General features: G+C 39.9%; 1 protein-coding gene across 1 annotated transcript; it reads right to left on the bottom strand.

Annotated features, from left to right (window-relative positions):
* Positions 1–23,871: 23,871 nt before the first annotated feature.
* On the bottom strand, positions 23,872–43,248 carry LOC149313465 (cysteine-rich venom protein-like). Its single transcript, XM_089523214.1, has 7 exons — positions 43,186–43,248; positions 38,015–38,137; positions 36,753–36,843; positions 35,256–35,404; positions 32,935–33,029; positions 31,756–31,847; positions 23,872–23,996 (listed from the first exon to the last, which is right to left on the bottom strand). Exons 1-7 carry the CDS (start codon positions 43,246–43,248, stop codon positions 23,872–23,874), a joined length of 738 nt encoding a protein of 245 aa, XP_089379340.1.
* Positions 43,249–72,089: the final 28,841 nt, after the last annotated feature.

Below are 72,089 nucleotides of genomic sequence, written 5' to 3' on the forward strand. Positions count from 1 at the left end.
CTTACATGCTAATGGTCTGAAAAATGGTCCGTACTTGCCAGTTGCTAGTGCAAGGACAACAAAAAGGGAGCATGTTACTTAGCATTGCTACCAGATCCTGAATTAGAGCTATTTATTAATTCAAAGGAGAGGGTACAGAAAAGCGCAAGCAGATTGATCCAGACTCTAGAGAAGCTTCCTGCTAAGGAAAAGTTGAAATGTTTCAATCTTTGGCTTAAAAAAGGTTGAGTGAAGGGACACATGATAGAGATGTATAAATTTATATAGTGTGTGGAGAAAATAGTAGGGAGAAACACTGAATCTGAATGGTGGGGGTAAGGCAAGTACTCCATTGCTACACAGTACATAGTGAAACTATGAATTTCTCTCCTGCTAGTTGTAGTGATGGCCATCAGTTGTGATGGCCTTAAAGGGGATTTGACAAACTCATGGAAGATAAGACCACTCATATCAGCTGCTGGTCATGATGGCTATATATTATCTATAATGCCATAGGCAATATACCTCTGTACACCACTTGATGGAGAACATGATGGGGTGTTGGTGCTGTTTTCCTCATATCTTGCTGTGGACTAACCAAAAGCAAATCTCTTTTCTTTCTCTAATGGGTTTTTTGTGGGTTTTTTGGGCTCTGTGGCCATGTTCTAGAAGAGTTTCTTCCTGACGTTCCACCAGCATCTGTGGCTGGCATCTTCAGAGAATGTTTAATAATATTTAATTATCTTAATCGCCCATTTTACATGGGTTGACAGTCTAGATATTTTTTTCAGGATTGCTTTATTTGTTTGTTGACAACACATAGATACTATTGGTAAGCATCTCCCTTATTGAGCTAAGCTTAACTTTAGCTATGATGCAGATCTCATCCAATTTTTAAACATATGAAACAATGTTGTTCATGAAATCGCACTGCATCCTAGCTCCTTGCTTCTGTCAGCATCTTCCATTTCACTGTTACACTGTCTTATGAAGGCTATTTTTTCAGTTTCTGTCTCACTACTATGCATATTTGCTCACTGCTAATTTCTTGAATTTATATTCTTATTTTCTTATTCTGTCCTTTAAAGTTTCATATTTTGTGTTTCAACATTGTTATTTTATTTATTACATTTGTAGTTGACCTTTCTATATGTGCCCAACACAGCTAGCAAGAATAAAATGTGCAATGAAAGATATGTTAACAAATAATAAAAACCTTCTAAAGTCAATATTTAGACCTTTTTTTAATGGTTAATTGTTTTTCTCAACTTTGGTTGTAAATCTTCACTTTTGTCATCATTTCCTTGTATGAAGTTCTCAATCTCTTTTCTTTCTCTTCAGTCTCTTTCCTTTCTTCAGTAACTGGTCATATTATATAATATTTGCTGTTTTCTGTTTTCAACCTCTCATAACATTCTTTACCTTCTTTAAATGTGTGTGTGTATTATCTTCATAAAAGACACAATTACCTCCTTGCAATTTCTGGCCCTTTTTTATTTGTTGTTATCTATTTTATAGACATTTAAGTTAACATTTTCTCCAAATGTTATTCCATTTTTCCTACTTTAATATTTGCTTAGGTTACAAATATTTTGAACCACAATAAAAGATTGTTAGTTTTTTCCCCCCAGAAATTAGGAAGTTGGAAAAATTAGGAAGGACTTGTTGGAAAAAACAAAAATGCTATGAAAGGTAGAGGGAAGCAGAAAGAGAGGAAGGCCACATGCTAGATGGATGACTCTATTAAGGAGGTTGTGGGTATGAATTAACAGGACCTGACCAGAGCAGTGGAGCATAGGGAGTCTTGGAGATGTCTCATCTACAGGATCACCATGGGTCGAGATCCACTCGAGGGTGGATAATAACAACAAATACAAACAACAGGGCAGCATGCAGTCATTGTGCACCGTGCAACTGGGTCTCTCATGCCAAGTCCTCCAGTACCTTGGTTTTAAAAATTGTTTTGATCTGAAAATAGAATTGTGAACAAATTCCCTTTGGGCTTTCAGAAAAACACTAAATGAAGTAGCAAAGGCTGTAATCCTCTACATACAGTCCCATTGAATTTATGTAGCCCCATTAGATACTGGATTACAATCTAATGGTCCTTCTGTAGGTACATGTCAAGAAAGTGAAGCCATTTCTATCAAGCTTTATTTCCCTAGTATACAGGTGCATTTGCAGAAGCTAGGTTATATGCAGAGAGGGATATTCTATGATTCTATATAGGTGAAGAAACTAAATAAAGTAAGCATAATTTTGAATGAGCTGTGGCTCAATTATTTTGTGGAGTGTGCATTACGTAATGCTCAACAGCAACATTAGCAAACTAAAATTCAACATGGAGTGAATTTTTATATCCAAACTATACGTACTGAAAGTGGAAGTTTATAATGGAAAATACTGATAAAACCATAACTACGGTATCACATCACTATAAGAAAATTGGTTTGGTTAATATCCCCTTCTGAATGAATTGCCGTTCTAAATTATCCTTCATCTCCATAAATCTAAGATAACACACTAATTCAGAATTGCCAAGATTTCAGTTTGGAACCAATAAAAAGTAAACTTATGGCTATTGCTATAATAAACACTGGTCTATACACACTTGCTTCACAGCAGGTGGTCTTTTGGGTTCATGGGCAAAAACACTGCAATCCATTTCAAAACTAATTCCATAAAGTTGCAAAAAGACAGACTGCTAAACTTCCTCAGATTCATTTTAGCAATGCGATTTTTTTAAAGGAACAATGCACAAGAATACAATTCTTTTTTACATTGTTCTATTCTAAAACCACTACACAGTGACAGCTGTCTCAACATATTACTGCAATATGTCAGGAGCAATACACAGAGGGAAATGTAACCTAACTCTAAATATACTGTACTTCTTTGTACCTACTTAAAACTTTCTGCAGATTACTCTTTTTAAACAAATATTTTTTAAAGCCAAATTTCCACACCAGGAAATATCACTACTTTTGCTGTATATTCAAGCTTTATGTATGTGACATTCTACAGTGTAGAATTTGTCTTTATGATTCTTAATAGTAGCTCCATTTTTTTTTCTCCTTAATAATAATTATTTGTGCCTGTCCTCCATACTGAGAGAATTGTATGCTCTTTTAAAAATATGCAAACCAACCACTCATCAACCAACAAAAATGTCAGGCAGTTTTGCTAATCTTATCAAACTTCTGTTATATTAACTGTTCTTCACTTCCCATGACATTAATGCAGGTATTTTAACCTCACCAGGTACAAGGGTAGTATTTCGGATTTCTGCTTGGTGGTGTGAATTATAAGGAGTGTATCCTGACCATTTTTGACACATCAGATAAAATCAGCACTAATATTGTTACAAGATAATGAGGTCATGTTGAAAGAAACAGCAGATGTATTCCAGGAAGAGACTATACAGCTCCCACTTGCCTTATGAACAAACAATTTGATAAATGTCCAGGTAAATGGATACTGTATTCAGAACTGTGTCATAATAAAACAGCATTTATACCATTTCCTCCTCTTCATTAATCCCCATGGAGCTCTGTAATACCAGCTCTGGGAGACCAGTTGTTTAAGGAAGGGAAATGACAAAACAACAAAGGATTTAACAATGTCTCCCAGAATATCAGTTCCTCGATGTTAAAAGCAGCCATAATCATGTAAGCCTGTTGCTCCTGTAGCAAAAAGCGGGTTATAAATAAAAGTTTTATTTTTTCTTTATTTACATTTAGTGTCGCACTGGTGGCCAGTTGCTTACAGCTGGTCTTTCTTCTGTTCTTCACCTCTTCCCCACCATAGACCTTTACAACACCTTAAATTCTGCCCATGTGAAAGGAAGCAGAACCCTATTAGATCTGGCCGTGAGAATGCTAAATAGTCAATGATCCTCACTGTGAGCCCAAGTCACATCTATTGGCCCTTAGAGTCAGGTTAGCAGCTTCCATCATTATAAACCAAGAAAATCACCATCTTCATCTTCATCATTTTTACACCCCTCTTTAACACTGGGACTTAAAGCAGCTTATAAAAGTGAAAATAATTACAGTTCATAGAATCAAAGAGGGGCCCTTGTGGACCACTGAATCCAACCCCTGCTCTATGCAGGATCTCCAACTACATCATCCAATTTGCAATTGGATGCTCTAGACAATTGGTTCTATTGCCAAACTGCTCTCACTGTCAAGGGTTCAATCAAATGTTCAATCAAAATCTTTTCCCACTCCCCCCATTAATTAAAACCAATAATAATAATAATAATAATAATAATAATAATAATAAGGTTTATTTGTAATCCGCTTTTCCAAAGTATGATCAAAGCGGCATTAGACTTCGGGGGCTGAGCAGATGGACAGGAAAAAAACAGACCGATACTGTTTCCCCCCCAAAATAGTTAGAAGCCCCACTGTCCAGACAGCCCACTCCCAAGATGGGTCAAACACCCATGGGCAGTCCGCACTGGCCCAGAGCAATGATGATGTAGAACTGCAACACTTCCTTATTTTTTAAAAAAAATCACTTCCCTCAACATATGCACATGATTGCATGGATGCAGAGACTGTAACAATGCTCCTGCAAATGCTCTGCCATGTGCCATTCATAAACTGAATGACCTGACATCACTCAGAACGATCGCACCATTGCATCTCCATACACCAGGTGATACAACAGGTCACTGCACCTGTGGGCCAGCTAGATCATGTATGTCACATCAGCAGCGTGGGCTGCACTGGCAGTCATGCTGCAATCTGCTGGTGCAGACAGTGGTCTTCTGACCATGCAACGACACTCACAACATGCACTACAACAGTCCCCACCAGCAATACCAGCAGCCACAGACACCGAGACAGGGGATCCCACACAGCAGTGCCACACAGTCACCACATCAGCCACTGCAGCCATCCAAGGAAGCAGTACCATAGCCCCATCATACTGGCACTGGCTAGATGTCTGCTCTGCTAGTGGGTGTACCCAACCAGCAGGGACTGGTGGAGGAATTTCATCATGATCATCTGGGCAGACAAAAAATGGCAGAGGCTTTTCTGAATGCCCTGTGCCCTCTTTTCACAGAATAGTGAAACAGCTGCATCCGGAAGTGGAGAAGGCTGATGCCATAATGAGGACTACCACCCCTGTGGTGTAGAGGATTGCAATTGCCATCTGGATGCTCAAGCAGCTTTCACCAAACTGCCCAGCAGTTCGAGGTTGGCAGTACCACCATTGGAGAAGTGTTAGTGGATGTCATCCTGGCCATGGAGACGCTGCTGTTTTTACATACTGTGTGTCTGGGGAATGTCCATTAGATAGGTGGAGTTACATGCCACCATCCCTTGTAGCATACCTATGGCTGTCATTCTTGATTTTCTGTTTTAAGATGTCTTAAATAAAAATAAAGCTCGGGGGGGGGGGGGAGGTCATCTCTAAAGAAATCCTCAACGACATGTATAACTACCAAGCTGGAGGTGAATCAAACATAGGGTGCAGTGAGTGGAAAGGCTTTTCCCTTCCCATTCATTATTATTAGCAAGCACATAAGTTTCCTCCATGTATTTGGTGTAGTTCATTCCAAAGGAGGTTGTTCTACAGTACACGGTATGCAGCCTTTGTTACTCCTGTGAGACTCAAATACAGTAGCTAAATATTAATATGTGTAGAGGGGGTGTACTTCACCATTTTCTATGTACATTTTGATTGGTAATTCCTAAGGAAACTCAACTACTTAGAAGTCTTAATGGTCCAATTTGCCAGATAATTTCAAGCCCCACTGCCCTGCTCCAGGATTCATGGATTAAAGGAAATAGTAATTAGCCCTCTCATCAATATCCTTTCCAGTTGTGCAGGACTCAGATGGAGAAAAATTATCACCTTGAAAGTAGTCGCCAACAAGTCAAATTGATGAAGATATGAGAGTATAAACAGCAGATCTTGGGACCATTCTCACTAGCCATGTAAGCTAACATTTAGCTGTACTGCCTAACATTGACCAGTCTTTCAGTGAAGAAAGGCAGCACTGAAAACTGAAGCTTCACCCCATGCAGAAATGTAGCTCATCTTCCCATAGAAAACATAGAATCATAGAGCTGGAAGAGTCCTAAAGGGCCATCGAGTCCTACCCCTATCATGTAGGAATACACAATCAAAGCAACCCTGACAGATGGCCATCCAGCCTCTGCTTAAAAGCCTCCATAGCAGGAGACTCCACCACACTCTGGGGCAGCATATTCCACTGTCAAACAGCTCTCATTGTCAGGAAGGTCTTCCTAATGTTTAAGCGGAATCTCCTTTCCTGTAGTTTGAATCCATTGCTCTGTGTCCTATTCTCTTGCTCAGTCTTCAATATGAAATCCCTTCAAATATTTAAACATGGCTTAAACAGGTTATGTCACTGTTCCTTAGGCTGATAGGTTGGCATCTTTCAGCCTCTTTACACATTGCTCAGGTGAAGGGGACACCAAGCTAGTAATGTGATCTACTTCTCAAACAGCACTCCAGCACTAAACAGACTGTCTGCCATCCTCCAACATACACACATTGATGCACAGGTTACCATGGTCATGTTCAGAGGAAAAAGCCATCACTCACACCAGAATATGGATGTTTTGAGAGTAAGAGTATTCAAAGAAGGGCTTATTAATGCCAAGGAATGGGCCAAAGACACATCTGCATTTTCTGGGTGTCAAACACAGGAATTTTGCCTGTGTCCTAGGCAAATTCAGTCACCACCAAACATGCAAACCATTAAATAATGTCCTCCTAGCCATCAATTTGAAGGAAGTACTACCTTCAGACAGCTCTAGGGACATTAACAGGCTATTAGTTCTCTGTAGAAAATAAAAGTAGGTAATCTGCCGTATCATAGCAAAGAAGAGTTTTGCATGGTCAAGGCTACAGAAATCAAATGTACACAGAACATTTTGACAGCAATAATGTTTCAGCAATGAACCAATTGCCATTTACCTCAGGAGGTGCTGGGGTCTCCTTCTCTGGACATCTTCAAAAAGAGACTGGACAGCTATCTGCTGGGAATGCCTTAGTTGGAGATCCTGCACTGAGCAGGGAGTAGAACTCAGCTCATGGGGCCCCTTCAAACTCTATGGTTCTATGATTCTACCTGTGTATCTTTCACACTACACAAGTATGGCAGTATTATTACAATTTAACTGCCATGGTTTCCTCCTGTAGAAACCTGGTCTTTCTACTTTAGTTAGAGGCAACAGAAGAGCTCTCCAGCTGAAAATTCTAAATGCCATTTCCTCAACTACCAATCCCATAGGATGCTGTGATGGCAGTTAAAAAGGAGTTATAGCATTATTGTTGTGTAGTATAAAAAGTCTGCTGGATTTCAGAAACACTACTTCTTTATGGTAGGAAAAGAAATCCCTTAGGTCTATATTGTCTGTGGATAAGTTAAGGATGTAGATGTTCACTTATTCTATTCTTGCAAGAAAGAATGAAGAAGCTGAAAATGTTCTCTTTGTTGACCATAAGACAGGAATAATTTTTGCACATTTTTTTTGCAGAAGTATTAATACTGGTAAAGCAAAATACATACTGGTGTATTCATACTGGTGAAGCTTCTGCCTTGACACATGGGCTTATGAAAAGCATAAAAAGTGGATGTTGGTTGTTTGCATCTTTTGGATTGGTAACCTTATCCTTCTGTTTTTAAGTGTGCATGACAGCTGTGCTTTACACAGATAGAGGAAATGTGTTTAGTGCAGAGGTGTCCTGCACAAATTGTAGAAAAATTGACAAAGGAGAGAAACTTCCAAAGGGGAGTAGAAATCCTCCCTGCTGTTGGTGATTTTTAACACAATATCTCAGTGTCTTCAGACACCTTTTCTTCCTGTGGGTCAAAAATTCAGCAAATATTCTTTACTTCCCTAGGCTATGGGTCATATGTAACATTGAGTACATATTTGCATTTTGAGACTGTCTTGAGCATATACCACTGAAAGGTGCCATGATAAGGATCTTCACTTCAGCATTTACCACTGTACCACTGCCCATCTCTTAGCATGATGCCCATTACAGTATTCGTCTGTTCACTCTTTGTGAACAATTTCCCACCCCATTTATTTCCTCCCAGTAAGAAGTGGTTTTTGACTTTCTATAAACCTATTTCTTCCCAAACAGCATATGCTTGATTCTAAATTCAGATTCTTCATTTCCCTCTGTCTAAGCAGTTTGAGACATTATTTAAGTGTTGCATTTCCAAGCGTTCATGACTTTTTCTGAACGAGACTCATCATACATCACTCATGCCTTATTTTAGAGGCAGAGTGGGTAATTAGCATCTTCTACAATTAGATGGCATTATTTGCTTTGCTAATTTAATTCCATCATGAAGGTGATAACTTGACATGAAGCTGTAATGTACTAGTTGATTTATTGGGCTCCATCTCTCATGGATGGAAATCATACATTTTGTCTTTATGGAATGGAGGAAGAATAGGGGGCATCCATCTGAAGAAATGGTGTTTTGAAAAATTGAACTGCTGTGATTGAGTGTGAGAATATGCAGTCAAGCCAGTTTGGGCACAGTTGTCTCAGCTGTGCATTAATCTTGATTTATGTGACTTTTAATATGCATTTTACTTGCATAAAGCAAACCTGTCTTATGTCTGAGAGAGACCAACCTAATAAGTAGTAATTCAAGAGCTAAACCAGAATATTGATTCACAGTTCAGTGTTTGAGCCAATTTACATCATAATTCCATTACACAATAAAATGTGCCCAGATAAAATGCAGGATTTTACTATTGCTGTTCCTTAGTAGATTCCATAACTGCCACGTCCTCTTTATACAGCTCAACTTTCTATCATTTAAAAGACGAGGCAAAATAATACTCTTCCATGTTGTTTTCCCATATTTAAGTCTAAAACATTTAACAGGTATATTTCAAGTTTAAATTCTAATGCAATATTTGGTACAGTACAGATTTTTTTATGGATCACCAACCAATATTTTCTGACCTTTTACAGGACCACCAAACATGACAGAAAGTCCTTTTTTCTTTAGCACATTTCCAACATCTGTTATTTATACCATATAGCTTAGCTAGGTTGTCTGGTGACAAGTACCAATGGAGAAGCATTTTGTAATAGTTTTCCCTTATATTTTGATTTCTAGTATATTGTAATCGTTTTGTCCATGTATATTCTCATTGTGCTAGATCAATTGGGTAGCCAATATTTTGTGCCCAAACTATCATGTTATTTTTATCACTTTTTTTCCCTTTTGGTTTTTAATAATTATTTATATAATTTTGATAACATACCTTTATTTTCAGAATTCAATATTTCCTCTAGTTCCAATCTTCTCTTTCCAATGGTGTTTTCTTTGAAATCTAATTTAGTTCTTTCTTTTCATTGCCATTTCATATACCAGTGAATATTTAAACTTTCTTTTACAAATTCTTTTTCTGTTTTGAATCTAAATTTGTTGTCTTGTCTAGTTAGTATATTTTTATATCTTAGCCAATCTGAAATTGAAACTTTTTCTCTTCAAAAAAAAAGTTTCTGATGAGATTTTTTTTCACCTATTTTTTCCTATTTTTCCCCCAAATCCATAATAGTGATTTTCTTATGATTATATGATTCTCTGTTACATTTATCCTTACTATAGTACAGGTTCATGTGTCCATCCATGATTATATTTGTGCTTTCCAATTGTAATAGTTTATTTTCTTTTAAATTCTTTTAAATTCACCCAACTTTGGATCCACATTAAGCAAGTTGCTTGGTAATACATTTTTAGATCTGGTACTGACAGAACACCTCTTTCTTTTGCATCTTGCATCATATGCCTGAAAATTCTTGAAGAATTCAGGTGTGAGATTGCAGCACCATTAAAAACATTCTTCTTATCAGTTTGGAAAGCAGTCATTATAACACCCATTTTATAGGGTCAGGGGAATCTAAGGCAATCAGAAAATTATGGGCCATTTAGCAGAACACTTAGCAATTCTCACTATTGCATAGTAAGACCAAGGTCTTTATCAGTCTTGTCAGACAGAAAATTCCCCCAAAACATTCTGGAATCCTTCATATTCCCTAAAGTAAACAGTCAGGGAAAAGGAGTCATAGTGATCTGTCATGAGTCCATCCCCCTAGTTAATATCCTGTCTAGACAATTTCAAGGACTGAGTGTATATACCTGGCAATAGGGGATAATAGACAAGCATATCGGCTTGGGATTCTGCTCCATGGTCTCCCTTCCTGAGCTGGCAGGGGTGGTCTTGGGCATAGAGCTGATCTCTCTCAAACTTGTTTTGTTTGGGGAATTCAACGTACCCCTTTACTGAGACTAGCTTGGGATCTTGGCTTATAATAATAATAATTAATAATTAATAAAACTTTAATTTATATCCCGCTTTTTGTTACCACAATCATGGCAACTTGATACAGTTGATATGTATTCCTATTTTTTGTTTGTTTGCCAGTTTTGTTTGTTTGCCAGCTCTAAGCTGCTTCTTTTTTGCGGGATGTGATGTCCAGATACTGTGCAGCATCAGTGTCATCATGGCGCCCCCCCCATATGGACAGGAGGGCATCATGATGCCGCCATCCACCCATACTAGGACTTGGGGGTGTGCGGTTGCTGCACTCTCCCAAGCTCTAGTATCGTCACCGCCACGCCGCATCCCGCCGGTATGTACCGGCCTTTAGTATCTTATATTTCTCCCTGCTAAAATTCATTTTGTGAGTTCAGCTCTCCAATCTGTTAAAGTCATTCTGAATTTTGATTCTGTCGTCTGGCGTATTGGCTACCCCTCCTAATTTGGTGTCATCTGCAAATTTTATAAGCATGTCTCCTATTCCATCATCCCAGTCCATGCACTTTAAAGCTCAGACTTAACTCTGGGAGGAGCTACCAGTCAGGAGCTCTTGATATAACTATAGCCCCAGTCTCTGGAGGTCACTGTCAGAGCTTGGCAAAAAGGCCAGGCCAACAGGGGCCCTTTACATGAGTGTTCAACTGGGGAGTTTCTGAGGGGGAAGTCCACAATCTGGTTTCAGAGCCTACTTTAGACTTCTCAGTATGGACAGTGAAGGAGCGGCTGCAGTCACCTGCAACACTTGGGGAATGTTTGTCTTCTTGCTTGTAGGTGTGGGGAACTTCCCCAACAATGGGTAGTCCTGTTGGAAAAGAAGGTCTAGCAGCTGGAGGCCCTGGTATCTACACTTAAGCACATAAAAGAGCAATACAGAATGGAGCAGATGGTTTTGGATAGGGAACACACAGTATGTGAGGGTGATCTGGTTGCGACATGTGTCACCCCATTGATCACCAGGGTTGGCTAGGGAACACACAGAGGAAGTTGTGGGGGAGGAGGTCACTTCACATACACAGGAGGTAGACAGATGGAAGACTATCAAACACAGAAGTAGGGAAACCAAGGATCATTCTGTGACTTTGCAGCTATAGAATTGATTTGAAGCTCTTATCAGGGATGGAAAGGAGGAGCAGCAAGGACACACCTCAGGGAAAGTGCAGGGGACCCTGGGAGTATCACCACAGGGAACAGCCACTAAGCATCAGGAGAGGCATATGGTGGTGGTGGTGGTGGTGGTGGTTGGCAACACCTGGCTGAGGGGTACAGAAGCAGTGATTTGTGGGCCTGACTAGATGTCTCAGGAGGTGTGTTGTCTCCCTGGGCAAAAATCTGTGATGCGACAGTGACACTGACAAGACTTTTCAAGCCTACTGAACATTACCCCTTCCTTTTGGTCCATGTGGGAACCAATGTGGGAACCAATGATACTGGAAGGCACATTATGAGATTATGAGGCTCTGGGTAGGAAGTTGAAAGAGCTGGATGCACAGGTTGTTATCTCATCTCTTCTCCTTACCACAAGTCCCCCCTCTTCTGAAGCTGCAGGCCATGGTACAATAATCCAAATAGTTCTTGGTGGCATCATCTGTGTAGCCAGTTGTTCACAGATGCTATTTTCCTCTCCCTTCCTGGGCCATGCCCTTCAGCTGGGAAAAGAGATGAGATGACAACCTGTGCTTCCTACCCAGAGCCTCATTAATCCCTTATGATATTCTTAAAACTGTGCCTTGCAGTATATTTGGTTCCCACATGGACCAAAAGGAAAGAGTAATGGTCAGTAGGCTTGCCAAGTCTTGTCAGCCTCACTGGCACATTACATACTTTTGCCCCAGGGAGCCAACATACCTCCCGAGATATCTTGTCAGGCCCACAAACCACTGATTCTGCACCCCTCAGCAAGGATGTAATAGTGCCACTCTATTCTATGTTGTCATGCTTCATCTGGAATACTGTATCCACTTCTGGGCACCACAATTCAAAAAGGTTATTAAGAAGGTGGAGAGTGTCCACAGGAGACTGACCAAAATTGTCAAGGGTCTGGAAATCATGCCCTACAAGAAGAGACTTAGGGGGCTGGATATGTTTAGCCTGGAGAAGAGAAGGTTGTGATATGATTGCTCTGTTTAAGGATTTGAAGGAGTGTCATACTGAGGCTGGAGCAAGCTTTTTTTCTGCTGCTTCAGAGAACAAGACCTGGAACAATGGATGCAAGCTACAGGAAAAGAGATTCCATCTAAACATTAGGAGGAACTTCCTGACAGTAAGAGCTGATACTCAGAGAGTGGTGGAGTCTCCTTCTTTGGAGGTCTTTAACTAGAATCTGGATAGCCATCTGTTGGGGTGCTTTGATTGTGAGTTCCTGTATGGCAGAGGGTTAGAATCATAGAATCATAGAGTTGGAAGACACCACAAGGGCCATCCAGTCCAACCCCCTGCCATGCAGGAAATCTAAATCAAAGCAACCCCAACAGATGGCCATCCAGCCTCTGTTTAAAAACCTCCAAGGAAGGGGACTCCACTACACTCCAAGGGAATTTGTTCCACTGTCAAACAGCCCTTACTGTCAGGAAGTTCCTCCTAATGTTGAGGTGGAATCTCTTTTCCTGGAGCTTGCATCCATTGTTCTAGGTCCTATTCTCTGGAGAAGCAGAAAACAAGCTTGCTCCCTCCTCAATATGACATCCCTTCAAGTATTTAAACAGAGCTATCATATCACCTCTTAACCTTCTCTTTTCCAGGCTAAACATCCCCAGCTCCCTAAATTGTTTCTCATAGGACATGGTTTCAAGACCCTTCACCATTTTGGTCGCCCTCCTTTGGACACGCTCCAGTTTCTCAACATCCTTTTTGAATTGTGGTGCCCAGAACTGGACACAATATTCCAGGTGGTGCCTAACCAGAGCAGAATAGAGTGGCACTATTACATCCCTTGATATAAACACTATACTTCTATTGATGCAGTTTAAAATTGCATTGAACTTTTTAGCTGCCGCATTGCACTGTTGACGCATGTTCAACTTGTGGCCTACTTGGACTCCCAGATCCCTTTCACATGTCGTCTTGTTCAGCCAGGTGTCACCCATCCTGTATATGTTCATTTCCTTTTTTTGCCCTAAGTGCAGTACCTTATAATTCTCTGTGTTGAAATTCATTTTGTTAGCTTTGGGCCAGCTTTTTAATCTATTGAGATCATTCTGAAGTTTGATCCTGTCCTCTGAGGTATTAGCTACTCCTCCTGGAATGGCTGGCCCTTGTGGTCTCTTCCAACTCTATGATTCTATGATTCTATGTAAATCAACAGACTCTTGCCATTTTTTAAAAGGACCCAAAATAGAATAATAAATCAAAATAATGTTAAGATCTATCTCCAAAAGAGTACATGGATTGTCCACCTGATGCAATTCTGGCAATTGATGGCCCAAAATACACTGCAGAAATAATCCAATTTCAGACTACAGTCTCAAACCTTGATTTTCCATTTTTTATAAGGGACACCATTTTGCTATGTCATTATATTTAATGAGATTTCAGCATACACGGATTTTGTTATACACGGGGAATCTTGGAACCAAACCCCAGCATATAACAAGGGTCCACTGTACTTTAACAGCCCTGGGAATTGTAGTTTTGTGAGACATTTAGCCTTCTCTGTCAGAGAGCTCTAGTGCCACAATAAACTACAATTCTCAGGATTCCCTGGCACTAGCCAAGGCAGTTAAAGTGGTCTCAAACTGGATTATTTCTGCATAGGGTTGCCATGTCCCACCTGGGGGTGGGACATTCACAGTTTTTAACTGGTCGGGGAGGTCCCATCCCGGTTTCTAATTTGACCTGGGTTTGCCCCGGGTCAGGTGGCTGCTGCTGTGGTGACTGCTGCGGCTGCTCTTGCTAGCGGCCGCTTCTGCGGCCGTTGCACGCATGTGCCACCTCTAGCTAGAGTGGCCACTAGCAAGGCCCACTTTAGGCAGCGCATGCGCGAACGGCCACAGCAGCAGCTGCTAGCAAGGGCCGGAGGAGTGGCCGCGCGCCCCGGCCCCAGGGGGGGCCGCGCGCATTGGCCCCAGGAGTGAGCTCTAGCAAGAGCCGGAGGAGCAGCTGCGCGCCCCAGCCCCAGGAGCGGCTGCTAGCAACCTCCAAACCAGGGCAAATGTCAAAAAATGTGGGACAAATGTAGGACAAAATTTCACCCCAATTGTAGGACATATTTTTAATTATTATTTTTTTTAGTTGTTCACGTATCCTCCATTTAAAAAATATGTCCTACATCTGTGGTGAACTTTTGTCCTACATTTGTCCTACATTTTTTGACACTTGTCCCGGTTTGGAGGTTGACAGTTATGGCAACCCTATTTCTGCAGTGTGCTTTGGACCAATATTTCGCACTTCACTAACAGCCAACTCATCTCTTTTTTAAAACATCCAGACCACTGTCTGTAAAGTGGGCCAGATTAATATTGTCAATATATGACTGAGAGGCTTTCCAGTCAGGCAAAAAGTCGCATGTTGCCCCTAGCCTCATGTTGTCCTGTTCAGTCAGAACAGGCCAATACCCCCAGCCCAGGATCAGGCAGACTGGACACCAGTCCAGCAGTCCCATCCAATCCTGGAGGCAAGGGGCCTTAGCTCAGGTCAAAATGATCTGCTGTTTGCCATAGAGTTTATCTGAAACTGTGGAGCACCTCCTCAGATAGGATGGCCCCCTGTACACCTTACCTTCCTCTGCCATCATCATTACTGAGAGGATCCCCCATTGTAGAAACAGAGAGCCTAACCTAGGCTCCTCATTTCCACATCAGATGTAGCAACAGGGGTCTTCTCGGTAGCAATGACAGTAGCAGAAGGTAAGAGGCATGCAGTGGTAGCAGGTTCATGATGTAGCAGCAGGTGGCTGTGGAAAAAACACTGTCCATCCTTCACCAGCTCAGGGACCAACACAAGTTAGGACATGGGCCATGATTGCACAGGTTTGATCCATGCCATTCTGGCCCATCTCCTAAGCCCTTGAAACTGAGAAAACAGTGGTTTGAAGAAAAATTCCAAATGCATAGGTCACAGTTTCTTTTTCTACATGCCTAATAACAAGTGAGGCCTATTACATTCCCTGGGGCCCATTCCAAGGTAAGCAAACTGCTATACTACATATCTTAATAATTAATGAGGAATTATTAATTTTCCTAAATTCTACAGGTTCCTATATCCTTTTGCACATGATATTGGGCAAGTTGAAGTATCTCAGGGCAAGTTGAAGTATATGGTATGACTCTTGAGTTTAGGTAGCCTTTATTTCAGTACAAGAAGATGAAAATTGGTCATCAGTCCACTAGATGGCATCCTATCATTTCTTTTATGGCCAATTACGCAGAACTGTTGTCTCAGTATACAGGAAGGGTAGAGAGTTTTTTGAAAACTCTGAGGAGATGAGAAGTTGGATTTTAAACCTAGCCTTGTGCCAAAGCATTTTTCATGTCACTATTTCTGAAAAATTGCATTAAAAAGCAATCCTGTGTATTTTACTTGTACAGCTGTACCCTAATGGGGCTTATTCCAAGATATGTTGTTCCAGCCTAAGACTTTCTTCCATTCTTTCAACTGACTTCTACCTTCTCCAGAATCATTGTCTTTTCTAATGACCCATGCCTTTTCATGATGTGGTCAAAGTACAACAACCTCAGTTTGATCATCTTGGCTTCTAGGGAGATTTCTGGCTTAATCTTATCAAGGACCCATTTGTTTGTCTTATTGGCTGTCCACAAAATCCTAAGCACTCTTCTCCAGCACCATATCACAAATGAACTGATTTTCTATCCGCTTTCTTAATTGTCTAGTTCTTCCATCCATTCGTGGTGATAGGGAATACAATGACTTTTATGATTCTAACTTTCATGCTCACTTGTATATCTTTACACTTTAGGATCAGTGGTTTTCTATGGCTGAGCAGGAATCCAAACTCTGGTTTCCAGAGTCATAGTCCAATACTAAATTATGCTGCCTCCATAAAAGGAAAATCTTCATTGTACCATACCATAAGTAGACAGGGTGGAAATGCTCCCTGAGTCACTTTCCTCATACTACTGAACTTATTAAAAGTTCCAGTTTATTTACAAACATTCATTTTAGCTGTGTACATTAACATGCACACATATTGTATGCTCAATGAACCAAGAAACATAGAATAATATAGCACACTGTTTATTTAAAAGCACTTGTCAAATATGAGATTAAATCTGAAAAATTCTAAACACAGACCAGGGAGTAAGTTTCACTAAATTTAGAAGTATAATACATCTGATTATAGGTGCATGGAATCAAGCTGCATGGAAAAATAAGTGCCTTTTATAACTTTGAAGATTGTACAGACTGTCAGTAGAACAACCGTTTTTCCCTTATTCTCTTAGCTCATGCAGATAAGTATAAATAAACAGCCAGAGTTGCCAAGTTTGACTATAGTTTCTATGCAGACATTAAAGTTACCACTAGAGGGTATTTCAACATTATTATAAAGAGAGATCTGGGGCCAATCATTCAATTTTGTGTGTCAAGTAAATATATAACTGTGTTTATTTGTTGCTTTGGGCCCAAATATCATCCTCAAAATACACAGTGGTGCAGTAAGAAAAAAGGTTTTTATGAGTCAGGGTGACAGCATTTTTTTTTTATTAGCAAGGATAGTATTGTCACATGCTGCCTTTCTTGTGGTTTGTGAGTGAATGGCTGAAATAAAAGCATTTAACCACTGCACCACAAGGGCTCCTAAAACTGGCTAAAACTACAATATTTTGTTGTCAGAAGAATGAGGTTCTTTCCTGGGCAAGTATGATTTGGAGACATAGAATGTGAATAACTTTCTTCTCAGGCTCAGATATTCACCTAACATATATTCTGGTTTTGCAATGTGGTTTAAGTGACAGTGCTTCATGACATTGCAGCTGCTAAAATTGTCTTCTTCAAAAGCTTCTAAGAGCACCATCCTATGCATGGTGATTCTTAAGTATGTCCCTCCATAGTGTTGTTGTTGTGTGCCTTGAAGTCATTTCTGACCCTAAGGTGAACTTATCATGGAGTTTTCTGAAGCTGAGAGTGTGTGATTCACTCAAGGTCACCCAGTGGGTTTCCATGGTCAAGTGGGGAGCTGAACCCTAATCTCCAGAGTCATAGTCCAACAGTCAAACCACTACACCACACTGGGTCTCCATAATAAATGGTGCTTATTCCCACAAAGTATACATAGCATTCTAGCCTTGGGAAAGGGGAGAAGACTTGACAAATGTGTTAGTACTCATTTTGAAGCAGTTCAGAAAGAAGCAACCTATCATTCTAAATATAAATAAGGAGCAAATGTGCAATGAGACAAAATTAAGGAGATGCTGATTCATTGAGCAGACTGCTATAAAATACTGTAAGCGTTCAAATCCACACTTGCCCCATTGGATGCAGCTTTTAGAATCAAACAACCAATTTAAAGTTGAAGGCTTTCATGGCTGGCATCCATATTTTTTGGTGGGTTTTTCGGGCTGAAGATGCCAGCCACAGATGCTGGCAAAACGTCAGGAAGAAACTTTTCTGGAACATGGCCACACAGCCCGAAAAACCCACAAAAAACTAAACAACCAATTGATTTTAAAAATATAACAAAATCAAAATAAGCAATGCCTCAAACTAGCATTTAAAATATTGAAGTTTATTGTAGGGTGTACTATGAACTTATATATTTGACTTACTGTCTTCCTCAAGGGCAAAAAAATAACAATCATATCCAATAGCAAAAATTAAAACGGGACAAGCAGAGCATATATTATTAACAGTAAAAAGGAAGTAATTGGCTATTTCTTTATTAAAACAGAAGAATTGTTTTTGCTTATTTGAATACGTAAGACAGGTACGGATTAGAGAAGAGGGTCAGTGAATCTGTGTATGTACTTAAGAAAAGTAGCAGACTTACTTATGTAGAAAGTAAATATGATCATTAAGAAACTGTCACATTGTTATTTGCTCCATTATGCATGGGTTGGCAAACAAATTAATGCCATTAGTTGTAAATGATGTTTGATGTCTTTGTGTATTAATGTCCAGTGAGATTCTTGTTGGGCGGCATTACCCTAGTTTTGGCATAAAATAAACAGAGGGTTTGCCTCTTAAATTAGATTTCTAAGCAACAGTATTATCTCAAAGCTTTGGAATGCTGTGTGCCTCCTTCTAAGTAAACTCTATTTCCATTGTGCTTGGGAGAGATGAAAGCATCAAGGGACTGGGTCTGTGCAACAGAGGTCCCTAACTGCACTAAGGACTTCAAGGGTTTCTCCCACCTTGCCAGCCCTTCAAACCCTGCTTATAAATCTATATGAAAGAGTTAGGAAAGTTGCCTCTACATGAATCTCCACCAGGTTGGCCTTTGGTCTGTAGTGCTGGAGTCTGAGGACAGAAGAAAACCATTCCCACAGGAGCAGTCACAACAGCATATGTTGGCTTGAGATTCTAGCAAGGTGGCCTGAGGTAGTATAGTTTGAGTGTCAGAAGAAGGGTGATAACATTATTTATTTACTTTGTTATTATTGTATATATTTTTCTGCTGTGGTGCAGAGAGGTGCTTGTGGGATTTCCTACTTCAATTGACAAAATAACTTTGTCGGCTTTGAATATTATCCAAAGACTTTAGACTGGAAGGCCCATAATGGAGAGGGTACCATTTGCTGCTCTGCCCCAAACAGAAAAATGTCTCAGACCAGGTCATGGACAGCATATTTTTCACTGGTTGTTAGCCAGGACTATAAAAGTGAAACTTTCAGGTCCAAAGATAACGGAGCTTGTGAAACTAAGTGGAGGAGAACAGGCAACAGGGAAATCATTGTTATTTATGGCAGGTTCTCAAGAGGTACTTTGTGCTCACTGTTGGAAATAGGATGGTGATGGAACTAGACTTCAGAGAAACTGATACAAGTTTGTTCTCAATCCCTCCCCCCTACAAACTTCCATTTCCAGCTGCCATCAATACAGAGGCCCCATGAATGTAGAAACATTGCAAATAAAAAACACTATTCTTTTTGCTTAAGAGAAGACCTCTCTTGAAATCTCCAAGTCCTCCGGTGAAGCTCTGTGGTCAACCTCTGCCAAACGTTGATCACAGAATCATGCCAGAGGACCTACAAATGCCTAGAGAAGTGCATGGGACAAGGTTTTAGCATAAAGTAAGATGGCAATCCTGGTAAGGTTTCCAAGGTGTAAAAAGAAAGAGAGGAATTCCAATGGTATAGCATTTTTAGAAACAAAACTTTTTATCGGGAGTAAAGTCTGGAGTGATAAATTTATAAAAGTTTGTGCACATATATTTGAATATCACTGCTCTTTGAAGATGATAATTAGCTATGAAATGTAGAGACTGGCGAAAGCAATGGGCCAGAAGATTTTTTTTTAAAGATTATTAGAACTGCCATTTTTTTAATTCAAAATTGAAAGAAAGAAAAAAACCTATCTTCAAGGCACATATCTAAAAAGGTGATCAAAACAATTAAACATAGCATTTGTATCCCAGAGCTTCTTCCTCATTCCCAAACCCAGTAACATTTCTGGAAAAGACTGTGATGCAAATTATGCTCACATCCAGCATCCTTCTTTGATAGCAACTTTCTTTACCAAAAATGAAGTGAGTAAGTTAATATTGTCACCAGCAATTTGGTCAAAACATGCCTAATTTGTTTAGACTATGAGCATCCATTGCATTTAAATACTGCAGCCTCAATGTGTATTATGAGGTACAGGTGTGTTCTGAGAAAGATCTTTCAAGAACAAGCAGCGGTAAATAGGGATGGAAGGAACATGATGGTATGCTGCACCCTGGAGGGAGGGATGGGGATCTTGGAATTATTAATGTATTCTCTTTTAACTGTATTTTGTTTTACTGTTGTAATCCACTTGGATTCTTACAGATTAAGCAGAATATAAATTATTATTATTATTATTATTATTATTATTATTATTATTATTATATCCAACAGTTCTTGAAAACAGTTGTAAAGGCATTTCTGATGTGATGAAATGCAGCTGCAGAAATGGACTTAAGTACAAAATTGAAAATGTGAAGTTGTAAAACCAAAAACTTTACAAAGACCAACAACAGAACTGTGATTCAACTCTGTTATTGCAGTGAATGTTGAAATCCACAAAAGTTAGAGCGAAGGAAATATTAGAGCATATTACTTGCTTTCTTTGCTTTATCACTGCTGCACTGGAAATAGCTCCTATGAATGTTTCAATGTTTAAATAAGCTTTTGTTTTAAAATGTTATACATTTTAAAATTTTAAACTTGTTTTAATAGTAAGATCAATTTAATATGTATTTTAAAATGTATAAATTACTAAATTTTATGGGTAGCTGTGTTTTAAGTTATTTTGGAAATACATGCTAGCCATGAGAGAAAGGCAGGATATAAATGTAATGTATAAAAATAAACAAATGTTTGAACACTAATTTTCCACAAGCAAAAAAGAAGAGGTACCCATTTGGCTCCACAGAAGCACAGAAATGGGGCACTACAAAGTAGCTATGCCATTTTCCATAACAATTGTGATGGGGAAGGGCAATTTCTCATTCAGTGGAATAGCAATTTTTAGTATTTTTATGACTTGTTTAGTTGTTTAGTATATAGTTCTGTTTCATGTGTTGGTGTGGTTCTCTTAAAAAATAGGTCATATGTTCAACCTCATTTTTTATCAACTAGAAGGCAAGCACTTCAGGAAAGAGTATAGCTAACATATCAGCCACTTAAGACTACACATGCTAATTGGGAATCCAGGAATCAATGCTTGATGAAGAACCACACTGAATGTGTTATGGAGCACATGATCACATCCAGAACAGGATTTTTTGCCATCTGTCAAGTTCTCAATCACCTCAATTCCATCTTAAATATATATGATTTCACAGGGATGCATGTAAGGATCTCATTGCTTCATTGGGATCTGATGAAAAAAGGACTCATTAGAACTGGTGTCATCAGCATACCTATATCACCATAACCCATGACTGCTACTCAGAGATGTGGTGCTTCAATGACACCCTGCTAGGATTTTGGCTTGAGTGTCAGTAGATCAGTCCTGCAGTGCCAACCTAATATAGTTCTGGCAACTGTCATTTATTTATCTATTTACAGAGCTGCTTCTGATTTCACTGTGGTACAAGTTTAATCTCCCTTTTCCAAAATGCTTGAGATCAGAAGTGTTTTGGATGGTGAATTATTCTGTTTCTGATTTTGGAATATTGGAATATACGTAATAAGATACCTTGGAGATGGGTCCAAGTCCCAAATCTAAACATGAAATTCGTTTATACACAATATTTTTAATAATTTTATGCATGAAACAAAGTTTGTGTACATTTAACCATCAGAAAGCAAAGATGTCATTGTGCCAGCTACCTGTGTGGTCAATTTTGAATTCTGGAATATTTTAGGATTTTGTAATTCTCAATGAGAGTGAGTCAACCTGTACTTCAAAATAATCCCATATATATATATATGAAAACTGTTGTGCAACGACAGAAGTACTGTGCAGGAGGGATTAGTGATTCTTGCCAATCCATGTTTCATTTTTTTTACAAAAAATAAATGATACACATGCACACTGTGATAAACTGATAAGCTGTATTCAACATGTCTGGTAGCAAAAGAATAAACTTCCCACACGTAATGACTCATTATCAAATTTTGTAAATTTTTGTACATTTCAAAGGAGACCTACTATTCAAGAAAATTCTGAATAAGGTGCAAAGGCAAGAAGGCTATCTTTTTTTCCCATCTTTCAACTGATTTAAATCTGTCCCTCCCATGCAGCTAACCGTTGTAGAAATCAATAAAGTACTGGTTACCTCTCTTTCCACCACTAATAGCAATTCGGCTAATAGCAGCCACTCTGATTATTTGAAATAAGGAATTGCCATGCGGAAAAGGTTATATTCCCCTCCTCCAGCAACAGAAGTCTGATTAAATCTATCCCAAATAGCAGCTTTCAAAACAACAATAATCAGGTAGGCATTCCTCTTAGAGTTGTCCCACATTACATGGTGTTTTGGCCCTGGTCATGTTGGAGCACAGGGTGGGCATCTGTTGGAGCAGGGGTAGGCAACCTGCGGCCCGCGGGCCGGATGCGGCCCGGCGAGGCCTTGGGACCGGCCCCAGCCCAGTCCTGCCGCCGATTGCCGCCGGGGCCTTTGGGGGGCAATTGTCTATAGAAGCCTCAGAAACATGCATTTATATTAACATTTTTTAAAAAATCAGCAAATTTTTTCACCTGTCCTCCATTTTTTTAAAAAAGTGTCTTCCATTTGAAAATTTTGTCCTACATTTGTCCTGGTTTATTTATATATTTAAATTTTTTAAAATTATTTAATTATTTATTTTTTGGGTTCGGCCCCCCAGTTGTCTGAGGGACAGCAACCCGGCCCCCGGCTCAAAAAGATTGCCTACCCCTGTGTTGGAGGATAGGGCACTGTACTGCCTCTCCCAAAGGATCTTGAAAATCTGCATCCATCCTTGTTTATTTGCTTTTACTTTTTTGACCTAATTCCCTCTAAGGGACATGATAGAGCTTTTTTTCCAACAACAGGAGGAGGCCTGAAAGTTGGTTAGGAAATGTTTGGGTCTACTTAAGGGCCCTCAAATTCATTTTTAAAAAAACTCCAAAGAAATTGGATCGATGAGGGTATCATAGGTGGCCCACAAGCTGTACTATCTCCCGCCTCTGTTTTAGAGACTGCTGACCACAACGAAACAATATAGGATTTGTCCCCAGGATGCAGTACTGATGAAATGATGAGGGGAAGAAATTTTTTCCTGTCCTCCTATTTTTCTGCTAAAAGAAAATCTTCTGCTTTAATTCACATGCCCATGGCTGCCTTTTATATTACAAAATGGGGACAAGCCACATGAGACTGAGCATATATTTTGGCCCTTAATTTGTGGTAGAAATTAAAGCAGCCTCTAAGTGCTGAATTGGAGTTCCTAACATTCCTCATTGTTGGCTGTATAAGCTAGGACTGGTGGGAGATGGATCCAACAACTGACTCCTGCCCTCAATAAACTACTATGAAAACAACATATTTACAAGTGATGCATAATATTAGTATATTAGTACAAATATTCAGTTTATGAAGCCATTGACATTGTTCATATTTTTATGCAGACTTCCACAAAATTTCAAAATGTTTCAATACTGCAAAATTTCAGATACAAGTGTTTTGAGGGGGTGGTTTTTGGTTTTGTTTTTTACCAAACATGCTCCCAGAATAATTCTATAGAATAGTATGGATAAATTTCTTAGGAATCGATTGCTTGATAATTAAAGAGGTATTCCAGTATTGGAGCTGTTTTTCACACTAGACTAAAGTTCTCTGAGAAACAGGGAAGCTAAATTAAAAGATAAAAGCAAACAATACAGAAGCCCTATATTAATTTATAGCTAACGTTAACAGGTATATTGCCATCTTCATTCGTTTTATCTTTACGTTGGCTTCGTCCTCTTCCGTTAAGTTCAAAGATCTTTTTGGAAAATCCAGATATTATATTTCAGACTCACAGAAACAGGACTCCTGGCAATTATCTTCAATTAGTGGGTGATTACATGAATAGTCCTCCTTTAGCGTGGGACAGTTGCTGAATTTATCTTCATATGGGCAAGGATTGGCTGAAATGAAAGGGATGCATGTGTTTAGTGCAAGGGATCCCAAGCTGACAGAGTCATAAGAACCTAAGAAGATCCTGAGCTTGATAAGACCAAAAGCCTGTAGTAAATGAGCATTCTGTTACACAAAGGCTAGACAGTTACCTATGGGAAGCCCACAAGCATGGTGAGAGTGCACTAGCACCTTCCTGTCTATGCTCCCCAGCAATGGATACAAAAAGGCATGCTGCCTCTGGTCATGAAAAGAATCACAGAAGCTTAGAGTTGGAAGGAACCACAGGGACTATCTAATTTAACCCCCTGCCATGCAGGAATACACAAATAAAACAGCCTGCAAGATAATCATCCAATCTCTGACCAAAGATCTCTGTTATCAACGATACTTCCAAAACTGGAGAATCTACCACCCTCCAAGGCACTCTATTCTACTGTTGAAAAAAAAACCCTTCTTCTTAATGGTCAGGTGGAATCTTTCTTGTAATTTAAATCCAATGTTTAATTTCTAGTCTCTGGAGCAGAAGAAAACATGCTGTCTCCATCTTCTACATGACATCCTTTTAGATATTTAAAGATACTATCATGTCACCTCTCAGTCTTCTTTTTGCCAGGCTAAACATATCCATAAGTTGTTCGTCCTAAGGCTTGGTTTCCAGAACTTTGATCATCTTGTTCACCCTTCTCTGGATGCATTCCAGCTTGTTGATATTCTTCTGGAACTATTGTGCCCAGATCTGGACACAGTATTCCAGGTGAGCAGAATAGATGGCACTATTCTCCTATAGATGCAGCATCAGAATTCCATTGGCTTTTTGACCAATTGATCACACTGTTAACTCATGTTTAACTTATGGTTTACTAAGATGGTAAGATCATTCTCACATGTATTGTTTTCAAACCAAGTTCATTCATCCTATATTTATGCATTTCATTTTTCTGCCAAGGTATGGTATGTTACATTTATCCCTGTTCAAATTCATTTTGTTAGTTTTGGACCAGCTTTCCATTCTGTCAAGGTTATTTTGAATTTTGATCCTGTCCTCTGTGGTACTGACTGCCTCTTGTAATTTGGTATCATCTGCAAATTTGATAAGCATGCCTTCTATTCCATCAACTAAATCATCTATAAAGATATCAAACAACATCCAGCCTAGGACAGAACCCTGATGAACTCCACTAGTCATTTCTCTCCAGGATGAAGAGAAACCATTGGTGAGAACTCTCTGGATTCAGTCGGTCAACAAATTACAAATCCAGCTAAAACTAGCACTGTCTAGCCCACAGTCCACCAGCTTGCCTGCAAGAATATTGTGGCTTTAAGATTACATCTGCAAGTTCCTTTAGTACTCTTGGATGCCTGGAGACTTAAATTCATTTAGAATGGCTAGGTATTCCTTCACTACCTCTTTACTTATTCTGGACCATAGTCCTCCTACTGCATGATTTATTCTATTTGCACCAGTTAGAGTACTGAATTTCATTTTGAGATGACTAAGAAAAAGAAAGTATAGAACAGTTAAGCCTTCCTTCTGTTCCTTGTTAGAGTTTCATCGTCTTCTCTACACAGTAGTCCTACGATTTCCCTGTTCTTTCTCTTTCTCTGAATATAGCCAAAAAAAACACCAAACCCCTTTTACTTATTTTTAATCTCTCTAGCAAGGACTGAGCTCATTCTGAGCTTTAGCTTTACCTTTTCCTGCACATATTGACTATATGTATTCCTCTTAGGTGATTCCCTCTTTCTTCCAATTCTTATACATGTGTTTTTCAAATCTCAGCTCCTCTGAAAGTTCTTTATATAGCCATCTTGGTTTCTTTAGACAATCCCCAGTGTTCATCTTCATTGGAATTGCAACTGTGCCTTCAATATTTTACCTTTAAAGACACTCCCATGCATCATTAATGCCTTCACTTTGAGCATTTTTGACCATCGGATCGCACCCAAAATTTTCCTAAGCTTACTGAAATCAGTATCTTGAAGTCCAGAATATGTTTCTCACAGTCTGCTTTATCACAGTAGGGGGCAAACAGGGTTAAATGAGAGTTAGACTAGAGAAAACCAGGAAATACCTGATGTTTATCACACAACATTTCCTGGTTTTTTCTAGTTTAACTCTCGTTTAAACTCTATTTGCCCCCTAGTGTGATAAAGCAGTTTGGTCTCTCCTTTCCTCTGTAAAATAAATCCCAAGATGACAGGGTCACTCCCACCCAAAGATCCCACTATTTCCACCCCACTAACTTGTTAATTTCTGTTGGTTACTCTCAAATCCAAAATAGCTGATCTCCTTGTTGCTGCCTCCACCTTAATGCAATGAAATTATCTGCAAAGTAAGTTAGTAAGTTTGTCTGTAGAGTCTGACTTCCAATAAATATCAGGGTAGTTGAAGTCTTGCATTACTACTATCTCTCTCTCTTTTTCTTTTTTCTTTTTTTGATGTTTGGTCATTTGTTTTAGGGAGGCATTTCAAATCTTTAGTCAGGCTGGGGGGTCTGTAATAGACATCCCATGCCACTGTTGTTTCTCTCTCCATCATCATCATCATCATCATCATCATCATCATCATCATCATCTCAAATGCTCTCATTTTTCTATTTGGTCTATTTCTTTGAAATAGGTTATATCCTTTTGCTACTATACTCCAATGAGACACATTGTCATGGCCAGCCAAGATGAGCTCTCGGAGGATGAGGAGGAGAATGAGCCTCCTCCAGAGCAAGGGCTGATTGAGGCTACGCCAGGTGTTAGTTCTGCTCTGCCAGGTCCCAACTGTGCTTCCCCAGCCCCAGAGCAGGAGGTCCAACCAGGTCCTAGTGCTGAGGAAAGGCCTCCTATGGTGCCACAGCCTAGTGGTGATTCTGGAGACGAGGCGTGCCTGCAGGTGCCTTCTTATCAAGAGAGAAGGGCTGAGAGTGCTTGCAGGCGCAGATCCAGGAGGATTGCAGAAAGACAATTAGCAAACCAGCCTCAGGTGGCTCAAGGGAGAGTTTCCCTGATTTAAGTGGGAGAGAGGTTTGAGTTTGTTGCTAGAGTTTATTGCATGAGCCCTTGGTGTGATTGCTGTTGCTCTAGCTCCTGACATCTTGTTACCTTGTTATCTTGACCTTGGACTGGACCTCTGTTATCTCTTGGCTATTGTGACCTCGGACTGTTTTGACCACGCTGCTTTCTGGCTTCCTGACTTCAGCTCGTCTTTCGGTACGCTTGACTTTCTGGAACCCTGACATCGGCTTGCTTCCTCGGCCTGCTCTTAGACTGCTTCTTCACAAGGTTTGTTTTGCTTGCACGTGTTGGCTGAAGGCTTGGTTATCAGCATAAGTCAGAGATTTCTGGCAGCAATCCTGGACACACATGCCATCAGATTTCAATGCCTATTAAATCATATTTGCCTTCTAGTCTTAAGACCAAGTACATCTAATTTCCCAGATTCTGTGCATGAGTGTAAAGACATTCTTTCCAATGCTTCCTTGTTTTTGTTTTTTTTATTTTTGTTTGTTTGTTTGTTTTTGCATACTGTTGGGTTCTTGTACTACTGGCAGGGGTGACAAGATGTCCTCTTTTCCAGAACGTGAACTACATTTCAGTGTTCAGTCCAGGAGAAATTTCAAATTGTCCTCCATTCTGAGAATGACTAAGAAGCATGAATTTATATGAATGTTTTTAAATTTTAGATATTGTTATGTCCTACATTTGTGTGTGGGGGGGGGGGTCTTACATTTTGCAGTGCTTTGCTCTCCTTTGTGGTTAGGACATCTGGTCACCCTGACCAGATTTCCCTTCTATCATTCAGGCAACTGGCCTCAGTACTTGTTGTCTCTCTGCCCTCTGGAATACTGTCTCCCTCCCCAACCCCTGTACCTCAGTTTAAAACTCTCCTGATCAGATTTACAAGACTTCTAGCAAATAAGTTCTTTCCAACTATGGTGAGATGCAACTCATCTCTTGCAAGAAGGGTTTTTTCATGGTCCAAGAGGCCAAATCTTTCTTGATGGCATCATCTATGAGGCTAGTTATACACTTCTAGTATTCGTTTCCCACTTCCTGGGCAATGTCTTTTGAGAGGAAGAAGCAATGAAATAAAAACCTGAGCCTCAAGGTTGAGTAAATTCCTTATCTCCCTGGCAGACAATTATATTGTTCAAAAGGTGGAAGAGGCAATGACAGGATCAGCTGTTTTAGATCTGCTCCTAACTAACAGAGATGACCTGTTTGGAGGTTTTTAAACAGAGCATGGATGGCCATCTGTCAGGGGTACTTTGATTGTGCATTCCTGCATGGCAGGAAGTTGGACTGGATGGCCCTTGTGGTTTCTTCCAACTCAATGACTCTATGATGCTGCAAGACACATCCTGTTCTGAGCAGAATGGCAGTGATCTGGGAGAAGAGGAACTGTCTGTAGTTCTGTTGTCATGGGCCTGTTCCAGACTGCCAAAATAAAGCTGCTTGGGGTCTCTTTGGAGGCATGCTGTTTAAAAGATGCATGCATCCTAAGAATCCGGAAGCGGCACCAAAGCTGCCCTCCAGTGCTTAGGAATGGAATGTGGCTTTGGCGCAACCTCTGGACTCTTAGGACCTATGCATCATTTGAATAGCCTACCTCCAAAGAGACCCCAAGCAGCTTTATTTTGGCAGTCTGGAACAGGCCATGGTCTGATCACTACCTGGTAGGGTTTAGACTCACTGGGACTCACAGCCTCTGGAGGGCTGGAAGCCCAATTAAGATGGTCTGCCCCAAGAGGCTTATGGATCTGGACAAATTCTTGATGGCTCTTGGGAAGTTTCCTGTTACCATGGCAGGTGATCCTGAAAAAACCCTAGCAGATCTCTGGAATGGGGAAATGGCCAGGGCAATGGACACAATTGCTTCTAAGTGTCCCCAGAGCCAAACATGCCCCCTGGTTCACTAGGGAGCTGGCAGTGATGAAATGAGTGGGACAGAGACTAGAACAATGATGGCAGAAGACTTGGAGTGAATCCAACTGAAAATGGGCTAGGGCTCATTGTAAGGCCTATGCCAAGGCAATAGAGGCAGCAAAGAAATTAAACTTATCTGCCACCACTACATCTGCACAGTGTCATCCACCAGAGCTGTTTCGAATAATCAGGGACTTTATACATTCTGGCCCCCAAGAACAAAACAAAGAACATTTAACAGCTCACTGTGAAGAATTTGCGAGACACTTTGCAGACAAAATCGCTTGGATTTGCTCTGAATTGGATGCTGTAGTTGACTCAGGTCCAATGGATGTAATCTCGGCACCTGCTTGATCTGCATTGTTGTATAAGTTTTAATTTGTGCAGCCTGAGGATGTGGACAGGATCCTTGGAGAAGTGAGGACCACCACATGCATACTGGATCCTTGCCCTTCCTGGCTTCTGAAAGTATCATAGAGGTGTATGATAACATCCGTTTTTAAGTGGTTTATGCTCATACCCAGCCCATGACCAGCTCAGGAGAAAAATATGTGCAATAATCTCCACAGACTATTATATCATCCATTGAAATTCACCAGGGTATTCCAGAGATCACAACAGATAGTGTAATCATTCTGTGTCTGACTTCCTTCCTTGCTCTTACAAGCCACTGAATGATTTGTGGGAGAGGCTGCACTGGCTAAATGCTGAATAAGGGAGAACCTTGGTCACTGTAGAAAAGGGAAAAGAATGCCATCTTCCACAATGAACAAAAAAGACTTGTGGAGGCATACATTGGACTTACACTTGCATATGTAATGAAAAGGATGCCAGCCATGGTTTCCATGGTGTCTAAATACACAGCTATAGGATGGGGAACATCTGACTTGATAACAGTGCATGTGAAAGAGATCTAGGAGTCCTAGTAGATTACAAGTTGAACATGAGTCAACAATGTGATGTGCCAACTAAAAAGGTCAGTGTCATTCTAGGCTGCATCAATAGAAATATAGTGGGTGATCGAGGGAAGTAATAGTATCACTCTATTCTACTTTGTTCAGGCCTCACTTGGAATACTGCTTCCAGTTCTGTGCACCAAAATTCAAAAAGGATATTACTAAGGAATAAGATTTTCAAACATATTTCAGGGCTCCGGGTTCCTGGAACACTTGGGAGGCACAGTCAGTCATATTACTAATACAGATAAGAACTTACCAAATATAAAAATAAGAATAAAAATAAGAAAATCATAACAAAACCGGGCATTACAACCTGACCAAGGTTGTATTTCTCACAAGGTGAGCATAAACTTCAGCAATATTACTACCATGAGCAAATGCAAATGACCAACCCCCTCACTTCCACGCTTGTCTGCACATCCAAGGAAAGACTAACCATCACTCAACACTTACACACTTTCTCTAAGGATATAGTGCAAGTTGCTATTAAATCTTTCCTCTTATCATTGTGCAGAGCCACAGAAGAGGGCTGGTACAACAACTTGTACAGTTAAAGCTTGTGCGCCAACTGTGACCATTCCTGAAAAAGTCACATCTGGCCACTGTGATAAATGCTTTGGTTACATGCTATGTGGATTTCTGTAATGTTCTGTTTGAAAAGTGCTCAAATTTTTCAGATGGCCCAAAGAGCTGCAGCCAGATTGTTAACTGGAGCTGGCTACAGGGAGCATACAACTGCCTTTTGCAACAATTCCATTGGCTGCCAGTCTGTTTCCAGGCACAATTCAAAGTGCTGGTTTTGACCTATAAAGCCTTATATGACTTGGGTCCAGGCTTTCTGAAGGACCTTATCTCCCTTTATGAGTCCACTACAGTGCTGAGACTGTCCAGAGAGTCCCTACTCTCTGTCCCACCACCCTCTCAGGCATGTTTGGTGAGAAAAAGAGACAGGGCCTTCTTGATAGCTCCTCTCAGGCTCTGGAACTCCCTCTCTAGAGAGGTCAGGATGGCCCCATATCTGCTTGCCTTTTGGCAGCAGATGAAAACATTTTTGTGCTGTCAGGCTTTTTCAGATTGACAAGGGTTTAAATGTTGTGTAATTCAGACTGAAGGTTTGTTTAGTTTCTAATACATTCTACATTCTAATACATTCATTTTAAACTTTTTTATTTTTGTATTTCTACATTTTAAAGTTCAGGTATCATTTTAAATTGCATTGCTTTAGATGTGTTGTGTGCCGCTTTGAGTCCCTATATTGGGAGTAAGGTGGAATATAAGTAAATAAAACAACAACTAATACAAAAAATATGATATGTTGGAAATCTGGTCTGTTTTCACACTATATGGGTGTTTCCCCTTTTGATATAGGACCAGGAATGGGCCACCCATTTCAGCACAAAATGTCTGATAGGAATGCAGAAAGATGTTTCAGACCTGAAGCTTTGTTTCAGACCAGAAGCTTTATTTGTCAGTCTAGCTGCCTGCTAGGCTTTGGGCTGGAGAAGGTAATGACTGAACCTGAGATCTTATAAAACGAACCTTATCACTGAACTACAGTCCTTCCTATGACCTAGCACTGATGACCATAATAGTGTGATGTTCCATTCATTTTTATGTTCTGTCTCTTAATGGATTTTTAAATGGTTTTAATTCCATAGATTATTCAATGGCATTATAAAAATAACTTTTATATGTTTTACTGATGCTTTTTATATATTTTAATTGTATTTGTTTTTTGTTATTGTAAGCTGTTTTAAATCCCAATATAAGAGAAAAGGCAAGCTGTGCATGCACCACCACCATCATCATCCTTGTGCCTGACTACAATCCACTAGCTGAACATCGCAAATCCTTTAAAAAAAAGAATTGAAGCAGGATTGTCTATACTTACTGCACAGTCCATCATCACATTTGCTGGGACAGTCACCACACTGCTCTCCTTCCTTATATGGGGAATAATAATGAATTCCTAGTACATTTCCCCTGAAATTTTTTAAACAATAAAAAGAACATCATAAATAATTTCCCCTTTATTCTAAAATGTTCTGTATACAGGCAGAGAATCACATGTTTGAAGTTCAGGGGATATGAATGATGCACATCAATGAATTCATAACTTTGTCTCCCAAGTACTTAGAACTGAAGGCAGAGTTTCACACTCTCCTGACATCCCTATTATCAACAGTCCTTCCTCCTTCCCAGAACTGTATGTAAACAGAAATTGTGTTGTTTTTGTTTTGCTTTTGGAGTTTGTTTTTTGTTTGTTTGTTTTTGGAAACTCTAATTAAGCCATGATGACATATAAAATATCATCTTACAAGAGCAGGTTTATTCATTTCACGTTTCAGGCATAGTTCCAGAGAATGTGTTTGGGCATGACACTAAGGAACTTAATAAAGCAAACAAGTTTATCCTCTGGTAAGGTTATGTTCTCATAAATGCAAATCCTTCAGAGGTAGGAATGACAAAAGAGGGCTTTCTTAAAGGTTGTTCCCACACTCTGGAACTCCCTATCAAGTACATTCAGTGGATGTTTTTTTTTTCCCCAGCTTTGAGACATATAATTATCAAACCCAACATGATAATTTTGGGGTGGGTAGATTGCTATAGAGTTTCTTTATTTATTTTGTTCATCTGATGAAGGTGGTAGAAATGGCCCAGAAATGGAACAGCTGCCTGTGCATGACCTCAAGCATATCAACTATGGTCATTGGTGCCCTCTTCTATATGAAAGCACTCTTCAAGAATAGGAACTTGAAGAATTTCTTAGCATAAGATTTAAATCAAATCATCAGCTCTTTAGTCAACTCATTTGATAATGATTTCATTTCTTAAGAATTATTTTCTCTGGACTAAACAGCCTTCTATACTGTTAAACATAATTTATTTTTCTACCCTCCCACCACCACCACCAACAACAACTATTCTCTTTCATCCCAAAACAGGATACTACTGTCCTGGTTAATCCTTTTATAAATCAGAACTTACAAATTCAAAGGTTATATCAGAAAAAAATATTTCACGATTTTAGAAGGAGGAATTGTATAAAAAGAATATCTGTTATACATACGCAGGGCAGTATTGGCAAACGTAGAAGTATTTATATATCTTGTGGTCACAGTATGAAACTGCACAAGCAATCATGTAGGATCTGTACCAAACTAGCTGTAAATGAGAAAATAAATCTTATTAAGGTCCCCACAATATTCACCTAGTTACTTTATGCATTATTGAGTAGGTCGGGTATCTGTATTGCAAAAATGTTGAAGTGGTAGGGCAACTGTTTTAGTCTGTTTCAGCAAAACAACAGTCTTGTGAAACTTGAAAGATTAACAATCATGCACCTGATGAAGTTGGTTAGAACCCAACAAAGCACAAAAATGTATTTGTCTTTAAAGTTCTGTAAGATCTACTGTTGTTTCTGTACAGCAAAGGCACTGAATTATTCTAGTGTTAAAGAGTTGTGGTTCTCCAGATGTTGTGCAACAAATCCTGGCAAAACCATCTCTGAGTATTTCTTGCCTAAGAAAACTCTATGAAATTCATGAGGTGACCATAAGTCCACATGCAACTTGAAGGCGCATGCACACACACACACACACACACACACACATCTCTTTTGTTCTTTCTGATCCCCCTCTCACAAGTTCCTCTTTGCATCTTTTTTTTAAAAATGTTATTTAGAAAATATACCCCCTTTCCCAGGCCTTTCATTTCTAATCCCTGCCTCTCCTTTCTCTTGTCTTCTGTTTCTCTCTCCTTTTCCTTATTTTTAGGGTTTCGGCCCAAGATAAGAGTTTGTTCTTTGTTTTATTTCAGTTATCTTTCGACATTTTGTTCTCAGGACACCTTTTTTCTTTGTTTGTTTATGGGTGAGAATTTTGCCCACTTGAATGCTTAGATGTGAGTCTGCTCTTTTCCACACCCTAATCTTTTCTCACAAAATAATAGATAAATGATGTGTTATTACCCAAGATTATCTCAGGAGGACCACAGTGTCTGCTTCCTCACCATAGAAAATCTACATAACAGAAAGCCAGCCCAATGCTGATCAGAGAAGTAAGGGTTTGCACATTGTTCTTCTATGAAGAGTCTCAGTCCAGCCACTAGTCCAGGGCTAGCCTGACGATAGAGGCTCCTCCCTCCATAACTGTCATCCTTCGACCTGTGAGGGAGTAAATAGGCTGGCCCAGCTCCATCAGAGCTAGCCTGAAGATAGAGGCTCCTCCCTCCATAACTGTCATCTTTTGGCCTGTGAGGGAGAGAATAGGCTGGCCCAGCTCCACCAGGGCTAGCCTGAAGATAGAGGCTCCTCCCTCCATAACTGTCATCCTTTGGCCTGCGAGGGAGTGAATAGGCAGGCTGGCCCAGCTCCACCAGGGCTAGCCTGAAGAAGAAGAGCCCTCCCTCTAGTCCATCTGCCTTGGTCCAGGCATCAGAGGGAGAGAAGAACCACTGGACTTCATCCCCTTCCCCACCACCATTCCCTTCTCCTTTTGTGTCGTGTCTTTTAGATTGTAAGCCTGAGGGCAGGGAACCGTCTTATTAAAAATAATAATTGTAAGCCACTCTGAGAGCCATTAGGGCTGAAGGGCGGGGTATAAATAACGTAAATAAAATAAATAAATATAAATATTAACTTTTGTTCAATAAAGTGTGTGGCAGCTATTCACTTGTACAGAATCTAGTCAGAAGTCTGCAGGCTAAACAGCCCTACTGAATCCAACATCTGGAGTGAGGATCAGACTCTGGCCATCAGCACCTCCCCAAAAATGACCTATATTACAGCCAATTTACAACAGTATTCTACTGAGACCAATGAGAATTGCTTTTACAGTTTCAGATAATCTCTTTCAACTGATTCTTCATCCACAAAGATAAGGGATAACGCCAGATCGTGCATGGAATGAGTACTACCCAGGGAGAAAGCTGTATGATAGTAACCATCCCTGTGCATTTACATCCTGTGCCTAGCACAGGATTAAAGCCCTGTGTGATAAACTCAGAGTTGAATCAGTAGATACTTTCCTACTCCCACAGGTTTTATGAATATGGCATAATGAGATATAATTTGCTGTATGCTACCTCTGTAGAATATTTACATGATGTGCGTGTGTGTAGGTGTGTGTAGGTGTACATAGGTGTGTGTGTGTCTTTTGTGTGCCTTAAGTCATTTCAGACTTATGGCACCCCTAAGGCCACAGCTTTTTCTTGGCAAGATCTATTCAGAATGGATTTATCTTTGCTTTTCTCAGAATCTGGGAAAGTGTGACTTCTCCAGCATCACTCAGTGAGTTTTCATTGCTGAGTGGAGATTGAAAACCTGTTCTCCAGCTTTGTAATCCAACACACAAACAAATATACCATGCTGGCTCTAAAATATTTACATACCTGGGTATAATGTCCAATCACTGCATTCCGATACGTTGGTCCTTCTGCATACACAAAGTCCTCTCTCTCATCAAACCAGGCTTGTATTGCCTCTGACCAAGATACAGGAACACTTGAATAGAAGAGATTTTCACCACATAACATGCCATCTTAAAAAGAGGAAAAGAGAAAGAGAAATAAATATAAGTTGATCATATTTAAAGATGTTAAATGAGACTAGTCCAGGGCATTTTTAATTTAATTTAACTGTTAGATGGCCATATCTGAGCTTCAGAAAGTACCTGGAGCAAACAGAAAGAAAGGTGATAGCTGAGCAGTCAGTCAAACTATCCTTGTTTATACAGTGGTACCTTCCCTTACGTGGGGATCTGTTCCGGACACACACACACACACACGCCGCGTAAGGGAAATTCCACGTATGCTCGATCCCCATTAAAGCCAATAGGGCTCATGTTCATAGTGGTGCGGTGGCGTGTCCGTGCCATGGACACGCACCCATTACGCTTTCTGGGGCACGGCTCTGCTTTTTCCAGTGCAGCTTCCAGCGTATGCTGGAAGCTGCTTAAGGCATGCTCGTGTATGACGTGGGTGCACTATATTTGTGTATGGCTTCCCTCACCACAACAATTTCATCCCCATCATCTTCTTGCAAGATAGGTTGGTCATAGAAACAATGAATGACTGATGCATGATCACCCCGGTAGCTTGGATAAATTTGAGGTGTAAGTGGATTTGAACCTCAGTCCTAGGCCCAAAACAGACGGGCATGGTGTGCAGGCCACTTCTGGGGCATGGTGTGCAGATGGCGCACCCCCCCCCCCCCCAGATCATCTGGAAGCCCAAACTTGGCCACAAAAGGAGAGGAAAAAACCCACTCCTTGCCAGTGGTCTGTTCCAGATGGTGGCAGCAGCTGGCCTCTGGACTGCAACATCCAGTTGCCATGGTCCTGTTCAGATCAGGGGTCACTTGTGGCTGGAGCAGCCAGAAGGCACTCCAAGCTGCTCATCTACTTCAGCCCATAGTCTGACACTTGAACTACTATGTCATACTGTGTGTCCTGCCTCTCGCATGATATTCTTTTTGTTAAACCATGTGCAAATTATGCTCCTCTTGATCCACCAGCTCAATTACATCTGTTTTCTGGGAAGAATTAGAGTGTGCTTGAAAGTGTAATGGCTATCTCAATGTAACTGGAGCAGGTGCTGTTACTATTTTTATTAAGGATCATGGGAAGCAACTGCTTCCCTTAAGTTGTTAGGCTGCAGGCACTGTTTTTCAAAGCACTAGATCCCATCTATCTTGGAAGCTAAGCAGGGTCATTTAGTTCTTGGGTGGGAGACTACAAATGAACAACTGATGCTGTAGACTACAAGAGTCTTCCTTACCTAAGAAAACTCTATATTCATGGGGTTGCCATAAGTCAACAGGTGACATGAAGGCACAAATTCACACACACAAAGAGGAATACTTCTGGAGAGTACTCCCATATAACTTACCTTCTAATGTTCTTCTGTATTCAGGACTATGAGAGTATACACAGTGTTTAGCCCAGTAATTGGCATTTTCTGCAGCTTCCACATTCCATTCCTTGAAAGAAATAGCAATATGTCTGGTTGCAAGTATGTTTAACATTTGTGAGTGACTTGTTCTTTTTAAATGAACCACAGCCAGCTTGAACCCACACGTTCAATGGTGCCCAAGAAAAAAAATCCAACCACATTTTAACATCTTGCAGGGAAAATATAATCAGTTTCCCAGTGGCATCACAGCCCACATCAGGTGACACCCTGCAAAAGAGGGGTGACACCAAGTCAGGCCTTTCCCCTCATGCTTTCCCCCCTATGCTGTCCCTGCACTTCCCCAATGCCATCCCCACACTCACTGTCCGCTGTGCCATCCCCATGCATGCTCCTGCCACATGCCCCAACTCTGACCCCTGCATGCACTCCCCCGTGCAGTCCCTGCTCTCCTCATGCATCATCCCGATGTTTACTCCCCCTCATTCTGTCCTGCCATTTTCCTCATCGGGAAAAGTACAGAGCAGCACAGGGAGAAGGAGTGCATGCCGCTCCTAGATAGCCCGCCCCCCAGAAGCCCTATTCGACTGTACTGGCTGACACTCTGTGTGGCTATTCTTTGTAATGTACTCATTAGCAAACTATGATCCCTTAGCCTCATAACAAATGAAAGAGGTGATGATCATGATACAGATCTTTTTTTATACAGTTATCACAAAGTTTGCAGAGAAATAGTGTATATTAAATGCCTTGATCACTCTAATCATTATATGTTTTTTTCCTCTTTGGCACCATGAAAGCTGGGTGCAAAACCCACTTCTGACATGCTAATTCTCCATCCTCAGTGATTTGTTTACTTGAGAGATGAGGAGAGATCCCGAACCTATGGTCTCAAGAAACACCATTCAAAGAGCACCATGCCATCTGATTTTTCTCAAACTTTGGAAGTATGTCATTATAAATGAATTAGTTGGAATTTATATCCTTTCCCTAATAACTAATGCAAATAAGGCAAGCATGTCACAACAGGATTACAACTTCAGAATGGATAATTTCATTCTGTTGTTTCTTTAAAAAAAAACCTATAATTATTTTTGCCCTTTGTGCTATAATCAGTATTAGTCTTCTAAAAACAACTTTCTAGAAAATCCTCCATAACTTGGAAAATATAGCAAAGTTCATGGTAAAGCCGGAGGACCAAAGAAACTGAAATGCCAGCAAAATATTGTACACATTCTTACCATTTTCAGCATGTTAGAAGCACTGGGGTTCACCTGCCTCCTTAGACTATTGTGCTTGTCAACCACTTCTTTTTGTACCTCTGGCAAATCAGTTGACAATGCAGCAAAAGCTGTAGCATCTTTCTGTAATGAAATCAACACCCACATTTTCCAGTCACAAATGCAAAAAATGAGACACACGCACAGACACACATAACACACACAAATAGATATGTATATGGAGTCCATTAAGAGTAATGAAAAACAGACTGTGCCCATTCTAAAACAAAAACACTAATCTACAAACTTTCACATGGAGCTGAGCTTATGGGAAGAAAATCTTAAGGACTTTAAAAGCAAAACTAAGGCAGAAATCCTATAAGAAAACAAAGATTTGCCTTATTAATTTTTAACCCTGATATTTCACTGATTTCTTCAAATTTATCTAAGATATCATTTATCTTTATCTTTTAGTCTCCCCTGAAGTTTGTTAACAATATATCTAGTATAATCAAAAATAATAAAGAGGACAACAGGAAACCCTGCCTCGTTCCTTTCTGAATTTTAATAGGCTTTGTTCTCTCACCATTGACTAATATCTAGGCACTTTGATTGCAATAAACCACCTGAATTCATTCAATAAATCTCTCCCCCACCTTCATATAATTCAAAGTGTCTAGCAACAAATCCCATTAAACATTATCAAAAGCTTTCTCAATGTCCATGATTATCAAAGCAAGTTTTTTTTATTATGTTTCTCATGACATTCTATTAATTTTAAAATGTTTCTGATATTGTTGCTACGATATCTCCTTGGTAAGAACCCACATTGATCTACGTGAATCGTATCCACAAGTATCTTCTTTAATCTTTTGGCTAATATTCTTAAGATCTTATCATTTGAATTAATAACCTATAATTCTTTGGGCACATTCAATCTCAATCTTCTTTCTTGTCCTATTCAGAAGTTCCTTCAATGGGATGGATATCCCATCTTGAAATACTTTGTAAAATACTGCTAGTAAGCAGTCCAGGCCTAGAGCTTTTCTCAGTTTGCTTTTTTTAATGTTTTTTTTTTACAATTTTCACCATTGAGATCAGTTGGTTAAGCTTTTCCCTTTTCTCGTTATCCAGTGGCGAAATGTTTGATTTGTCTAACAATTGTTTTATTTTTATTGTCTATTATTTCCACTGTATATTCTTAAAACTCATAATAAAAGTGTTCTTAATTTTTATTTGTGTAGTGTAGACTTTATCTCCCACTTGTAATTTATTTACTGTACTTTTCTCTTTACTTTTCCTTATTCTGTGAGCTAACCATTTACTCGCTTTATTTGCATGTTGGAAATAATACTGACAAGCAAACATTTTTTGGCCAATTCCTCTGATAGTTCAAGAGAGAGCTTTTTTTTTAGTAATTTTATTTCCCTCATTTGACGTTTATCAGTGGGGTTTTCCTGTAGTTCTTGCGCTTTTTAAATTTTCTTTATTATTCTTTCTTTTATTTCTTCTTTTTTTCTTTTTCTCTTCTATGTTCCCAGCATCCCAAACAGTTGTAATGTGAGTTCCTTTTCCTATATTTTCATTATGGTACCACCTCAGTTGTTGCCTGACGTTAACGAGAATGTTTTCTTTTAACAGCAGGTTTTCATTCAGACACCATCCAAAATCTTTCTTTCCCATATTTAATTTAAGCCAAATTGAGAAGTGATCAGATAGAGTTCTCGCTGTGAGGTCTGTTTTAATAATCTTTTGCGCACAATTCTTAAATAACAAAAATAAGTCTATATGGGAGAGGGACTTGTGCCTGTCGTAAAAATATGTAAAAATCTTCATGGTGCTATGTTTACATCTCCAAATATCAATTAAATCATATTTCTCCAACAGTTCAAAGAAAGATTTAGGTAATGTCCCTTGAGATTCAGGTATTTTGTTTCCTGATAATCTATCAATATTTGAATCAATTACTCCATTCCAATCCCTTAACATTATTAAACCATCATAGTTATAGTTTTGGCTGTGATATATTCTTTGATAAAATTTCACTCTGTTTTTTTTTTGAGAGCATGGATACAAACCAGCATAATCAGTTGGCTCTCACAATTTATTTCCATGCCAATGTAGTGCTCATGGGAGTCACTGAACATCTCCTTAGATTGTAGGTCTTCCAGAGTATAAATCACAATGCCATTCTTCTTAGTTTCTGATGCAAATATATATTCAAGAGCAAGTTTGCTGTTTTTAAGTAATCTTTTGTCTTTTTTAATGTGCATTTCTAGTAGGCAAAATACATTGTGCTTGGTTCTCTTCAAGTAATGAAATTTTTCTTCCTTTTTTGAGGAAAGTTGATCCCTTTCACGTATCATGGTAAAATGGAAATATTATTCATCTTTTAATGATGTTTAGAGAATCTTTTGTTACTCCTTGGTTTGTTTCTTATTTCTAGTGATCCCTCTTCGTTTGAGCTCCCTCCTTGTTCTTTTTCTGAATCTTCTTTTCCTAATTCTTCTCTTTGTTCTCCCTTTTTCTTTTTCTTCTTCCTCCTCTTCTCCTTATCTTTCAGGTCCCTCCCAATTCTCCTGTATCTTGATCCTGTGAATTGTCCTCTCCTTTGTGGTTTCTTCTTTTTGTCTGTCCTTTCTCTAGTTCCTTTGAATATTTCTTCCAGAATTCTCCAGGTTTTTGCACTGTATTTAATTTATACCATCTTTGATTAAAGTTTACCAAAATTCCTTCCATTTTTCCCCATCTATACATAATTCCATTTTTGTTTCATTTGTGATGAATTTGTAGTCAACTCTTTTTCTAAGTATTCTTTTTGGGATGTCCTTGTAAATTCTGATTTCTTTTCCATTGATTATCAAATTTTCATGATAATTGAAGATCCCAACAATTATCATCCAGTTAGTCTGACATCTATACCAGGAAAGATTCTAGAGCAGATAATTAAACAGAGAGTCTGTAAACATTTAGAAGGCAATTCCATAATCACAAAAAGTCAACACGGGTTTCAGAGAAAGAAGTCATGCCAGACAAATCTAATCTCTAGACAAAGTAACTGTTACATGGATTTGTAACTGGTTGACCGGCCAAACTCAAAGGGTGCTCAACAATGGCTCCTTTTCATCCTGGAGAGAAGTGACCAGTGGGGTCCCACAGGGCTCTGTCCTGGGCCCAGTGTTATTCAACATCTTTATCAATGACCTGGATGACAGAATTGGGAGCATACTTATCAAATTTGCAGATGACACTAAATTAGGAGGAATAGCTAATACCCCAGAGGACAGGATCAAAATTCAAAATGACCTGAGTTGATTAGAAAGCTGGGCCAAAGGTAACAAAATGAAATTCAACATGCAGAAATGTAAGGTACTGCACTTAGGGCAGAAAAATGAAATGCACAGCTATAGGATGGGGGACACTTGCTGAATGAGACTACGTGTGAAAGGGATCTAGGAGTCCAAGTAGACCACAAGTTGAATATGAGTCAGCAGTGCGATGTGGCAGCTAAAAAGGCCAATGCAATTTTAGGCTGAATCAATAGAAGTATAGTGTCTAGATCAAGGAAAGTAATAGTGCCACTGTATTCTACTTTGGTCAAGCCCCACCTGGAATATTGTGTCCAGTTCTGGGCACCACAATTCAAAAAGGATGCTAAAGTAAAGCACAGTGTACAGAACCAGCAGAGAAGCCCAAACACCTAGCATAGTCTGTAATGGCAGGCATATGTTTTTGATTAATGTGCATACTTGAGCTCCAATCAAAAACATAATTCCTTTTTGTAGTGATAATCAAAAAAATATTGTATGCTTCACTACTACAAAAGATTCTAGATGTTTGGGTTTTTTTGTTGCTTCTATTCAGGACAACAGTGGCCGCACTAGGCTTGAAAGCGTTTGGCCCAAGGAGAGGTCACAAATCTGTGTGAATGGAGCATTATGCTCCACCAAATTGAGTATCTCAACTATTCTCTTAATCACACATTTTAAGTATGATTAGAATTGTCCCACTTTCCCATTTTTGAAAGAAAAGAACCCAGCTGCCCTTAAGCACAGAAAACTGATTGCTGATTGATAAAAAACATGGCTATGTTGTAAATATGGGAATCTGTCTGATGAAGGTTGGTGGGAAAGGTTATGGAACCCATGGTTAATAGGAAAACTTTCCACTACAATGAACCTTTGTAATGGACATTCAAAACAGGACACATTCTACGAGGATTGGAGGCTCTTTATTTAATTTGTAAATGAACCTTCACACCACCTCTAACCTCCAGACTCTCACAGCAACTTCTGGAAGGACACTTTACCACTCAATGGAAAGACTGAACTGACTCCAATCGCATCCTATCCATGGAATGCTGCAATGATCACTGAGTGACATCACATCCCGTGGCTATTGTTATATTTGTTATTATGTTGCACTGTTTGACTATCTCATAAAGACTTGAAAATCAATAAAAATATTTTTTTAAAAGAGAAAACTCAACTGTACATAGGGATATGGTCATAACCTCCTTCCAAAAAGCTCCTCCCCCTCCCCTGCATTGCTGCTGTTTACTCCTAGAACTGCTACTGACAGTGAATATCAGTTATGGGGTGGGGGCACAGCAAGTGAAATCCTGTGTTGCAAGAACAACCTTTCACTCATGCAACTTGGCTGACCTCTCTTGCCTCTGCATTCACCCTGAAGTCAGTTCAGTTCTTCTGATGCTGAGGGACATGGGGAGTGATAAAGGCAAGATGTAAATTAAATTATATACATAAAGAAACCATATAACTGGATGTTCTTAGCAGTGCCTGGTATTATCAATATCACAGGCTATTGAAGGAAGACAGGAGACAAGGTGCTATTTGTTATTTTCACACTCTCCCACCTTCTACCAGTTAAATGCAGCTATCTTTTTTCATCTAAGATCCTTCTCAAAAGATATCCTGTGTTACTGGGTCTTTGGATAATGTTTTCAAAATGATTATACCTGTGGAGAACATTATTTCCTTATCCACAGGATGAGCATATGTGTGCCTACACCCAGTAGATAATGTCAGTAAAAAGGGTGTGTACATTTTACTCTTATGTATTATCCTTTATTCATAATCCCAAGACATTGTATTAAAGGTGCAGCAGTGAAATCCTGGTTGGTTGAAGGGACAGGTTGAAATGAATTTCAAATTTGACACACCCAACCATACCTCATTTCCAACAGATTGATGTAAACCAGCAGCCAGGACTAAAAGTGCCATCAAAGGAGACATTGCTGCAGAAAGCAAACAGATCATTTAGTTCCTTTATTTGTGTTATTACAATGGTTCCAGTTATCATTTCTAAGCATTTATTAATATTGGTTTGAATCCAAAGAACTGTAAACGGGAGTACTACTGTTCCACAAACATACAAGAGTTTGCACAATAGGTCAAGTCAGTGATATTATATGTAGGTTGTATAGATTCTTCCTCTTATATGGGATGTTGTGTAAGCTCTTCCTCAAGTGGAAGAATATCTTTTGCATTGGTTTTATTGTTGTTATACAACAATGCAACATAAGATATAAAGCAGGCTTTCAATGAAGTCCTCTGCACACATTAAAGTACCTTTAGATCCACTCTATTACTTATCTAACTACTTATAACTACAAATACTTGTTTTTACTTGCTTACTACAAGAGAAATGGTGAGCAAATGAACAAAAATTGCAGTTAGCAATCAGTACCTCCTACTTCTCTCTTTGGAGTCTATACTCGGTCTCTTATTGATATGGTTCAGTTTGGTATTTAAATAATGCTGACAAAAGTATATGCATCAACTATTTATTCAGTGGATTTATCCATGCAAACTTTTACCTGGAAATCTATGGGTCTGGATCACTGTTTTGAAACTCCTGAAGAAATGGTCATAACTAAAGTGCTGGAAGAAAGCTATACAAGTGTTTAAAACAAGTAAGTTATATTTTCCAATTCTTACAGTAAAAAGGTGACTTAATAAAAATTGTTTTAAAAAACAGAGCAACATTTTTCTTCCTTTTGATACTAAATCCATTTGTTAATCCCATCTAGATTAGATTCATATAATACCTTAGCATTTGGTAATTCAACACTTTATGTAAGTTTCATTGATTCAGTGAATCTATTCTATCTGGCATTAACAAGGTTTAAATCCAGCTGTCAGTCCCAACTGGAACAGTCTTAAGGAATCAACGGAATTCTCTCTAATCTTCACTGCAGAAATAATGCAGTTTAACACTGCTTTAACTGCCATGGCTCAATACTATGGAATTATGGAATTTGTAGATTGATGAAATGTTTAGGCTTTGTCAGAGTACTTTGTTGCAACAACAAACTACAAATCCCGACGTGGCATCAAACTGCATTATTTCTGCAATGCAGGTGCAGCAAGTGTTCTCAATGGGTCTTTCCTAGTTGATACTAACAGTTGGGTTAAGGAAATGAAATCTATTCATTCCTTTCCTTCCACTCAGCTCTGATTCTCTCTCTTGGTATCCTGACCTCCTCTCTTTCCATACTATTTTCATTTTGGTTTCCTTTTCCTCTAATAATAATAATAATAATAATAAATCTAGACACCAGTAAACAAAAAAACTCTTAATAACCGTAAAACCGGTCATTCTCTCTTTTCAAACTGTTCTCTCTTAGCTTTCTTTCTTGTACTACTTAGAAATCTAAATACCAATAAAACGTAAGATGATGGTAGGACAGGCCCAACACTGAACTATTAAAGGGGGTGAAACAGAAAAAGCAGGAAATAAGAAAGTGTGAAAGATCAGATATATTCCAAGTGTTTCTCTATATAAATTAGATGACACACTTCAAACTTCAACACTGATTCACTAGTGTCTGAACTGCAAATGCATTCATATTCATCAAAAGCTACAGAGTAGTATGGTGCAAAAGCAAATCTACATACACATGGGTCTGTATTTTTTGCAGTAGTTCCATCTATGTGCATATCAGATCTTTCCTAAAGAAGTGATGGATCAATGGACTCCATGACCCATGAGGCCCCTTCCAGCTCTATGATTCTTTGAATCTATAACTCTCTAAGTTAGCTGTCTCACTAGATTTCTGTTATCTATATACGCCAGAGCTATTCAAACAACATCTGATTCTTTTAATTACGAGTTCAGATCATGGAACTACTAAGTTGCTTTTCTATTCCCAGAGGCTGAAGAGAATCAGTTTTTATGTTCTTCTCTGAGAGACACTTGTGTTATCAACTTATCCAGATCATGATCACTATTTCCCCAGAAATATTCTTACAAATGGGCTATTAGATCATTTTAAATGGTCTCTTAAGAAATTTTACTTGGATATACGTTTTGTCAAGATGTTTAACTGGTCAATATTTGAAGAATGAAAGTTTTTTAAGAAAATGAAAGTGATATATTTATCTTTAAAATTTTATTATTTCTAAAGTACCAAAATAGTGTCTAAAACCAAAAATGTCTTTTAGTAATGTTTATATTACACAGTGTAGAGATGACTAGTTGCTCTCCCTGACTATGATCCTACTCCAATAAAATCATTGGTAGCTTTCCCATTGATTAGCATAAAATGATTGTAATTAAAATTATCATATCAAAAATATGATAGGAAAATATTTGATAGGATTATTTTGTCCATTATTTAAAAAAAAATTTAAAGAAATTAAAACTGATGTTCAAAAGCCAAACCGAGAATGATCAAAACTCAAGATTTTCAGAAATCCAAAGGCTGACTTTACCATCATTTGCATTTTTAAAAAATCACAAAAAATATAAGTGATCATTCAAAATTGTGAATAGATTTCTCAAGTCATTTTATCAAGTAATAATTTAATATTCCTTATGTACAAGTTTCCTTGGCCATCACTGTCATATCCATCAAAGCAAATTAGAGAAAAGCTATAATTAACATGCTTGTATGCAACCTTCATATTGCTAAAATGCTCATTAAGATTCTTACTTTATCAAACTCCAATACTATGTCATTTTAAAGTAGGGTTCGTTAAATGAGAGGTTTGTAAAATTCAATCAAGTATAATCTCTAACTCCCCCCCACCCAAGATAAAAAGTAGTGACTACTGAGACAGACGATCTCTAGAGAGCCAACTGTACCTTATTGGGGGTAGGGTATGCTATAGTCCAACAAAGGCAGGTTGCAGCAAAAGGAAGAACACAACAAATGGTCAGAGAAGGTCTTTATATTTTGGTGTGAATACCTCTTAATCCGAAGAAGAAGAAGAAGAAGCTAGTTTTTCTCACTGCATGCGTGGCATTTGTTTAAGTTTGTGATTATGAAGTTCACCTTGGCTTACTATCAACAAAGAATAAACATTCCAGACTGTAGTCATCAGTCTACTAGATTTCAGAATACAAACTATTACATAAAGATAAAGAGCAGTAAGGAAGTCATCAAACAACCACTTTATTTTCAATCTGCATTTGCTCTTCTTAAGGCTGTGTGGTTCATTAGTCATGTGTGTGCTTAAGTTTACAAACAACCTACACACAATCTATTTGCATGGTTTATAACATATCAGTTTCCTCAATCCACAAATGGTAGCTACCCATACATTCTCCACATCTCTTACAGCTCAGTTTCTCTTCTCTCTAGTTGCAGCTTGATATTTTGGTCCACATGTATTAAAGTGGCAGGGTGTTATTGAACTTGTAATAGAAAAAGATCCAGACTTGGGAAGGATGCTGTGTCATATGATTGGGGGAATGTAGACTGGGGAAGGATGCACTGATATATGATGACGTACAGTTAACTAGGATGGGTATACATAGTTGCCCAATGGGAAACACAGATACAAAGACAATGTGCTAGCACTCTCTGGCTCATTACCTGTATGGAATAAAATAAGATCTAAGACTCTGTAGTCTAATGGTTAGGTCTGATAATTGGGCATACTTTGTGGTGATGCTAAAACACTTCCCAATGGTAGCTACAGCAGCAATTGATCAATAAAAATGGTTATTGCAGATGGTAAACATGGTGCCATCTCTATCAACAACAGCCAGCCAGCTCTGTGTACTGGTTCCTATGAAATCACAAACAGCTGAAAAGCTATGGATCATCTTTGGAGAAGGAGATCTACCTATCCACTGTGCCACCTGCCTGCCTGGGATTTGGAGATGATCACACCCTTAAATCCCATCAGGAGAGGCAGGGGATCTAAAAGACAAAAACGGGTATTATCATACTTACCCGTGCCAGGGCTGTAGACATCCCATATTCTCCCAGGTAGTCAATCTGCAACCTGGACGTCTGCCACAGCTCTTTCAAGAATGAGATTTTCTCATTCTTAAAAAAGCTGAGGCAGAAGTCTGGGTTGCAGAAGGGCTGCCCAGAAGAATATGGGCTGCCTACAGCCCAGGTGTGGGTAAGTATGTTAATATCCATTTCTGTCTTTTCAGTCTCACGTCTCTCCCAGCAGGATTTAAGGGTGCGATAATCTCCATAGTGGATTCCTTGGCAAGGGTCAGTGTCTCAACCTGAGAAGTAAGAGTGCTTAACAAAACTAGTCCACTTGAGCTCCACAGCTCTCAATAAATTTCAGCAAAGTCTTCACCACCACTTGCTCCTCATTCTTTTAACTAGCTATGCCAGTGAATTCTAAGATAGAAAAAGTATAATACAGTGGTACCCCGGGATACGAATTCACCGCGTTACGAAATTTCCGGGGTACGAAAAAGTTACATTGGAAAAAACTGTTCCGGGTTACGAAAGATTTTTCGGGTTACGAAATTAATTTCGGCGCGAAATTCAAATCGGAAGCCGCGGCTAGCGGCTTTCCAGCGCCTTTTCGGGTTGCGAAATGTATCGGGTTACGAATGGCGCCGCGGAACGAATTAAATTCGTAACCCGAGGTAGCACTGTACCTCATACCCAATACATCTTGATCATTGTATTTATGTTGTTATTGTGTATAGCACTGTTCGGAAACAGTGAATAAAAATAATTCAGACTCAAAATGGGTAAAGAACATAGGCGGGATACAGACCGCCGCTTTGCGACGGTCTCCCGCCAGCGCCATTTGCTCCGCGCGGGAGCTGCAGCAGCCAAACCGCGCAGCTCCCGCGCGGAGCAAAAAAGAAGCTCCATTTCGGAGCTTCTTTCCGCGGCGCACTGATGACGTCGCGAAGCGCCAAGGGCGCATTCGTGACATCATTAGCGCCACGACACGTCTGGACGCTATGCGTCCAGTACGTAAAGATGGAGGTGCCCATGTGGAAAGGGCGCCGCCATCTTGTACGTATTCTATACGTACTAGGGTTAGGGGGGTGCGGAAGCACCGCCCCTTCCTAACCCTAGTACGTATAGAATACGTACTATATGGCGGTTTGTATCCCGCCATAAATTGCATAAAGACCTAAGCCAGTGACAATCAACCTTTAGTCTTACAGAGATTTTGGACTTCCCAGATCCCATGACCATTATTTATCATGATAGACGGGATTCTGGGACATGAAGCCTGAATCATCTGGGAGACCAGCATCTAAACTGAACTAGATAAGGAAAGTGAAGGAAAGAGGGATACTTTTTACCCTATTCTCTAAAGGCAACATTATTCTTGCTCTCCTTGTCACTTGAGCATTGCCTTCAACATTATATTACTTATGCATAAATCATGCTTGTAAAAGATTTTATAGTTGGCCCTCAGTAATTATAATAATAACTATTATTATTATTATTATTATTATTATTATTATTTCCCGCCTCTCCCTGCGGATTGAGGCAGGGTTACAGCAATAAAACAATTACATATAAAATACAATCATTAAAACTATGACATTATTATTAATTCACTGAAATAATGGATCATCAACTAACATTCACACTAACATTCATACAATCAGATGAGAAGCCGAGTATTTAAGATCTCTTATAAAAAATCAGGTGGGTAGGCCCGCTGGAAGAGATCTGTCTTTAGTGCCTTCTTGAAGGCATCTAAGGTGGTGATACGACAGTATCTGCAGGGGATCTATTTTGGACCCCCACACACATGCACACAAATATCAAAATCCATGGATGTTCAAGTTAAATTGTCCCCAGTGATGGCATGTGCATGTGGCCATGCTGCCATTAGAGACAACGGGACTTCAATGACAATGCATGCATGTACCTATGCTGCAATTAGGGACTGCCCCATTGTCCCCAGTGGCAGCGCATGCACATGGCCACACTATCATTGGGGACAACTGGATGGTGAAGTCCCATTGTCTCTAATTTTGCTTTGGCCACAGCCATGGGAAGAACACAGGCCTGCCATCCTCAGAGGCTTGAATCCACGAGTGTCAGGTACTTGGATACTGAGGGCCAACTGTACTACATAATTGTAGCTGAACAATTTATATGTCAGTGACACACATCTAGGAAGCAGGAAGCCTGAAATACTTGGAAAGTTCATAACAACTGCTACAAAGTTATTTACAAATCCTGTATAACCTACATTGCAGAGGCATTTTGGCAGCAATCACATAATTATCTGATGAAATGTTCTCTAATTCACAGTGCTATTTGTTAACCTTTTAAGATGTCACAACCCCACTGTTGTTTTTCCTCCAACAAACTTCCTTTACTTGTCAACTTGGAAAAGCATGATATTTATGCCATTCTGAAGACTTAATTGAACATAATAATGGAATAAAAAGATTGTTTCACTGGTTAACTGTTATTTTCCCAATTTCATGATTTGATCATTCTTCTCATACCTTAACAGAGTCCCAGAAGATCATATATCTCAACTCCTACAAACAGGTTACTATTAGTAGAATGTCAACAGCTTTGAGGGGAAGAAAACCAAGGGATGGAGTAAATGCCCACTGTGACCCACATGCACCAAACAATAGGGGATTTGGCATACTCCGATTGATAAATAAATAAATAAATGCCCTCTGACTTCACTGATTCCATGACTGAAGCACTGGCCAGGTTTCTCCAGAGGGCACTTTGGCCAAGAAGCTAATGTCACTCTCCACTCATGTTCCCTATTCAGAAGAGACAAGATGGGAACCAATCTGGGCATTCTCACTACTTCCAGAGTGTGCTGAAGGTTGAGTCTGCATTAGCTTCCAATGTGCCAACTAAGTGTCCTTTGTTCTCCCCTCACAGGAAAGACAAGAGTAAAGACAGACAATTCAATCTCTGCTTCACAAGCCTTGAAAAATGAGAGCAGCACCACCACTGGACTTAGTGGAGACTATCCCACAGCCCCTGCAAGGTCTGAATTGGACCTGCAGGGCAGAACTACTCCTTACTATAGGATCCTGGCTCAGTAAAGGTTCCTCAGTGTCCTCCCATTAGATCTGGAAAATGAACTGCAAATAGCAGATCTAGGCTGATGACTGTACCAAAGAGGTCAAAGAGAGGATCACTGAAAAAGAAAAGGAGTACACATGTTACAAATGGTTTGTTACAATCCCTTATCCTTATAAATGCATTAGTGAATAGCATGCTTGTCTTAAGAGGTTGTAAGAGAGTTTATTATAGAACTATTCGACTTCATCCTTTAATTGAATGAATATGTTGACTTAACCTTTAATTAGATTGTTTATTTTAATATTATTTGGCTAAATGTTCCACCCATACAAGCAGAAGGGTTTGTGATCAATAGTGTATTCCATTAAAACAACATAGGATCATGTGGCATCTCAAAGATGGATAGATTTATTATGGAATACATAAAGTGAACTAGAGCCCACCTTTTCTTTTCTTTTTTCTTTTTTTGGTGGCAGCAGTGAGAGAGCCCACCTTTTCAAACACTTGAAGTGTTAGCCTCTGATGACAGGCTTGTGCATGTGAATACAGAGAGAATTATACACTGCAGGAGCAGATGGGAAGTCATTAAATGCCTCTGATATATTTATCAAAAGTAAAAATGTACACAAAATATGCTCACTTATCAGTCACACCAGAAATAACAGCCATAATGAATCTTTTCTAGCTTTGCTATGCTAAGAATATAGAAAAAAATGTGGGATATAAATGGGTAAAAGAAAGAAAACAGACCATTAATATATATTAGCTTAACATCGTAGATATTTGTAGTGTAATATAAGGGGTTGTCTACACTGGCAAAAGAAATTCAGCTTCACCTCACATTTTCCAGGTCTGCAGTTACCATGCAGTGACCCCATTATTACCACACCTACTCAAAATAAATAACACATTTCCTGTGTTCAAATTCAGATTGGTACAAAAAGGGATACCGTTTTTTTCTCTTCCCATTATGACAAAATTTATCAACCAATAGCTTTATTTTTTACCTGTCAATCTTGTCAGCTTGCTCTCTCTCTGGTTGCCTCCCCCCATCCGATTCCTTTCCCCATTTAAGATCCCAGTGAGTGATCATGAGTAAGGGTGGGAAGTCTACATGTTTATTTTCCTTTCCTGACTATCTGCTGATTTACTGTTTAAAATGTGTTTTTGAAGTCTCCTGATGCACATGCAGGACAGAGATTGCCAGCAACTGAGTGCTTCATCTTGATTGCTGCCAAGCCCTCCCCTGTCTATAGGCTGGGAATTTACATCCATTTATCCTCTTATGCACAGACTGCAGTCTACATTGGGCAAACAGGCCAGTCTATGTGCCAAAAGATACATGGGCACAAATCAGATATTAGTTATGGGAATAGACAAAAACCTGTTGCAGAACACTTCAGTCTTCCAAGGCATTTAATCTCAGGACAGTTGTCATGGAAAAAAGAATACAAAGGAAGATCGGAAAGAAAAACAGCTGAATATATCCACAAGCACCAATCTATCAACAATACACACTACACACACTATAACTCTGGTTATAATTCTCAAGAAGAGGCTCTTGGCCAGGTTATTATATCTCTTTCTGGTTTCCAGCTAACACACACCACATCCCAGAATTCCTTCCACCATTCATATGGTCATCCACCCACCCTGACCTTAGGCAATATCTTACCTCCTGCACCAAACATACCCACATCATCACCATACCCACATGTTTTGCATTTCTGTGACTATTCATACAGTCTGAGTATTGGTCCTACCTGGACAGCAGTTCATTCCATGCATCTGAGGAAGTAGACCAAGTCTACAAAAGCGTGCGCTACAATGTTTTTTGTTCAGTTAATCTCACAGGTGCTAAAAGATTCCTTTGCATTCTGAATTATATCAGTAAGCCTTTAGAGAAAACCCATCAATATAATCATAATCCACATTTATGCTCCAACTATAGACACAGAAGAGGAAGAAACTGAAAGATTATGTGATGGAGTCCAGAAGGAAATTGATCACATAGTAAAACAGGACATGTTGATAATCATAGGCAACTGGAATACAAATGTAAGAGGCAGCATAACAAATATTATTGGAGAATATGGCCTAAAATCTAAAAATGAGACAGGACAGTGACTGACTGAATTTTGTGAGGCCAACAGCTTGTTCTTCAAGGCGGGGTACAAACCGCCGCTTTGCGGCGGTCTGCCGCCGCCGCCGGTAGATCCGCGGGGGAGCCGGAGCCTCCAGACGGCGCGGCTCCCGCGCGGAGCGAAAAAGAAGCTCCAAAATGGAGCTTCTTCTTGTGTCGCGTTTGCGACGTAGCGAGGCGCCAGGGGTGCACTCGCTACGTCACAACCCCCGCGACACGTACGGACGCTCAGCGTCCGATACGTAAAGATGGCGGCGCCCATGTGGAAGGGGCGCCGCCATCTTGTACGTATAGAATACGTACTAGGGTTAGGGGGGTGCGGAAGCATCACCCCTTCCTAACCCTAGTACGTATTCTATACGTACTAAATGGCGGTATGTATCCCGCCCAAATAACCAAGAAGATGACTGCGTATAATGACATCACCTGATGGCCAATATAGAAATCAAAATGACTAAATTATTAATAGAAGAAAATGAAGGTGTTCCATTCCCTCTGCAAAAAGCAGAGTGTGGCACAGACCATGAACTGCTAATATAAAAAATTAGAGTAAAGCTAAAGTAGAACACTAAATCAACCTCGTGATGAAATACAAAGTGAATAACATCCCTGTAGGTTTTTAAGTTAATGTGAAAAAAATTGCACTATTGTGTCTAATTGACTGAGAGCTAGAAGAACTATACACTAAAACTAGGTATGTTGTCAGGAAGAAATGCACAAGGACACTATCTGTAGCCAGAAAGAAAGAAAGATCTCATTGGATGACAGATGAAACTCTTCAAGCAGTTAAGGACAGATGGGAAGCAAAAGTAAAAGGTGGCAGAAATAGGGTCAGAACACTGATCACAACTGTTCAGTAACTTGTGCACAGGTACAAAGGGACTACTATAGATCAAGAGTCACTTCTGTGAGTCACTAGAGAGGTGGAGCTAGCAGCCGAGCTCTAGATAACTGCTGCCAGAGGCTTTTCAGGCCAGTCCCTGCACAGGAAGAAGGAAAACTGTTCCTAGGCAGCCATTTTGACTTGGAGAGTTTGGGGTTTTTAACTGTGAGTCACTGGCGGGGGGGGGGGGCAAAATCTAGCAGCTGAGCTCTGTATAACTGCTGCCAAAGGCCTTCCAGGCCAGTCCCTGCACAGGGAGAAGAAGGAAAGATGTTTCTGGGTGGCCATTTTGACTTGGAGGGTTTTTTAAAAAATTAAACAGTGAGTCACTTTTGTGAGTCACACGGGGGGGCGGGGGCTGCAGAGCTAGCAATCTAGCTCTATACAACTGCTGTGAGAGGCTTTCCAGGCTAGTCCCTGCACAGGGAGAAGAGAGAAAGCTGGCAGCCATTTTGACTGAGTGAGTTTTTTTAAAAAAATTAAACTGTGAGTCACTAGGGGTGGTCAATAAAAACTTAGAGCACAGGGGATAAGATGAGTTGGGGACGTTGTTTGAGGGGTTTTTAAATTTTTCTTTTTTTTCTTTTGCACTTTTTTTCTTTAAGGAGCTTATGGGGGGCTTTTGTTCAGAAAAAACTATTAGACAATCAAATTTATTTGCTTTCAAAAAGCTTTCAAACTGTGAATATAGCTGGGATAAGTTGGATTACCTGCGATACTGGATTTCAAGCAAGTGAGTGGAATTTGATCCCTCAAAACCCCTAGACATGGTCGGCTGCCAAAACCAAAGCAAAATCAACTACAGAACTTTTTTAAAAAATATATATTCTTTATTAAATTTAAAATCAGATTAATACATTCTTTCCCATGCTTTACATAATTTGTAATATTCTCCATTTACACCTTTCATATCTGTCTTTCCACCAAAAGAAAAAGTATACATTATTTACATTTTCATGTGCTTCCTTATACTTGATAATTCCCATTTTAAATATCTTTCAGTTTCAACTGCATCCCTTGACAAACCTTTTTGTTAGATAAGAATATCTAAATAGTTACTCTTCGCCCATGTCTATTTAATTAAGATCCAATGTTTCATTTCTTATTTTTTATCATAGATTTTTTGGCAAATCTTTCTTTCTTACAGATCTTTATAACAATTTTTCCTTTATATCCCAAACTTTGTTCAAATATTTTAAAATGTGATTCCATTTTTTCCTAATTTTTTTGCTGATCTTTTATTAATTAATGCTGTTATCTTATCCATCTCTCTTAATTCCCTTTTTTTGTAACCAGTTTTCTATAGTGCTCATATACTCCAATTTCCAATTTTTGCCAGTAGCACTCTTGCTGCTGTCACTAAATATGGGACTGTTCTCTAATACTTATACTCTCTCTCTTTACCCAGAAAGGAAGTCATATTAAGTAAATATATTTCTGGAATAAAAGTATAATGTATCTCCAATATCTCTTGAATTTTTGTCTGTATTTTTGCCATAAAAATTCACTTTGGAGCAGGGCCACCACATATGATAATATGAGCCTATCTCCACATGACATTTTCAGTACTTATTGACCCCAGTCTTATCAATTTTAGCTAATCTCAGTGGTGTATAATACCACCTATTAATAATCTTTATATAATTTTCCTTTAGTTCTTGAGCAGCTGAAAATTTGTTTGTTTTTCCTGCATTCTCTCAACTTTCTAAAGGAAAAACACAACCTATATCATGTGCCCTTTTTATCATATATGTTGTATAACACAGGGCCGACTGTATATTTGTTCTATATTTGCTATGAATCTCTCCCCCATCACCAACCTTTGCAAAACTTCTAACATAAATTTCTACCCCACATTATCAAAAGCTCTCTCTGTGTCTAGCTAAACTAATGCTAACCTTTTATCATCATTTACCATGTAATGTTTGATGGTATTCAACAAGGTTCTTACATTATTTCTGATTTGTCTTTCAGGCAAAAAGCCATTCTGATCTTCATGAATATTTTTGGACAATATTTTCTTTAATCTGTTTGCCAATATCGAACTATTAATTTTTTAATTTGTATTAAGTAGTGCAATGGGTCTATAATTTTCTACATTATTTTTATCTTTTCCTCCTTTGTGGATTAAGGGTCCGAACAGACAGGCCAAAATAAAGCTGCTTTGGAGGTCTGCTGTTTAAATGACACACACATCTTAAGAGGCCAGAAGATGTGCCAAAGCTATGCTCCAGTCCTTGGGAATGGAGCGTAGGTTTGGCGCGGCTTCCAGCCTCTTAGGACACATGCATCATTTAAACAACAAACCTACAAAGTGACTCGAAAATAGCTTTATTTTGGCCTGTCTGTTCGGGCCCTAAAACTGTATTTGTGAAATTCCACATTGTTGGCTTTCCTTCTTCTGGTATCCTACTGAAAGTTTTGTGTAGTATACTGATAATTTCAACTTCAAACAGTTTATAACTATCATGGCTTGGAGATTTTCCTTCTTTTAATGGTTTCTTTGATCTTAGTTTCTTGAATACACATTTTCTCTAAATAATGAAATATTTGTTTCCTTTTATATCCATTATTCATCCTTCTCACATTCAATGATTTTATCTTCACCGCCACCTCGTTTTACTTGAAAAATTTCTCATCTCTATCCCCTCAGTAATCTCCCTCCAGTTTAGTTTTCTTCTTCCTTTGAGTCACAAATAACTAATCCCTTTTCTTCCTCATCTCCTGTTTTCCTTTCCTCTCTTGTGGCTAGTCATCCATTCTTTCCTCCTTCACTACTCCCTTCTGGTTGGTTTGTTCCCTTTTTCTCTTTCTGCTTCCCTGTCCTGTTCCTGTGACTTCTTATTCCTACTATGTAGTCTTTTGTAGAATTCTTTTGCCTTATCTCTTGCATTAATCTTGTATCTTCCTTGCTTATAAGTGAATGTCACACCTTCTATTTTTCCCCATCTAAATCTGATGTCATTTTTCTGTAGTGTCTGAGTTAAAAATGTATATTCTTGCCTTTTTCTCAATATTTGAACTGACACATCCTTAAATGTCTTTTAATTTCCTTACCTTCAATTATCAATCTTTCATTATAATTTTGTTGAAATAGTCTGTCTCACAATCTAGAACTTGTAAAGCAAATTGCTATATCCCTTGGTAATTTCATTTCATTGGCCGATGTAGAGTTAATTCTAAACAAATTTTTCAGTCTGCAAATCCACCATATCTTCTGACATATCTAAATATAGTGCCAAAATTGGGTTCAATCCTTCAATTAATTGCTCATTTTCCATTTCTGTGACTCTTCTCAATTTAATACATCTTTCCCTGTATCTAATCTCCATATTTTGATTCTCCATCTTTGTTCCTTTTTTATTTTCTCAGTCTTTCTTTCTAACTTTTATTTTTGTTGATATTTCCTCTACATCTGTTTTTATATATGTAATTCCTTTAGTTATTTTATCTAATTTTCTAGATAAGCCATCTATTTCTTTATCCATGTCTGATTTTATTTCCTCTCTTGTATCATTAAGCTCTTCTCTTCTCTTTTTCTTAAAAGCTTTTATAAATTCTCTAAGTTTTTGCAAAATTATTACATTAATGTCTATCTGCTTAGTTGACATATCTGTAGAACCTCTTTGAGCACTAGTATTAACCAAAGATTGCATTTGTGTTTGAGTCCTTGATCTTATCCCTGTCACCATTACTTAACTTAATTTTCCTTCTTCCTTTCATTATATAACTCCCTCCCAGTTAATTACTACAGTTACAAAAATAACAGACCTAAAATAAACCCAAACAACAATACACTAGTAATAGACTGAAATATATTCACTGTATCTAAACCACTCTAACCTCCTTCATTTTACCCTTCCTCAGTAAACCATCCTTGAAACATCAAATCAAAAGATCTTTTTCATCACAGAACATGGAGGTCTTATATTATTTTACAAATACCAAATCAGATTTTAAAATTGTTAGCCCTTAAATATTTTGTTAATCTTCTTTTATCTCCTGTTGTCACCATCCTGATTTCAAAACCAACTTTTGCACTGAGGTGCAGATCTTAAATCTCAAACTCCGTCTTTTCAGTCCTTTTCAGTCCTTATAGTCTTTTTCAGTTCTGTGTTTTCTCATCTGTATATTCTCTTTTTCTATTACAAATACTCACTCACAGTCTTTATTCTTTGTTGTTTGGCAAATAGTCCCTTACAAACCTTTTAAATTGATGTTAAAGTTTATTGTAGTAATATACTGTACCTTTTATTCATTTATTCTTTGGTGTTTTCTGCAGCTGTGCCCCTGCTTGACTGCTCCTTAGCTCTGGTTTAAATAAATCTTTACTGGTTAAGGTGGTATTCTATTGTCCTGTTAACATTAATGTCTTTTGTATATCCTTTGTCTTCAAAATTTGTTATCTCTTCCTTTCTCTGCAGCATTTAAATCCAACCTAAGTATCACTTATCAATTATTCTTGTTTCTTTGTTTCCTTGATAGCCTTTTATTAATGTATCTTTATATATTTCTTGTATCCGTGTGTCTTTTCTCTTTTCATCCTCAAATACTATCACTTCGCTGAGTGCATGTTGACAGTTCCTTTAGTGGAAAAACTCCTTACCTTTCCCCCTTCTTTTCAGTTTGAAGTTTTAAAAGGTTGGTGGCTAAGCTGTTCCCACGGGGGCTACTGCCTATGGTAATGGCTGCTCTGAAGTTTGCTTTCACCCCTGTGCCTCTGTCAGTCTCTCAAGGCATAGGGGTGAAGCTATGAAGCCCTCAGTGAGCCACAAATAGAACACCACCTTGTCCATTGAGAGAACCCCAGCATCCTCTGATTCGAGGACTGGAGTTGCCATCATTGAAAAGGCTTTACGGGATGAGCTCCCACCCCATGCTGCCAATTGCTTGCCTCCGCATCCCAGCAACTACACAGCTTTTTGAGGGTTGTCATTTTTTACCAGTAATTTATTCTGAACTGTTTCCAGAGTGTTAAGAGACTTTTGAATGGCTCCAATTGTTGTTCACCTCTAAGCCCTTCTTAAGACATCCTGATCCCACTGAACATGGTTCAAGTAGATGTACCAGATGTGGCAATCTGGGCAGTGTTGCTGCAAAAAGACAAAGAAATACAGTTTAAACCATATACCTATTTGTCCAGGATGTTTTCAGACACATAACAGAACTGGACAATTTGGCGAAATGAAGCTGAGTCTCTTTGGTGGGCACTGTTAGCCTGGCACCACTGGTTGGAAGGAGTTTTCTTTCCAATTCAGGTGTGGACATATCATAAGAATTTAGAGGCTTTTAAAAAATACCTGTAGTTAAGCCAAAAAAGAACAGATGGGTAAGTTATTTTGCAAGTTAAACTTCTAGTTGAAGTAACTACAGGGGGAGAAAACGTTCTAGTTGATTTATCTAGATTACGGCAACATAATAGTTAGAGAAAGGAGATGGTAGACATGTTCACACCACAACTGTTATTGGCAGCATTCACATGAAGCCAAGCAAAAATTAAAGTTCCCAAAGCCTCCCTTGTGCCAAGCCTGTAAAAGAGCATGTCCAAGGTGATAGAGGGAGATCCTTGGCTTAAGGAACATGGGACAGAAGTTGTAGTGTAGCATGGCATCCCCTACAAAGGGTACGAGATATATGCATCTGCGGCATTAAGAGGGCAAACCTTTAACAAGTGTTACGATGTCAAGATGGCAAGACATTTTGGATAAGTGTCAGAATCTATAGAATCTGCCATGTGTTTATATTTCGTTTATGTTGAGATATGACTATGTTCTGATTTGTACTTGGTTGGGTGATATGACAGTGGTTAAACTGTCAAGAAACTGTTTGTTGAAACGGTCTAATTGTTACAATAGAGGTAGGCAAATGGGAACTGTTACAAAGTTGTCATGGGAATGGGCTGAAGTATGGGGGTGGAGTTTATTGGTTTAACTGCTGTTATTATGTTTTGAGAGGGGTGGATCTTTAGTTCTGACTAAGACATAGTACTGATAGTTTTTGTTTCTGATGTCTTCAATAAAAGTCTTTTGTTTCACCTACAAAGCTTAATTGACTGAGCATTAAAAATCAGAACTATTGGTTGACAATATGGAAAGACATGTCATTACACCTGATTAGGCCCCAGTTTTGGTGGCCCAAACTGATGCAGGATGGGGAGAGGAATATATTAAATGCTGCTCAGTATGTGTCATGTCAAAACAAGTGGGGAAGTAAGCCCTGTGACTGTTACAACCCTTGTTTACACTCTCACACCCACTGATGAAAACAAGTATGCATTTTATTATTGATATCCCCAAGGACCAAAAAATATTGTACCCTTTGCAATAATCCCAATAGCCCACCAGCCAAAACTATTTGCCCAAAATATAGACAGTCCGGCCTCCGCATTCATTTCCCTTGCCCCACTCCTCTCCTCCTCTTGGCTGCCTCTAATTAAGGGCACAACTGCTGGGAGAAGGCAGAAAGAGGACTTTTTGCCATTCTTCCTGGACAGGAGGGAGAAGTGGAGGACATGTCCTGGAAAAGGAGGGCATCGGGGAGTATCAGCCATGGAAGCACACTGGAAAGCCTGCAGGAGAGGAGGAGGGAGGCTGGGAGGCAGAGACACAGGAGGGGGGAGGGGGAATTAAATAAAATCAAGGGGAGGGGGAAGAGACTTGCCTGCAATGACTGGAGCAATGATCTGGGTTGATCCCACTTTTCTCTGTCATGGTTCAAGGCTTTGGAGCATGTGGTGCTCCCCTCCCTTCCCCTGCCCCCCCCCACTCCCACTCCCAGCTTGCCTACCAGCTCTGCTTGGGCAGCCCTGGAGGAACTACAAGTCCCATCATGCCCTAGCCCAGCCTGCGAGCCAACCAGCCATCCCTGCATCCATCCAGGTGTGAGTGCTCCACCTCCTGGGCACCAGCTGGCAGATCTTCCAGAAATGCCTCCATGAGAGAAGGAGAGAGACCCCTGGATCTGACAAAGGAGCCCCATCTCTGGGGAGGGAAGGTGGATACAAGGGAGTTGTGGGATGAGACAGGGAGACAGAGCGAGCCCGGGGCAAGGGGTCCCAGCATCTCCATCCTTCATCTTTCTTTCCCTCCTTCCTGATGGGGGGCTAGGAGGAGGAGGGAGGGGCACTTGTGGAAATGACAGATTGGAGCATGCGCACAAAATGTATTTCATAAGCTAGCAATGGGGATTTGTCTTCACCCGTTTGATAGCCAACTTTGCATTGGAACCTAAATAATGTGACTTTGACCCCTTGTTGTGCTCTGTGTGTAATAAGCATTAGCAAATGGGTTTGCTTTTCTGAGATGCCAGCACTTTAACTATTTTCAGGATGCAAGCACATATGTCTCCGTGTGATAAAGTCTCTATGGTGGGATACAGACCGCACAAAAAGGGCAGTCAGGCGGCACTTCCTTTTCCACCAGAGGGAAGATGCAACAGATAAACTGCACGGTTTCCCGCGAGGAAAAATAGAACCCATAAAAAGCCATTGGCACACTTGGGCGTCACAAGTGCACCACAACTTGTGGACGCTAAGCATCCGTCGTGTCAAAATGGCAGCACCCGTGTATACAGGGCGCTGCCATTTTGATGTACGGAATATGTACTAGGGTTAGGGAGCGTCTGTAGGGTGCCACACCACATTTTGCCCGTCTGTAACTGGCCACAATCTATGCATTTCATTTTTATTTATTTATTTATTTATTTATTTATTTATTTATTTGTCCTAAGTGTAGTACCTTACATTTCTCCCTGTTGAAATTCATTTTGTTAGCTTTGGCCCAGCTTTCTAGTCTATTCAGGTCATTTTGAATTTTGATTCTGTCCTCTGGGGTATTAGTTACTCCTCCTAATTTGATGTCAACTGCAAATTTGATAAGCATGCCCTCTATTCCTTCATCCAAGTCATTGACTGATCTTCCACTGCTGAAGAGCTCTTACTGTCAGGAAATTCTTCCTAATGTTTAGGTGGAATCTCTTTTCCTGGAAGTACCCTGAGCCCAAACTCTACCAGGCTTTAAAACTGTCTTCTTATCCCCTCTCCCTCCCCAAGCAACTCAACAACCTTTCTATTCATCATCGTCATCGTCATCATCATCATCAGTCCAAGCTGGGTGCTTGGCCAAAATGTCAGAGCAGAATACGAACAAAGCAAAATTCTCCAGTGGCAGCTGGTAGCTCCTTCACAGGTGGGATGGTGAATTGGCTCTGGATTCCTTTAACCTCCCCACAAACGCTCCATTTTTACTACTTTGTCATTTCTTGTTCATGATTTCTTGCAAGTTTCTTGCAAGTGGGGCCAAACAGCAGTGCAGAAGTATTTTCATTAAAGTAAATTTTAGCTTAGACACACAGTAGAAAGGATGTTCTAAATGTGAAGGAGACAGATGAGCAGCGAGACAACTTTGGATAGTCTGAAATGAGCTCTCCATGGTGCTGAATCTATTCAGGGGATTGGGCTCAGCAACCCAGAGGAAAAAGAAAGAGAAACCAGGGCATTTTAAAAGTAAATGAGAAAGTGGGAAGGGAAAAGGATGAATTGGGATAATTAGAGGGTTTGCAATGGAAGGAAGCTGAGGACAAAGGGGGAAAGTGTAAGAGAAACGGGTACATTACTGAAAGCAGGTGAGAAAGAGGTAAGTTAGAAGGTTTGAATAAAAAACACAGCAAAGTGCATGAACACAAGTTACTATTTAACATAACAGTTTATTATTATAAAATTCATTAACAACAAAGGTTCAGTAATTACAGTTATAACAAAAGTCTAGTAGTGACATTAATAATTTTAATAATTTTTAATTATTTTAAAAATAATAACAGTAGTAGAACTGTCATTTCCCAGCCTTTTTGGTTGCCTCCCCCCCCCCCCCTTGGACTCTCTGTTTTTGCTAGCCTTGATGTCAAAACTACAGATGGATACCTTCTACGCCTTTTCTATGTTGGTTTCACTAAGAAGCGTACTAACCAGATTCACAAGACTTCCTATGCCCAGCACCAGCAGGACCGCCAAATCCGGAAGAAAATGGTGGAAATCATGACATGAGAAGTTCAAACAAATGACCTGAAAGAAGTTCAGGTTGGGAGCTGGATCCTCACATTCTCTGCAGATGGCCAGGTGAAAGGGAGGGAGGGAGGAAGGGAGGGAGGGAAAGGCCATTTCTCCCTGATGCTGAAGCTCCCTGGGCAAAGAAGAGGATGGCATTAGCAGGGCCATGCCAGTCTCAGGCAGCAGCAGAGGGGTAGAGATCCCCCATCTGCTTCTGGCTCCCCACACTGCTGGATTGGGAGGCCCCCCCTTTCATGGGACTGGCATGGGGATGGAGGGGGGAGGGAGGGAGGGGGAAGGGAAAAGGGGAGGGGAGAGGAGGAAAAAGGGGAAGGAAGGAAGGAAGGAAGGAAGGAAGGAAGGAAGGAAGGAAAAAATGAACGGAATCAGGAGAGATTCCAGAGAGAATGTGAGATCAATCAGGAAATAGGCAAATTCACAAAACTACCAGATTTACATTTCCATTTTGTTTACAAATTGACTCCCTTCATGTAACGCACACTATCTGATGGGGATTTGTTTGTCTCCTTTTGATAGTCAAATTCGCATTGGGCCCACTTTAATGTGCTTTTAACTCCTTGTTGTGCTCTGTGTGTGATAACCAATAGCAAATGGGCTTGCTTTTGTGGGATGCCAGCACTTTAACCATTTTTGGGATGGAAGCACATAGGTTGATGTGTGATAAAGTCCATGGAGGGGGAAAAGGATGGAAGGAGGAGAAGCAATCCAAAGAACAGGGGTAGGCAACCTGCGGCCTGTGGGCCAGATGCGGCCCGGCAAGGCCTTGGGACCGGCCCCAGCCCAGTCCTGCCGCCGATTGCCGCCGGAGCCTTTGGCCTCTCGCGTGAGGGTGTGGGGCCTTTGGCCTATCAGGAGGAGGCAGGCAAGGGGGGCAAGCGGCGGGTAAGGGGGCAATTGTCTATATAAGCCTCCGAAACATGCATTTATATTAACATTTTTGTAAAAATCAGCAAATTTTTTAGCGTGCCCTCCATTTTTAAAAAAGGTGTCCTCCATTTGAAATTTTTGTCCTACATTCGTGGTGGTTTATTTATTTATTTATTTATTTTGAAAATTAATTAATTATTTATTTTTTGGCTTCGGCCCCCCAGTTGTCTGAGGGACAGCAACCCGGCCCCCGGCTCAAAGAGGCTGCCTACCCCTGCCATAGAGGGTATAGAAATGAAATTTACCTTGTTAACCCAGATCTGGCAAAGGATGTCCTACTGTGTTGATCATTCCAATAAACTTTTTCTGGTTTCATCCAGGCAGTGTGTTCACTGAGTTCGATAGAGACCCCAGATTGATTTGGAAATTCCATAAGATGTACCCTGACAAACGTGGGCCTGACTGATGAAGGAACTATTTAAGAATAAAATGCTTTCTTGTCTTAAAGAAGCAGTGGTCAGACCACTCTTTAAAAAGCCATCCCTGAACCCACTTGAGAGAAATAACTATAGTCCAGTATCTTTATTACCATTCTTGAGCAAGGTGATAGAGAGGGCAGTCGCCAATCAACTACAAGCAGTCCTGGTGGAAACTGATTTTCTGGATTCATTTCAACTGCATTCAGGACAGGATACAGAGTTGAGACTGCCATGGTCGCCTTAGTCGATGATCTCCGTCTGGGCATTGACAGGGGAAATGTGACACTGTTGGTGCTCTTGGACCTCTCAGCGGCCTTCAGTAACATAGACCATGGGATCCTTCTGGAATGCCTGAGTGAGTTAGGTATCTGAGGCACTGCTCTGCAGTGCTTCCAGTCCTACCTTTCGGCAGATTCAAGATAGGGGCACTTGGAGATAGTTGCTCTTCTAAAAGAGAGCTAAAATTTGGCGTCCCCCAGGGCGCCATCCTGTCTCCCATGCTGTTTAACATGTACATCAAGCTGCTTGGTGAGATCATCAGGAGACATGGGACGGGGTATTATCATTATGCTGATGACACCCAAATCTTTTTCTCTATGTCTCAGACTGATGTAGTGACTAAGGATGGCATCTCTACTCTGAATGCCTGCCTTGGGGCGGTAATGGACTGGATGAGGGGAAACCAACTCACGCTGAATCCAGGTAAGATGGAAGTACTTGCTATTGGAAACCCAAATCCGGGAATGGAGTTATGTCAACCAGTTCTGGATGGGGTCACACTTCCCCTGAAAGACTCTGTCCGCAGCTTGGGAGTGCTCCTTGACTCGTCGCTTCAGCTGACTGCTCAGGTGGATGCAACAGTCAGAAGCACTTGTTATCAGCTTTGGCTGATACACCAACTGCACCCCTTCCTGGAGCCAGGAGACCTTGAAACTGTGAGACTTTGGAAATACTCTGACCAAAAATCCACAACAAACTTCAGGTAATACAGAAAATTTATTGAAGAACTTGGAAGTAAGTATTCTTTGTCTTTGTCGAAACTGAGGGCCCCAAATAGAGTCAGAACCTTAAAATTCCCCAAACCCCTCCCTTTGAGTTGGTACCCTACTCTTCTGCCTTTGATGTAGAATCCCTCCCTTTGATCTGTAGGAGGAAAGGAAGGGGGGTTTGATCGTTTGGTTCCTGGCTCTTCTACCAAGTAGAGATCTAAGGCTGTATACAGGTTTGGTTTCAGATTCCCAACAACCCCTCATAAACTGCCTAACTGCCATGCCCTACGTGACCATCCGGCTTAGTCCCCATGGCGGCATCCCCCCCCTATTCTCAACGTTACTGTCTATCTATCTATCCGTCCCTCTATCCATCTATCTGTCTGTCTGGCTGACTGTCTGTTTATCTATCTAGCTCTATCTATCTATCTATCTATCTATCTATCTATCTATCTATCTGGCAGAATACACCCTGAATGCTTGACTGAAGGTGGATTCTGACAGAAACAGTAGTACATGCGCTGGTAACCTCTCAATTGAACTTCTGTAATGCACTCTACATGGGGCTACCCTCATACCAAGTTCGGAAACTCCAATTGGTACAAAACATGGCAGCCAGGCTGATCACGGGTATTTCTCATAAAGATCATATAACACCAGTTTTGAAGTCCCTCCACTAGCTGCCAATTAGTTTGTGGGCAAGGTACAAGGTGTTGATGACTACCTTTAAAGCCATATGTGGCTTGGGTCCAGAATACTTAAGGGAACGCCTTCTTCCATACTGTCTGTCCCGCACATTAAGGTCCTCTGGGAAACATCTACTTCAGCCTAAAAAATCCAGGCTTACTTCAGTTACCCAGAGGGCCTTCTCTGTTGCTGCTCCAAAGCTATGGAATGACCTGCCAGAGGAGATCCGCCACATTTCCACTCGTACAGCCTTTAAGTAGGCCCTTAAGATGGATCTCTTCTGGCAGGCCTTCCCAATTTAGCTTCCCCTCCATGAATATGAATATGAATACGAATACATGTATGTGACAGTTAAGTGTGCTTCTCTCTGTCAGCCATTTCCCCCCCAATTATAGCCATTGTATTTTAATGGTTTATATTGTTTATTAATATTGTTTGTTTTAGCACAGGCATGAGGGGTGGGGAAAGGGATTGTTTTGAATCTGTTTGCATTTTTAATTGTATTTTTTATTGTTGTAACCCACTCAGATTCCCTGTGATTGGGTGGGATATAAATAAATCATTTGTTGTTGTTGTTATAAAGACAAATCAAAATATTATTTAATACCAAAGTCAGGACTGTCTGTGCCATTGTATGTCCAATTTCTATGCATGGTTGTGAAAACCGGACATGCACGGACCACATGGCAGGTGACATCACAGCGCTCCTTTGGTGCTGCACCAAAAAGAGCATCAGAAAGTGCCAGCATGGTGGCAAAGGTGCCCTTTCTGAGGCTCCTTTTTGGTCCCAGAAATGCCAGATCAGGGCTGCAGTGTGTAGTTGTCATGGCCCCGATCTGGCGATGAAAGAGGCAGCTGCAGGCTGCCTCTTAGAGGCAATATTTTCAGCCCCTGAGGCATCTTTAGCAGTTTTAACAGCAACCCTATATAAATGCTAACTGGAAAGTAAGTACTACTGATCTCTGTATGGTTCAAATCAGTGTAGATGTGTATAGGATTGCACCATTAATCCGACTCTGCTATTTCTTCAAGGAAATGGCTCCAGGCAACTGTCATCCCATGTCACCATGTCTGTACTATTGTAACAATGAGGCTGCCTGTACAAGGTGTTTGGAAATGTCAGCTGGCTCAAAATGCAAATATAAGGGGAGATGTTCAACCAATACCAATTTCAGACAAAGCTAATCAAGAAAAGATTCATTAATTTGAGCTCAGCAACCAGTGGTAATTAGCACTCTTGTCTTCACTAAATTTCCTTGCAATTCTCTTCTAGCTTCCCCTGCCTATGTCCAGCCTTAAATTCACAGTGGCAGAAACATGGCTTCCTCATTTCTTCTCCATTGAATGCTTCTGTTTTCTGGTTCTTAATGTTACCATCATATAATTTTACTTATAGAGTTTATTTTAAGATTATGGGCTTACTAGATAGACCAAATGTGTTCCTCTGGTGATGAGTTTCTGTGCTGTTAGTACCATGTTTCCCCCCAAAGATGTACATGACGTTATACTTAACTGTGGGCTTTTACATCTGATTGTCTACCTCGTGCTTTTTTCTGGCTCTTTTTGTTCCTATTAGAAACTGAAAAACAGTTTTGTAAGTAGTTTGAAACACATTGGAAGCATGATAAGAACCTAAGAGTCACGTTGGATCAAACCAAAGGCCTCTTCAGTCTGACTTTCTGTTCATACAGCAAACAACCATGAGGGACATGAGTATAACTATGCCCTTCATCATGTGCTCCCCAATATCTAATATACAGATACATGCTGCCTTTGACATGGGAGGTGACAAGATCTTTCATTTACTTTTGATTCATTTTTTTTTTAAATCAGTGTTGTGTCAACATCAGAGACTCCAATTGTGCTCAAAGATCAGCTGTTTTAAAAGTTCCAGATTGCATCAGACCATGAAGGGAGTTTTGTTAAGTGGCAAAAATTGGCACTAGAAGTTTCAATAATCACAATATACATAAGAACAAAACTGAGCAAACAGAGGATGGGGTGTGGATATATTTCAAGATGATCTCTTTATCCCTTTAAGCTCATGAAAAACAAATGAAAATTCCTTCAGTATAAAAAAAGGCTTGCTGAATTACCTCCAGCTTTATTCACCTTTTGTCCTCCTAAGGAAAGCTAAATGAATGTATTTAGGCAGTTGTATAATTCAGGAGGTTTGTTTTTTTTGGGGGGGGGTATGTAATGTACAACATGTCAGCATGTCCTCTAATGACATTTCAGCATGTCCTCTAATGGTACTATAATGATCTGACCTATTGATACACTTGTGGATAACAGTAGTTATCCGGTTCCTTTCCAATCTGCCTTCAGCATGATGTTTGGTAGATATTCAAACTTTCTTGGCGATTCATCTTTCCTTCTATTCCTTACAAATGATCTTTTTATTTTCAATTCTTTCTTGAGTTTGTTGTGCAGCCACACTGTTTTTCATCCCGGATGTTTCCCATTTATCATATTCCATGGATTTATTTGTGATTATGCTTTTTAAAACTCTTTCAAGAACTCCCAGCCTTGCTGGATATCATTTTCCATCTTTCCATTTGATTCTACCCAGCATTTCTCTGAACTTCTTAAAAGCAGTTTCTCTAAAATCCATGATCCACATTTGACTATTATCTTCTTTGGTCTGTTCCACAATAATGAGTTTTGGCATGATATAGGGGCTCTGCACACCATCCCTGAAGGGGTAGCCTGCAGATGTCTCCATCTTCACCAGATTGGGGCCATGGCAACCGCATGCCTTGATCTGGCCTTTCCAGGGTGCAAAAAGGAGCCACAAAAAGCCGTTCCTTTTGCACACTGGAAAGGGCACCATAGCCGCTGTGCTACAGCTTTATGGTGATCTTTTGGTGCTGCATCATGTGGATGCAGCACCAGAGGTGCACTGTGAGGCCGCATGCCATGTGGTGCAACCATGGGGGCAGAGCCGGGCATGCGCCTTAATAGCCAGTCTGCACAGCCCCATAGTCATTTCCCAACTACTAAGTACTAACTAATTTTCTTTCAGTGATCAACTCTTCCCTATTGCTAGGAAAAAGTCTAAGATTGCAAATCCCCATGTACCTTTCTCCACCTTTTAAAAGAGAAATTATCTCCAAGGAACATTAGGAATTTATTGTATGGCCCAGGTTTAGTAGAGTGAGGGGGAAAGAAGGCCAGCAGTAAGAACCAGCACGGAGGTGGCACGTGGGGGCATGGTGACTGCACGCCACACACCTCGACTCCGTCCCCAAGCCGGAGTCACACCACCCACCTGACCAGACAGCAGGAAGTGTGGGAACACTCCTGCAGTGCAGAATTAGATGTTGAACACCGCAGGAGGAGAGAAGAACCACAGTGGCGGCAGTAGGGGCGCATTTTTCCAGTGTAAAAAACACTGTGGTTGTGGCTGCCATGACCCCAATCCAGCACTCAAAGGGGCAGTGTTAAGCCGCCCCTTCAAGGCCATCTGTTTTGGCCTTTAGTCTCCCATGAGATACTAGGATAACTGAAGCTACCCATAACTACTAATTCTTGCATTGTAGGTTTCTGAATGACCAGTGGGGTCCCACAGGGTTCTGTCCTGGGCCCAGTGCTATTCAATATCTTTATCAATGACTTGGATGACAGAACTGGAGGCATACTTATCAAATTTGCAGATGGCACCAAATTTAGAGGAGTAGCTAATACCCCAGAGGACAGGATCAAAATTCAAAATCACCTGAATACAGTAGAAAGCTGGGCCAAAGCTAACAAAATGAATTTCAACAGGGAGAAATGTAAGGTACTGCACTTAGGGTGGAAAAATAAAATGCATAGATATGGGATGGGGACATAGAGGCTCCTTCTTCCTTTCCCAGACGGACTCTGGGAAGACACAGGAGAGCCTAGGAGGCAAAGGGATTTGGGGGGAATAGAAGCTCCCTTTTCCCTTTCCCAGAGGGAGTCTGGGAAGACACAGGAGAGCCGGGGAGGCAAAGGGATTTGAGGGGAATAGAAGCTCCTTCTCTCTAGGGAAAAGCGCCTAAGCGATTGATTAGCTGTGACGTTAATAGCTTAGGCGCTTGATTGACAGCAGTTTTTAAAAAGGGGGGGGGGTTTCCGGAAGGGCAGTGGGAACGGGGAGCGAAAAAATCTGCTTCAAATTACAAATGAGAAAATTTCAATGGAAAGGAGAACATGGGTAAAAAAAAACAAGTCCGTTTGCCCCCTTTCGTAATGGGAATGAGGGAGCAGATTCGAATACGACTCAGAAAAAAAATCAGAGTCAGAATCGCAGCAATATAAGCCACTTTTTTTACCCAGTGGGAATGGGGCCCAAGATAATTGACTCAAAGGTATTCTTGGCAGTTTTGTTGATGCTCACAAGGGAGGAGAAAAGGTAGTGAACTGTGTTTTTGATGAGTTTTGGCAAGTTGTCAGTGACATCCCAGATATGTGCATCTGGAAGTCAGGACACTTCTCTATACATGTTTCTGGCCCTGAGTCCTCAACCACCAACACCTTTCTTTAATTCTTGTTGCATTTTGTGCTTCCATAGACTCTTTCCTTGGCATGCAGTGCCCCCTGTTGGTTTGGCATGTTCAATGCTACCATCCTCATGAAAAATTTGTAAGAGATTGCATAGAATCATAGAATCATAGAGTTGGAAAAGACCGCAAGGGTCATCCAGTCCAACTCCCTGCCATGCAGGAACTCTCAATCAAAGCCTACCAATAGATGGCCATCCAGCCTCTGCTTAAAGATCTCCAAAGAAGGAGACTCCACTACACTCAGAGGGAGTGTGTTCCACTGTCGAACAGCCCTGTCGAACAGTCAGGAAGTTTCTCCTAATGGTGAGGTGGAATCTCTTTTCCTGTAGCTTGCATCCATTGTTCCGGATCCTGTTTTCTGGAGCACAGAAAACAAGTTAGCTCCCTCCTCAATTTGAAATCCCTTCAAATATTTAAACAGGGCTATCATATCACCTCTTAAACTTCTCTTCTCCAGGCTAAACATCCCCAGCAGCCTAAGTCGTTCCTCATAGGACATGGTTTCCAAACCCTTCACCATTTTAGTCGTCATCAGACCTGGGAGGGAGTGAAAGAGACAGGCCCAATTCCATCAGGCCTAACTGTGAATTTCTGTAACTCACATCACTCTCTTTTATTTTATTTTATTTTATTTTATTTTTATTTTATTGTAGTCTCTATATTTTTATTGCTGTAACCTGCCCAGATTCCTTGTGATTGGGCTGGCTATAAATAAATTATTATTATTATTATTATTATTATTATATATCTGGTCATCTTCTCTTTACAAACCAACATCTTTACAACAGTTAACTCTCCAGGCATCTCATATAGCAACTGAAATAAATATTACACACCTTAATAGGTAAATATCATAATAAAAGGTAAACCATAACAAAGATAACAGCTGTTTAACATATGTGGTTTTTGGTTAAAAAAAAAAACTTCATCGGTGGAATTTTGAGGCAAAATCTATTGATCAACAATCCGATTACAACTACTTGGGTTTAAGATTTCAATCTAATTTGTCATGGAACTCATTTTGTTGCTACTAAGCTAAAATCATCCCTCTCTATAAATTCTCTGTTGAAATTTCATAGACTACAAGGAGGTCACTTAGTAGCACCTACTATCAACGTTTATCAAAGAAAAATTGTTACCCAGTTACTATATGGAGCAGAAATTACAACAGTGTCTCAACAGAGATACAACAGTGTCTCAAATTTAGAAATAGTTCAGAACTTATTTCTAAGATCCCTGTTGGCTGTCCCTAAGTGTACCCCCGTTTCCTTTCTGAGAGCAGAAACAGGCCAATCTACTCTTCTAGCTGCTACACATACTGCTCTTGCCTTCTACTGGTTAAAGTTGTTATCTATGAGTGATTCTAGGCTCCCCAAAAAATGTTTTTCAGAACAAATATCTCTTAATTCTCCAAACTCCTGGGTATCTATAGTTAGAACAATATTACAGAGCTATGAGATTAATGTGGACACACTTCCAAATTATGCCACCCGTAGAGTCATGCAACTGATTAAAGAGAAAACTTATCTTGCTTCCAAATGGGTCGATCTTCTTTCACTTTCGAGCTCTTCTTTTTCTCTTTGGTACCCATTGTACAAGACTTCATTTGGGTTATAGTATTACTTTATTAATCTCACTCTGGCCCCTGCTAGAAAAGCATTTACTGCTCTAAGATTCCAATGTATGCCTTCTGCCTATTTGACGGACAGATATAACAACACTCCTGTCCATTTAAGACTATGTATCTGCAAAACTGGGGAAGTGGAGAATATAGAACATTACCTTCTACATTGCCCTCTGTATATATCTCCTAGACAAAGGTTTCTTGATTGCATTTTGAAATCCCTTTCCGGTAGATCTTGCTTTCAGCAGACTTGTGTCCTTTTGGCTGGCAACAATGCATTTGTTACTTCCATGGTAGCAAAACTTGGTTTAGCTGCTAGCAAGATCAGAATTAGCTTTCTTGATGGGAATGATGGCTAGTTCCAGTCTAGTTTTATGGTGATATTATTTTATCTTTTATGATGTATTATTGGCCTTTTGTTGATGGATCTTTTTTATTAACTTTACCATGTTGTTTTTGGTGATTTTTATGCTTTTTTTTTAACTCTGTTTTTGTATTTACTGTTTGGATATATTTTATAGTGTGACGGCTTTTAGCTTTTAACAATAAATTTCTACTACATATGAACATTT

The sequence above is a fragment of the Sceloporus occidentalis genome, unplaced genomic scaffold, assembly GCF_023333645.1.
Source record: "Sceloporus occidentalis isolate IW3139 unplaced genomic scaffold, rSceOcc1.0.p SCAF_4, whole genome shotgun sequence".
NCBI lineage: Eukaryota > Metazoa > Chordata > Lepidosauria > Squamata > Phrynosomatidae > Sceloporus > Sceloporus occidentalis.

Bases quoted from the DNA above. Each gene is read 5' to 3' on its own strand.
- LOC149313465 (XM_089523214.1), bottom strand. From the start codon at position 43,248: ATGTCTCCTTTGATGGCACTTTTAGTCCTGGCTGCTGGTTTACATCAA. The intron at 35,405-36,752 runs GTAAGTTATATG...CCTCTTTTTAAG, and splicing joins ATACAGAAGAACATTAGAAG to ATGGCATGTTATGTGGTGAA. The intron at 23,997-31,755 runs GTAAGTATAGAC...CTTTCATTTCAG, and splicing joins ATGTGATGATGGACTGTGCA to CCAATCCTTGCCCATATGAA.